Source organism: Neoarius graeffei, chromosome 2, assembly GCF_027579695.1.
Source record: "Neoarius graeffei isolate fNeoGra1 chromosome 2, fNeoGra1.pri, whole genome shotgun sequence".
Taxonomy (NCBI): Eukaryota; Metazoa; Chordata; class Actinopteri; order Siluriformes; family Ariidae; genus Neoarius; species Neoarius graeffei.
This window is the reverse complement of record NC_083570.1, coordinates 55,383,134-55,440,000: the sequence shown is the minus strand read 5'-3', so window position 1 is coordinate 55,440,000 and position 56,867 is coordinate 55,383,134. Positions and strand designations below refer to the sequence as shown.

Here is a 56,867-nt window from a genome sequence, read left to right as displayed (position 1 = left end):
TTTTATTAGTTTTTAAATAGCCAAATGGTCTTGCCCCCAAATAATTCATAGCCTATATACCTGCAAGACTTTATATGTATAATGTTTATGTTCATTAACTATTATTTTCTGAACAGCTGTGTTTTAATCTATTTTTGTCTTTAGAAAGAGAAATATAATGTATTAAAAGAAATATAGCTATATTTCCTTATTTTGTTTTGTAATTTAGTTTTATTGATTTTTTTTGGTTACAATTATTCTGTAAAGCCTTTTGGGGGGAAAGTATTTTTTAAAAAGTGTTCTAGACTATAAATTATTTTATTATTTCTTTTTCTACTTATTAATCTCCTTTTTCTATTAATATATTATTACTTTTAAAACAATAACATCAAGAAGGATGATGATGATGATGATGATGATGATGATGAGTATCCCAACACTCACAAAAATACATTAAACATGCACTCACACACACACGCACACAGTTACTCTCTTACTCTATTACCAGTACCCAGTACTACTGCACTGACGCGTCAAATGCCCTGTGCAATAATTCACACACACACAGTGTGTGAATTACACACACACACACACACACACACACACACACACACACACACACACACACACACACACACACACACACGTAAATGGTTGGAATGCAGGCTGAGATAACTGTGACAGTGCTGTGAGGAAGCACACCTGTTAAAAAAGAGGGAGAGATAAAGATGAATATGTGAGGCGGAGTCACCATCGCATCAGTGTGTGTGTGTGTGTTTGTCATCAGGGAGACACATGCTCAGTGTCAGAAACAAACCCACTCTGTGTGCTTCAGTCTGTGTGCACTATTAACAGCAATGCATAGAATGAAGGGTTTGTAGACTAATCATCAGAGATGTTTTGTATGATTATTTCATGTTAGTTTGCTGCACTGCCTTATTCATAACAGATGTTAAAAAAAATGCATTCTAACTTCCTAACATTTTGTCTTCACTTTTGGAAAATTTACAACACCAATGAGTTCCTCGGTTTTCCCTTTAACATTCTAGAACCTACAACACTGGTTCCTGATCAGTAGAACGAGTTTAGGAAGCCAAACCCCTTAATTATCCAATGATCCCTCAAATAACCTTTGAAGAACTTTAAAGTGGGTCATGATGTATTTTAAGCTACTATGTAGAATATAATTACTGAATCATTGAGGTTTGCATTAGGGTTCCATTTTCAAATCAAACTCTCAAAACACACACACACACACACACACACACACACTGAAAGCAGCTGTATTATGAACCACTAACAGTAGCCTATGGGAATGTATTCAGGAGCATGTATGTTGTAGATTGGATATACATGCAAACAGAGATGAAGTGCATTATCATGGCCAGATGTTTCATTGTCCTCCAAGGCTTCAATTTGTCTTTCTCTCGCTTGCATCCGTCTAAACAATCCCCACTGTGTTAATGAAATAACTGGTGCGTTGTTGAGGTTAAACAGAGGAGAGAGAGAGAGAGAGAGAGAGAGAGAGAGATGCTCCAGCTGTGAGGATAAAGACAACAAAACAGCATCTCACATAGTGGGGGGAGAGAAGGCACACAGCATTATTGTGTGTAAAGAGGTCGCAGATAAAGAGAGGAGAAATACATCATTCAGCTCCTACAGTATTCACTGCACACATTACACCTCATCCATTCACAATCACTCACCCAAATCCTGTCAGAGCCCCGAACACAGGAAAAACATCCTGCACAACACCTCAACGACACTTCTGAGATGTTGAGACATATGAAACATTCTGTCCTAAAAATGACATATTTATGCAAATAATGTTTTTTTTTTTTAAATTTGGAAGAAAATAAATGCATTGTTGGCATGGCAGCCGACAGGAAAATGACCAAATGATTATTTTCAAACATATATCAGTACCAGTCAAAAGTTTGTACACCCCTACTCATTCTGTACTTTGACTGTTTCCTACACTAGAACAATACTGAAGACATCAAAACTATGAAATAACATATGGAACATATATGGAATTATGTAGCAAACAAAAAAGTGTTTAAAAAAAAGAAAGACAAAAATGTTTCTTATTTTAGATTCTTCAAACTAGCCACCGTTTACCTTGATGACGCTTTACACACTATTGGCATTATCTTAACCAGCTTCATGAGGGAGTCACCTGGAATGCTTTTCAATTAACAGGTGCCTCGTCAAAAGTTAATTAGTGCAATTTCTTGCCTTCTGAATGTGTTTGAGATCAAACACTAAACAGTAAATAATAAAAATACAGTAGCCCTATTCCACAACTGTAGTAATCCATATTATGTCAAGAACCGCTCAATTAAGTAACACTGGCTGTTACACTTTGAGTTCTAGCTAATCCTACACACACACACACACACGCACACAGAGTTCAAATGTTCAGGATACAGGCGATTGTTTCTCTAAGTGAAAATCGGACACACTGGATTTTATAGTGATTTTGGCACATATCCTCAAAACTGTAATTTGTCAAATGTCAGAATACACTCATTATAGGCACTAGTTTTACACTTTCTTTCCTTCTTTAGGGCAACGTTTCAAAAAGTCTGCTTACAATCTACACATGGTGCACATTTTCAACCTAGCTTTACAGATTTCCGACCCATGTGTGTTGTGTCTTATATATAATACCATGCAAAAGTCTAATCTGTTTTCCATACAGATTTTGTTATAGATGTTTATTTCATGACATCTGAGTTACTGCGTCAAAAAAAAAAAAAAAAAATCAGTTCAAAAACATTTTAGATATCGGTTTTAGAACATTATTATTCACTTACAATTTCAAACAAACAAACAAACAAACAAACAAACAAACAAACAAACAAACAAACAAACAAACAAAAATATATATAAAATGTTACAGAAAAATATTTGTATGTCAGTAGAGTAAGTAACATTTTGCAATACTGGACAATGTGCAATATAATGTGCAATACCTCTCCTGCTGGACAAACCCCCCCCCCCCCCCCCCCCCATGTCTTATTCTTTTTTATATTTGTATATGTAAATACTTAATTTAATTTAATTTATCTAGAAGTTTTCTCTATTTTCTATTCTCTGTTTATCATGTAATGATGCTGCTGGAATTTTAATTTCCCTGAGGGAACCCTCCCAAAGGGATCAATAAAGTTCTATCTAATTTAATCTAGTCTGATCTAATCTAATCTAAAACAGACCACTTTTCAGACAATAAATAAATAAATAGAAACCATAATGAAGGCTGTTCCTCAAAACCAGAAGCAAATGTGTCAGATTGTCCATCAGGCTCAGAAAAACTTCCCATGCACATTTCCTTATAAAGCTGCACACACGTCTACTGATTCATTTTTTAACGCAAAGGATTGTCACATTAAAGAGTGACTTAGTTTTTTTTTATTACTATTTGCTGCTTTTTGCAGTCTGTTTTCTAAATTTACTACAATTTTCAATTTTTGTCTTTGCCTGACAAATATTTTCTTGACACCCTTTTGCACAGTACCTTCCTGTGTGATGCATGTTTGTACAGTCCCCAGAGCATTTTTTTAACATAGTTACTGGGAGACCAAATGGTCTCCCAGTGATTTGGTCTCCTAGTCAATGCCAAACCAGCTTCACTGGGAGACCAAATTTTAAACCAAATTGATGCTGAAAGGTAAAACTGAAATGGGATTATGGGAGATGCTTGAATTGCTGGTCCAAATTCATAAGACTGTTTTCTTTGGATTGGAATGTTTCAGAAATATTGAAGTTGGGTTGTCAAGACTGTTCCAATTTCCAAATTATCGACTAAATATACAGTTATTTGATACTATGTTTCACATTGAGCAATAAAATTGAAGATCTTCTTATTTCTTATTTTTCACTGTTTCTTAAAATACATAATATTATGAAAGTTGATAAAACAATAACTTAAACTCATAGTGTAATTTTAGTATTTTACCATACTTATGCTGAAGTTATGGGCACTGCATTAACTATGTTGATATTATGCTGGCTGAAACGAGGATTCGTAATGCGGCAATTTGCATCACAGTATATCCCGCAGCGGTGCAGCCGCATGGACTCTGGGGCCTGTGATTGTATTGCCCAGACCAGTTGGTCTCCTGGAAAATCCTGAAAAAAATGCTCTGACAGTCCCTGTTTATATCTGTAATACAAGTCGCCTAATACTGCGTCTCAGTGGACTACTGAAATGTGTGTTATTTGCATGACGTCATACGCGGTGTGTTAATAGTTAGTGTTAGTAGGTGGCTTCTGTCTCGCGCATCCTGTCTGCTTCCGTGCTGCTGCGCGGTCGAGACGAGCGCACGCGCGAGGCAGGGAGTCATGTGCGTGGCGCAAGTTCTTCAGCGCATACTGTACGTTCACACTGCTGAATGGCTTTGCTAAAAGATAAACGTTATAAATAGGCTAAGTTAAACATAGTGTTAAGTCCGGCCATATTTAATACTTATTATTATTATTATTATTATTATTATTATTATTATTATTATTATGTCGGGTCTTCAGGAGCCACACGAACACCTGACATCTCAGGACTTGAGGTAACCTGCTGCTTTCAGGACGCTTCAGAGGAGAGGAGAGGAGAGGAGAGGAGAGGTGCTCCAGGTTCACCTCACTTTAGTTAATTATAGGGGGGAAAATCATCAGGAGAGAAGTGTTGTGTCTCTCTCCGGGTAAAGGCTTTTCTCAGTGAGGAAGGGCGACAGCAGCGCTGGGTAGAGGCACCCAGAGGAGGAGGAGGAGAAGCAGCAGCAGCAGCAGAAGAAGAAGAAGCAGAAGGAGTGCATGGCTGGGTGAGACGCGGAGAGCCCGGTCCGGCCTCAGCCCTACATGGAGGAGTTCAACCGCAGATAAGCATGGACGTGGTCGATGAAACGGAGGCTTTACAGAGGTTCTTTGAAGGTAAGTGGCTTAATCTGAAGAGTTTAAACTCCAGATTCCATCCTAAATGGGCAAACAAACAAATAAATAAACAGGACGCACTACCTTTCCGATATGACACCTGATAAATGAACCAAATTGCACTACATTTACCTTTATTTTGTACTGTACAGGGTGTTTTTGCTTTTTTTTTTTTTTTGCTTTTTTTTTTTGCACTATATTGCCTTTACTTTCACCTATTAATTTATTTGTAATTGGCATTCATGGTGGACAGCAAAGTAAAAAATTTCATTGTGCAAGAGGACATGCCCTTACTGTGCATATGACAAGAAACACTTTGAACTTAAATTAACATCAATAACATAACAGTTTTAATAATAAGTACATCGAACAGAATGAATTCAGACCAAATTCCCTTCCAATTATAATTCGTTTCATTCATTGAAACAAATTTATAGTTATCACTGTTATTTTCCTTGAGTGTGTAATGCAACTTTTTAACTGTGTTCTCAAAAGCACTATTTCCACTTTACGCAAAAGTTCTAGAACATCATGGGGGGGGGGGGGGGGGATAATGTTTTGGCTCATTAAGTCTTAAAAATATTCCTCCTTGAGTTTGTTTTGTGCCTGTTCATGACACTTAGAGCATAACATTAAGTTTCACTCATGCGAAATGATGCCTGATAGACTGTGGGGAATGTGGGGTAGTTAGTGATGATGTTTGGGCTTTTTTGAAGGTGTTTGAGGGTTGGTGGAGTTTATAGATGTTATTCAGGGTGTTTGAGATTTGGTGGGGTTTTAGAAGTTATTAAGAGTGTTTAAGAGTTGGTGGGGTTTGGGGGCGCTATTGAGGGTGTTTGAGGGTTGGTGGAGTTTGGAGATTTTATTAAGGGTGTTTGAGATTTGGTGGAGTGTGGGGGAAATTACTGAGGATGTTTGAGAGTTGGTGGGGTTTGGGGAAATTATTTAGAGTGACTGAGCGTTGCTGGGGTTTGGGGGATGTTATTAAGGGTATTTGAAAGTTGGTCTGGTTTGGGATAGTTATTGCGGGTGTTTGAGAGTTGGTGGGGTTTGGGGGATGTTATTTAGGGTGTTTGAAAGTTGGCCTGGTTTGGGATACTTATTGCGGGTGTTTGAGAGTTGGTGGGGTTTGGGGGATGTTATTTAGGGTGTTTGAAAGTTGGCCTGGTTTGGGATAGTTATTGCGGGTGTTTGAGAGTTGGTGGGGTTTGGGGGATGTTATTAAGGGTGTTTGAGAGTTGGGGTTTGGGGGATGTTATTGCAGGTGTTTGAAAGTTGGCCTGGTTTGGGATAGTTATTGCGGGTGTTTGAGAGTTGGTGGGGTTTGGGGGATGTTATTAAGGGTGTTTGAGAGTTGGGGTTTGGGGGATGTTATTGCAGGTGTTTGAAAGTTGGCCTGGTTTGGGATAGTTATTGCGGGTGTTTGAGAGTTGGTGGGGTTTGGGGGATGTTATTAAGGGTGTTTGAGAGTTGGGGTTTGGGGGATGTTATTGCAGGTGTTTGAAAGTTGGCCTGGTTTGGGATAGTTATTGCTGGTGTTTGAGAGTTGCTGGGGTTTGGGGGATGTAATTAAGGGTGTTTGAAAGTTGGTCTGGTTTGGGATAGTTATTGCGGGTGTTCGAGAGTTGGTGGGGTTTGGGGGATGTTATTAATGGTGTTTGAAAGTTGGTCTGGTTTGGGATAGTTATTGCGGGTGTTTGAGAGTTGGTGGGGTTTGGGGGATGTTATTAATGGTGTTTGAAAGTTTATCTGGTTTGGGATAGTTATTGCGGGTGTTTGAGAGTTGGTGGGGTTTGGGGGATGTTATTAAGGGTGCTTGAGAGTTGGGGTTTGGGGGATGTTATTGCAGGTGTTTGAAAGTTGGTGGGGTTTGGGGGATGTTATTGCAGGTGTTTGAAAGTTGGTGGGGTTTGGGGATGTTATTGCAGGTGTTTGAAAGTTGGTGGGGTTTGGGGGATGTTATTGCAGGTGTTTGAAAGTTGGTGGGGTTTGGGGGATGTTATTGCAGGTGTTTGAAAGTTGGCCTGGTTTGGGATAGTTATTGCTGGTGTTTGAGGGCTGGTGGGGTTTGGGGGATGTTATTAAGGGTGTTTGAGAGTTGGTGGGGTTTGGGGGATGTTATTAAGGGTGTTTGAGAGTTGGTGGGGTTTGGGGGATGTTATTAAGGGTGTTTGAAAGTTGGTCTGGTTTGGGATAGTTATTGTGGGTGTTTGAGAGTTGATGGGGTTTTGGGGAGCTATTGAGGATGTTTGAGAGTTGGTGGGGTTATAGACATTATGAAGGGTGTTTGACAGTTGGTGGGGTTATAGAAGTTATTAAGGGTGTTTGAGAGTTGGTGGGGTTTGGAGGAGCTATTGAGGGTGTTTGAGATTTGGTGGAGTTCGGGGAAGTTATTGAGGGCCTTTGAGAGTTGGTGGGGTTTGGGGAAGTTATTAAGGATGTTTTAGAGTTGGTGAGGTTTGGGGGACATTATTAAAAGTGTTTAAGAGTTGGTGGGGTTTGGGGGAGATGTTGAGGGTCTTTAAAGTTTGGTGGGGTTTGGGGGAGTTACTGAGTGTGATTCAGATTTGCTGGGGTTTGGGGAAATGATTAAAAGTGTTTGAAAGTTGATGGGTTTTGGAGAAGTTGCTGAGGGTGTTTGGTAGTTACTGATGGTGAGGATTGTTGTTGATGTGATGTGTCCTGGTTTTTTTTTGGAGAGATTAAGAGAGAGATGATGTGATGTTACTTTGTCTTTACTTTGTTAAATTATTTAATAATTAAGGAATTGGTTCACATTAATTGGAAAAGTATCACAATTATATTTTAACTGACTCTGAAACAGTTGACTATTTTATTGACTGCTTAACATGTGAGTAGGTAAATATATTCTAAGTTATAGTGATGCTGACTATATTAACTAATGTATCTTCTTGTACATCAGTGTAAAAATATGCTTTATGTTTAAGGCAACAAAGATACAATCCATTTCATTTATCTCTTTATCTCTTCATCTGTAACATGCAGATCATGTTCACCATGTTTTCGAATGAGGGTAATGATACATGATAATGGGTTTTTGTGTTGATTTACAGAATTTCCCCATGATAATGTGTCATGCTGGGAGTACAGGTGTGATGGGATGTTTATTGGATGGTAGTCTACCATAAACACAGATGATGGGCTCTGGCTCTGGGGTTCATGGCTGTCAAGTGCTGTTCTTGACTTTCATGTGTTTACATTCCTCCATTGGGAGTAAGAGAGATGTGTTGGCTCTGGGCTACACTGCAGCTCTGGAGGTACAACTAACAGGGCACTATGCATGTTTTCACATTTGTCTTAAATCTGTTTGGTTTATTTATGTAATTATTGGAAAACTATGACTTTCATGAAGGCCTTGACTTATGGTTGTATTCATCAACAGATTTTTTTTTGTCCATTCTTGATAGGCATATGTTTTATCTTTAAAAATGATTGTATGTTATTTTTGCCTGGTTTACAGATATATTAATATGTCAATTTTAAGTGCGAGAAACTTGACTCCTAATCATTACTTTGGGCTCGCTAAGGTCCATTCTTTGATTATTTGTTATGCTAAGCATTTGTCTGTGTATGTTTCAGTTATAGAATGTAATTGTGTGTGTGTGTGTGTGTGTGTGTGTGTGTGTGTGTGTGTGTGTGTGTGTGTGTGTGAGGCAGTATTATTGGAAAGAACTCAGGACAGCTATTGTGGTGTTCTGGCAGACAAAGAACAAAAGAAGAAGTGAAAAGCTGTTTGTTGATAAAACTGATGTGACCCCCAGCTGAAAGAGACTCGATCTTATTTTACTCAGTGTGAGTCCACTGGGCAAAGTTATGACACTGTTACTTGTAGAACTTGTGAATGGACTGACATGTTTTAAACTTTCTGATAAGCAAATATCCAATTCAGTGGTAAGAAATAAACAGAACTTGTTTACAAGATGAGTTTAAAACATACAGCATGTTCTCTTTAAAAGCTATTCAAACGAGCATTAAGGACAAATCAGAATTCAAGTTTAAGGTATTTTACTGAGAATTTATGAGACAGATAAACTCTAGGCATGTCAGTCAAAAACTGCCTCTAAACTAGCACTGTATTTGTATCACCGGGGTACGTGTTTAAGTTAAGGCCCCAGATTTAAAATAATATATGAAATAAAACAGGTCGCCATGATTTACGCCATTAAATGGCTTGTTTGCACCCATTTTAGATATTACAGCATTATATCGGTTTAAGTCAAAGGCTTTTCACATTGTATTGATGTTCCCCTAACTTCCAGCAGACACAAGCTGTTTTTTTGTATAATGATGTAACGTGCAAAATACTAACAGTAGACCTTTAGTGGGTTGCAAGTAGAAGTAGACAGTAACACACATTGGGAGGAGATATGTTATAAGTCAGAATAAAAATGCTGTTTTTCAATGGCGTGTTCTCTTGTTTACGTTTAGTTTAAAAGCGACCAAGCCTATGTGTTCGGGTCTTGGGACAGAATGGTTTTAAGAGGCTTATTGGGTTATGTATGCTCTCCCCCTAATGGACTAAACCATTCCAGGCATACCTTAGTGACCTATGAGAAACAGAACGAGGTGAGAGTAATGGTTTTCTCTCCGTCCACTTAGGTTTTGCAGTCATTCCCTCGCTCAGAAACCATTAGAGTGACAGTGTGCAGACAATGTGAGGGAGATAGAAAACAGCCTTATAGGCACACTCACACAGGCATAGACATACACATGCACACATGCAGGTACTCATGAAAGCAAACACAAACGGTTAATACACACATTCATATAAAATACACAAAATTCACAAATTAACACGTTCATTTAGAAGGATATGGTAGAATGAAGAGAAACAAGCACTTGCTAATGTGTGTACATGCTATTTATCGCATATGCAGATGCAAACATACAGCAGGGAGTGTCAAACAATAGTAGAACAAATCAGTCAATCGCATAGTGTAGGAGTTGATGCTTTGGAAGGGGGCCCATCTGTGTGCTTTATATCACTGTTTAACTTTAGTCTGGAGAGACTCACCTCGTCAACACCCTGCCTGTAGTGCAGTCCAACAGGACTGTTTGTCCTTCACAGGAGGAGCTTTGCTCTGATTTCATTGTGGAGTGTTTTAAAATAAGGTTCTAACTCAAAGACTAGGAAATCTTAGGTGTTCCACAGGCAAATTTCTGATTAGCCCAGTAAAAATGATACCATGAACCACCATGCCAGTATTCAATTAAAAAAAAAAAAAGGCTCAGTTTTGCTATGTTTTACAGCCACCTTTAGGAAAATCCATAAATGGCTTAGCTTACGCACAGCTTCACCTTGTCTCAATAAGTCATAGAGTGTTGTTGGAGGGAGGAGACATACAGGTGGTTTCTAGGGTTTGAGAGTGGTGTGGGAAACGTTTGGCAACGGCACACGTTCTCGATCCTTTAACAGCATTGCCATTACTGGAATGCGTTGTTTTTGACCAATGAGGCATATTATTTGATTAGAAAATAGTAAAGCACTGTTACAGGCTTCATCTGTCTCTGAGGATTTCTTCATGTTGGCCTTTAATAGTATTTTTATTGAAGCATTTACACATATCATACCAAGATTAATTTGTATTGTGTAAAATATACTCTTACACATAGTTTATTATTTCATTCTTTGGATTTTGTTTCAAATAGGTTTGAGGTGAGATAGGAGAGGATAGAAAGGTCTCTCTATGTGCGTCGTCTAACTGCTAATCTGAGCTGGAGATGTCAAGCTTATGAGACAGAATAGAAATGATCAGTGTCTCAATGGCAAATATGCCTTTGTACTCTAGTTTGAGAGTTTAGTTCAATTCTTGCATTCTTCACATGTTCTTTTCCCTTTCAGACAGTTTTATTGTCCGTTTCTCAATCTAGCTCTCATCGTCTTTCTGCCTGTCCCTTAAACTTCACTTCACGTCTCTTTGGCTTCATGTCTCTTGTCTATTTCTGAGGTGGGTAGGTAAGCTGCTCAGGTTGGACGGTGTACTCAGTGCTGGTGGGCGACAAGAGCTGTGTGTGGTGGCCTGGTACAGCCCTGTCTCATGACTGGGACCTAATCCCCCAATACCACACACACACACACACATACACACACACACAAAAGGGATCTCTACCCCAAATCTTAGCACTGTGGTCTTATGAGGAGCTGTGTGTGAAGTTTTTGAGGAGAAAGATGTGACAGACAAGTGTATACGTATGTGTCACTTTCCAGCTCATCGTCAGTTAGGTGTGTTGATTGAGAACAGCTCGCCATGCTGTGGCTACAAGCAGGTACTCATGATCTCCTTCCACTTGTGGCTTGTACTCTCTGTCTCTGTGATACATTTTTAGTTAGTAATGAACTATTTGTGTCTAATGAACTCTCTTTTCATGAGCAGGTCTGGGTATTATTCCAAGTTTGCCAGATATGTTTTGGATACCGTACACTTTAAAGCTGTTTTTAGTGTAATCATTCATAAGCTTAGTCTTGGATAATGTGAATGGTGATACCGGTATTTGTTGGGTTGTCAGATAAAACATTCTTCAGAAATCTGAAGTCCTGCAAAGCTGTAAATATAAGTTTGAGAACATGGCCAGCTCTAAGTGTATGTCCTGTAGAGTTATAGACAATTGTTTACAGTTCTTAAGGGATTTAATAACTGAATATAACTGTAATAACTTCATGCGACTGAAGACTGTTGCATGAAGTTCAGGCTTAGTAAACCTTCATTTTTTCAGTTTGGCAATAAGAGGTACTTTGTTACTGGCTTGGTGAAGGTTAATTCTGTTTATAACAATCCTTTTAATAATTGTGGAGATATTTGAGTTATAATAATAATAATAATAATAATAATAATAATAATAATAATAATAATAATTATTATTATTATTATTATTATTATTATTAGTGTAGTGCTTCCTTGTTCAGGAAAGAAACTGCACGTTGGGAAGTGTTTGCTATTTACTGTTTGATAATGATATGGACTTTGCTCCCTCATTCTGTGCTCTGGTGTGAATTAGGAATTAATGATTAACACCCATGCAGACAACACACACACACACACACACACACACACACACACACACACTGTAATACTGTTTGAGTTGTTGTATATTGCTTTTCCATGGAGCATGCTGACCCTTCAGTAATTTCTCACACAACTGTTTGTGTGTTTTGTTTGCTGTATTTTGTTTGTGCTTGTTTGAAGGCAAATGTGTAGAATAAATCACAGTATTCTAAAACCCAGTGTAGTGTTAGCATTTTGTGTGAATGAAATATAAATTTAATATTGAATTTATGGATAGATTTATGAAATTAGTGTTAAAAATAATGAATAAAGAGAGAAATCAAAATGTATAGAATCAAAGATATTATTCTATCCACATTCACTGGATATGAGCAATTGCACGCTCTGATTGGCTACTCTACTACTAGGATATCAGCTCATATACCGTGAGTAGAGAAAAACATAATGGTGGAGCATTTTGCTGAACCAACTGAGGACGAAATAAAAACTCTACTTGAAAACAAAACCCCCCAAAAATACAAAAAAAAGAAACAAAATATGGAATAAAAGTATTTGATGATAAGAATGTATCTTTTTCATTTTTCAAGAATTATTATTATCAATTTTTTTCCCAAATTACTACTGTCATTTCATCAGTTTGCTTACTTTCTAAGTGGAAATTATTTTGTTGGAGGTTTTGAATAAAGTTTTTATTTATCGAATTTGCAAGCAATAACAATAAAAATGCTGTTTCTCAAAATCCAGTGAATGTGGATAGAATAAAGCAGTTATTCTACTCAATCTCATCATACATGGCTTATAGCCAACTCAGCACTGCGCGCCTTGTCGGCTATCAGCTCATGTACGACTTGATTTCATGGAATAACTGTTAATCAGAGGATCAAGTAGAGCAGATGGAAAAGATAAGATGAAAAGAACACAGTTTTTATGTTGCTGACAAAGATTATGTAAAACAATAATGGAGTTAGGGATGAGCATGATAGTTCTTCTCTATCTAGGACAATTAGACAATTTAATAGCAAATATATATTAAAACATCTGGATATACAGTATTACAGCTGTGCATGCTCACCATAGTTTTCCAACTGCATGACTCTAGTGGACAATGCACAGGCGATTCTAAATGAGTTCTGAGATGAGCAACACACACACACACACACACACACACACACACACACACACACACACACACACACACACACACTCTGTTTCTGTTTATCTTGCGTTGTTGTCCACTAGACAACTCCAGCATTGAGGTGCTGTCCTGATCTCCCAACCCCCAATCTGACCCTCCGACAGAGAAAAGGCCTGCGTGTGTGTGTGTGTGTGTGTGTTTTGTGTGTGTGTGTGTGTGTGTGTGTGTGTTTTGTGTCTGGAAAAGTGTACTGACAATCAGGCCACTGTTTGCATATCACACAGCTGGACACATCCACGTCAATCCAGAAGCAGTCTCACTAACTCATACGCCAGTTAAACAACTCATGTAGCCATGAGAATTTTACTGGTTGAGCCTTAAGTGCAAAGTTTACCTGAGCAGATGTACGATTGTAAAATGGGCCAGATTTTTTCAAAGCCTTTGTCATATGTGAAATCATGATGTCGGTTTTTGCAACTAGAATTTCAGTGTGAATGTAAAAAGTATAAATATATTCCTCATGCCGTAGTAGGTCAGTAAGTGATTATCCAGTTACAGGCAAGATCTTGGTTGTTCTATATCCTGAGGTTAGTTGTGAAAGCTTTATCAAGCCACTTTTGTTCCATTTTATTTCTTATAGCTTTGCTAAACATTTTGTTTCTGTATCATATACACACAAGAAAATTATTCCCATTCTTCCAGACCATTGTTGTCAGTCAACAGTCAGTAGCTGGTGGGCATGTAACGATATATCGTGCTACAATAAATCTTGATACAAATTTATGACGATTTGAATTGATGAAATATAAAATGAATTGTGTTGATTATCAGGCTAACATAATCTCTTAGTTTTTTTTGTCTTTGCAACGGAAGGTATGATAATGTACAGTAGCGTAAAATGTATGTGACTTCACCCTAGGTGGAAGTAACACAGCTCTAATACAGCAAAAACACACACACATTTAACTGGGAAAGAGCTGTTGCGTGATTGACTGTACAAATAGATTTAACGAGAAGTCTGAGCTCTCTATTTACAGACTGCTGAAAGCTCAAGAAAAGAGAAGCAAATAGAGGTAGTAGAAATGTTCATAAGAGATTAACATTTTTATTTTTAATAAAAGGAAATATTTTAGTTAATAGGCAATTATATTTTACTCCAACCTTTATAAATGTGGATAAATAATTATTGTTGGTTATTAAGAAAATGAAACAAAAGTTGTTTTTTTTTTTAATTTAACTAAAGGAATATTTAATTTGATAAAGGATAGGAAAATAAATGTTACTTTTTATAATAAAATTTTGTTGATTATTATTTTTTTCAAAAATATGGTGGGAAAATTGAATTGTGAACCCAATAACTGAATCGAATTGTGAACTGAGTAAATTGTTAAATGCCTAGTAGCTGGTTACCTCTTGTATGTTTTGTCATGTTCTCCATTTTTCCCTCACCTCCACCATTCCTTCTTTATCTCCACACCAGAACATCTCTGTTGGTTCACCCTCCTCCTTGGGCTGAAACCCCCACCCGCTTTCTCTCAGCCGTTATCAGTGCTGCCAGGGCAGATTTACTGGATGTGATGGGTGGGGTGAACATCTGGGTCTTATTAAAGAGCAGTCATCCCTCTCCTGCCCTCTCTGCTTGCTGGCACACATTTAGCACCATGTTACTCAAACAGGGTTTCCACAGTAATACTTTCATCACTGCTTTCTGTATGGGAATTCATGGAGATACAGTACCTGTGTTGTGTGCTGTGTTGGTGGTGAAGTAGAAACTTCCTGGCAGCACACTGCAAACAACCACAACAAACCACAGCAGGTTCTATTGGGTATTGTATTGTATTGTTTATTTTTGAATAGGGACAGATACAAAAACATAGATATCTGGAACAGTTATCTGATGTATGCATCACAGTATTTGTAGCCAAAGCTAATTCACAACACTTGTCCCTAGTTGGGCTTTTAATTAAACAAAACAAAAAGAAAGAAAATGAATATTTAAAATCTATGAAAAAAAATATATATATACATAAAAATAAAATAAAATAAAATAAGAAATAATGGTCATAAAAATTAAAAATAACAATAGCAATAGTAAAAATAAAAAGACAAATAGCAAGCTAAGTATCTAAACTAGTGATTCAAACTAAATATGAGAGCAGAATTGCTGTTGAACTAGCCATTGTTTTGTTTGTTTTTTGAAAGGGAGAAATGTAGCTATGGATTTTAAACTGTCTGGTAGAGAATTCCATAATTGTGTTCCTTTTATTAAAAAAGAAGTTTGTGCAAATGAAGTTCTACGGAATGGAACAGTGCAATTGCCTTTTGACGTTGCTCGGGTGGTGGATCTAGTACCACTTTGCAGTCTTGTTATTGACTCACAGAGCAGTTGAGGAGCAGTATTACTGAGGCATTTAAAAACCAATTTAACTGTGTATAATGAAATAAAATTAGTAAAACTGAGAATCTTATATTTGTTTAAAATTTGGCAATGATGATGCCTTATTCTTTTCTTGTCTAAGACTTTGAGAGTTTGGTTATAGAGGCATTCTATGCATTTTATTGTTGTCTGGTGAGCCTGAGACCATGTAGTCAAACCGTAAGATATATGTGAGAAAATCATAGAATTCATAAAAACAAAGGCACAATTTAGAGTTAAGCAATTTCTTATCATCTTAAAACATCCTAGATTTGCCTTAATGGTTTTACACATTTTCTTTACATGACTTTTAAAGTTCAACTGATAATCCATGATTATACCCAGATATTTCACTTCGGGGACTTGCTCAATGGGCTCACCGTTAATTCTTATATCCAGGGTGTTTATTGGTTGTTTCTTTATAGAGAAACACACAGAGTTTGTCTTTTTAATGTTTAGGGTTAAACAGGATGAAGCCAGCCAAAATGCTATTTTATGCAAGGTAGTATTTAGTTTCTCAGCCACAAGAATACAGGTCTTACCAGATGCATATACCACTGTATCATCTGCATACATCTGTAGACCTATATCTGGGCACACATCTGGTAAGTCATTGATATAAAGACTGAACAGTATAGGCCCTAAGACAGTACCTTGAGGGATCCCCGTTTCAATTTTAAGAAAATTAGAACTCACATCATTAATAGTAACACATTGCTCCCGGCCCTTTAAGTATGACTCAAACCAAGACAATGACTTTTTAGAGAAATTGAACTTAATTAGTTTTGAAATTAAAATATTGTGATTGACTGTATCAAACGCTTTTTTTAAATCTAGGAATACTGCACCGACCACATGCCCTTTGTCAAGTGATTGTTTTATTTTTTCAATTAAATAACAAGTGGCGGATTCTGTAGAGTAGTTACATCTGAATCCGAATTGCAAAGGATGCAAATAGTGATTTGACTCAAGGTAGCGCATTAGTTGTTCTGAAACAATCTTCTCCAGGACTTTAGAAAAAACTGGAAGAAGACTAATGGGTCTATAATTAGATATAATTCCAGCATCTCCAGATTTAAAGAGTGGTATTACTTGAGCAGTTTTCCACCCATCTGGGAATTGTCCAGTTTTAATAGAGATATTAATGAGATGGGTGAGGGGTTGGACTAGGATGCTGCTGTATTTCTTGAGAAAAGCTGTGTCTAAATTATAGATGTCTTTTGAGTATGTGGTGTTTAGGTCATTTATAGCTTTTAAAACAGCAGTATGACTGACCTCTTTAAGGTGAAATGAATTCTCTTGGTCATCGATTAATGCTGTTTGGACGGCATTATTCTTACAGGGGAAACCTGAGGCAAGGTTCTTGACAGATTCTATAAAGAAATTATTAAATTCGTTTGAGACTTGTGTACTATCAGAGATGACATTTTCTCCAAGTTTGGACACAGGGTAAAACTTCAGCAGGCTCCATACTTTGTTTCTATGACAAAGAGTAAAACACATCAACAAGTCATGGTCAAGAAGTTCTGTGTTGTTGCCCTGTGTCCATGATGAACTCAGTTGTTCCTAGCAGGCTTCATTCCTGTGTGAAAATAATCTATTCTGTTCTGTTGATGTCATGAGAGATGATGCAGGTTCAAGAACGTAGCCTTGACTCACTCAAGACCTATTGAGAAATAACGAAGTTCTATTAAAGTTAGAATGGGGGGCAAGGGGGTGGCGAGAGAGAGAGAGAGAGAAAGAGAGAGTTTTTCCCAACACTAACACTGAAATTCTTTGCATACCAAACTGGGTAGCTGCATAATCTATCAAAGAGGATAGTGCCGGGGTTCAGGGGATGACTGCCCACCCACTCCATACCATCCCCCTGACCTTCAGTCTACCTTCACTCCATCCCTCTTTCTTTACCCTATGCCATTACTTCTCTCTTAACTTTGTGCTACATTCTTGTTCTTCATTTCTTTTCATTAACTATATTTCATTAAATATATTGGATAATCATTCAGTAATTTCAGTGACACTAACAGAAAACGTATGCGGAAATTATGTGTGAAGTTTTGTCTTGAGGACTTTTTTGTGTAAAGGTGGGATAAGTTAGAAAGGGGAGGGATGAGGTAAATAATGGTCATGCTGACATGAATATGAGTATAAGCCAAATGTGCTGAATTATGATTCACTGCTGGAAAGGTCTGATGAACCAATTAGATGGAGTGAGTCAACAAAACCTCTTTGTCAAACTGACATCACTACATACCTTACTGATGTCTTACACGCATGACTCCTCCCACCAACTTTTGTCCAGATCAAGTCTGCAGAATTTCCATAAGAAGATGTGCAAGGACATACGTAAAACATTTCGGATCAGTAAACTTTGCACAAGGAATGTTATATGGTAGGCAACATTGAAAAATGTGTTATAAGATTGTAAACATGGATTACATGCGCTAAGAAATTTCATAAATATAATAAAATAAAATAACAATCTCTTCTCTTCTCTTCTCTTCTCTTCTCTTCTCTTCTCTTCTCTTCTCTTCTCTTCTCTTCTCTCTAATATCAGGTCATGATATTAACAGCTCTTTGGAGCCAACCAACATCGACACCAGTATCTTGGAGGAATACATCAGCAAAGAGGACGACAGCACTGATATGTGAGTCTCAAGCACCCCCCCCCCCCCACACACACACAGCATACTACGAAATCTCTTTAATATTACACAGTTAACTGAGACTATTACAAATGAATTTAGCTCCCTGTATAAACACACACTACAACTGATATGATCCAGTATCTGGGAACATGCTCTTTTTCAAACTCAGAACTCTTGCAAATTTTAGTACTATGTATGTTTACTTTGACACCACGTCACACTGTAGGTTTTGGCTCTTGGCTTGTTTGTGTAATGATTGCATTGGAATTCATAAAATTGTTTCCTTTAAACTCTCCCGCAGCTGTTTTTCCGAAGTCCACAGCGGCCCAGGGCCTAGCTACTCCTCCCCCCAGGCCATAGCGTCCTCCTCTGGGGGGGTGGTGTGTGGCTTGAGCCCCCCTATCTCCCAGCGCCAGGGCAGTACTCAGGCTGTTCCCACACCGTGCCAGAACCCCTATCCCCTGCCACCCCCACTCAGTCTTCTCAGACACAACCATCCTTGCCAGAGCCACCACCATCACCAGCCAGTCCCACAGCCCCACATCAAACCTGAGCACTGCGCTCACTACACAGCTGGGTGAGTGAGTGAGCAAGCGAACGAGCGAGCGAGCAAGCAAAAGAGAAAAATTGCATCAGAAATTTAGACATCAAATGTATTATTTACACAAAAATTGATAAGAGGAAGGAGAGAGAAAGGACAGAGAGGCAGAGTAGTTTGAAGCTTCGAGGTCACTATTATTATGGACTCTAACACAAGTTACCCACATGACCAAAATCATATTCTGTGTTTTTAAGCTTACTTATTGGTGGATTCAGAACTCAGACTGTAGGCCAAAGAGCAATGAACAGCAAATAGGATTCTGAACAGGATTTAAAGTTAGTTAGGGTAGCAAAGAACTCCTGTGTTCGTTCTGATAGCCATAGCCACACCTACAAGCTGTAATGCCAATAAACGACTTTCCCCACCCAGTTTGCAAAATGACCTGGACTAAACCTTGACAAATAAAGCTCAAACAAATCTCATCCAGGGTGTGAAGGGAGTCAACCATGAGCAGTCTGTGAGGAATAAGATAAATGGATCTGTACCAATAACCTTTAATGAATGATGACAGCATCGAGTGATGTGTTGCATTTTCATAATCATTAAATGGATTTTTTAACATGGAAAAAATAGGAACAGCAGGTATGGTTGTGAAAAAAAAATCCATGATTAGTTTTTTTTCTGCTTTGTTACATTGCAAAATGCACTTTATTGCCGTGTTTTTATTTTATTAGTATTTTTTAAATTTTTAAATGATGTGCCTTACAACCTCTTTTTATTGCAGAACATTACCTGAGTCTCCACCAGACTCTAGCTCAGAGCCCTACTCCCCCCAGCAAGTGAATGGTGAGTTCCAACAGCTAAAAGGATTTCCTCGAGCACTAGAAGAGAGTTGAACATTTTAAGTAATCAGTGATGGGGCTAACTCTTTTATAGACAGTGACAATTGCTTTACAAATGAATAATGATTCTGAAATAACAATGACAACTGGAAATACACAAGAAACATTATCTCATCGGGTGTCATAGCAATACACTGTACTCACTGCATAGCTGTGGCATAACGAAACTAAGAAAAGAAGTCAGACAAAGCCAAATGATCAAATCTTCTACTTAGTCATGAATGGGGGATCTGTGCATGCAGTTATACTCACAGAAAGAGCAGGTTGATAGTAATGATAATGTTTGCGGGGGATCCAGAGACCAAAAAGAGCTGTGAAAGAGATAAAAAATGGGAGAAGTCCCTGAGGGATAGCTGAGTATTTCTAAAACTATTAAAAATCATGAGCACAAACAGTTATTCAAGATAATACATTATGATAAGGTATTTTTAGAAATAGCAAATGTGCCTTATTTTTTACAATCCACAAAGAAAAAAAAAATATATATATGTTGTTCTATGCACACTTGTGTTGGTCTTTCTCACCTAGGAAAAAGGTGTGGAATATTTTAATCTCACTGGCAGAAATCCAGTTTTTACAATCTACTATTAGCCAAGTGGGACAAAATTGAGATAAGCTACTTTTATTTCACTACAGCGTTGGAGGTTGAATTCTGACAGTAAATATTTTAATAATGTATTCAATGTTGAGTTTATATATCACATAGTGTCAGATAAAACAGGATCTTCATTTTTGTCATTCTTTTCACAGACTCTCACATGCTTCGGACCATGACGCCTGAGAATATGTGTCACATGACCACTCCACCACCCCTGCCACCCCACAGCCACTATCCCAACATACATCGGGACATGTACCTGAAACCGGAGCCCATGATTTCGCAGTACCCGATTGGTCCAGCCAGCAGTGGGGGCGGTGATCTGCAACAGGGTCAGATGCTCCATCAACTGCTACAGCATCCACAAGGACAAGAGTGAGACAGCTTGAAAGAGACAGAGCTATATTGGCATACAATCAAAAAAAAAGTTACAGCAGAGGAAAGAACATAAAAATGGAATAAAATGGACTCTCTCTCTCTCTCTCTCTCTCTCTCTCGGTGTGTTAAAGTGGTATACCTGTTCACCAAGCAAAGAAGAGAAAGCACTCAGATTCTCCTAACAGCACCCTCAATGCTCAGATACTGAGCGGCATTATCAAGCAGGAACCAGGTACACGCATGCCTCCCATATGCCACACATTCTGCTCACATTATTGAAGTCTTTAATCAAGTTGTTTTGATTGCTTTTGTGTCATCAAGGTTTAATGCAGGATGCTGAGAACTCGTATTTGGACCCAAACTACCAGTGCATAAAATGGCAGCCGCACCAACAGAACAAATGGACTCCATTATATGATGCCAATGGAAAAGAACTGTGGGTGAAATCTCTGCTTTACAAAAAATAAAAATAAAAAAATGTAACACCATAACCTTCTACATGCTTTTGGAATTACATATGTTATTCTATGTTGAAATACAGAGCTGGCAGGAATGAAACAGGAAGGATGTATGTGCATAGTGGGTTTATATCAGATGGATGGATTTAATGGGGGTGAAAATGATACTAAAGGCAAGCGAGTGATTGAGACAGAGAGAGAGAGAGAGAGAGAGAGAGAGGATGGAGAGGACTGGGAATTCCATTGAGGTGAGCTGTGTGTAGGAGTAAGAGTAAAAGTAGTTTCGGCTGATTGGAGAAAGGCGGAGAAGGGCAGCAGACAGAAAAAAAAATGAAGTAAAAACGAGGAGAAGAGAACGTAATGTAAATACAACATTGATAAAGGAGCATTTTTTAGAGTAACTGATTGTACATATCAACATTCCACATAAACACAGTTGTATACCAGTACAGAGTGCTGGAAGAAAACAAGAAATGTAAAAAAAGAAAGATTTAGTTAAGCTGGTGACAAAAACACTCCTCTTGCTATTTGTAGTGAAATTAATTTCTCTATACGTCTTCTATCCCTCCAGGCCGATGCCCACGTACAGAGTGGATGCTGACAAAGGTTTTAATTTTTCTTTGGCTGATGATGCATTCGTGTGTCAGAAAAAGAACCACTTCCAGGTCACTGTGTACATTGGCATGTTGGGTGATCCAAAATATGTGAAGACCAGTGAGGGGCTGCAACCAATTGAATGCTTCTACCTAAAACTTAATGGAGTCAAGGTAAGGAGTGATGAAGAACTACTCTAAAAAGCCAGTGGGCCTGTTTGTTGCTTTGAGTACACTGAGTTAACTGTCATACTATATGTTTTTTGTAGTGATGTAAATGGTTGTAATCATTAACTTATCACTCGTGGTGGGTAGAGTAAGCAAAAACTGTGCTTAGTAAAGGTATTGTTACTTAATAATAATAATAATAATAATAACAATAATAATAATAATAATGGATCAAGTAGAAGTAAAAATACTCATCAAAATAATGACTTGAGTATGAGTAAAAAAGGATCTCATTGTCAAATGCGCGAGGGAGGCGGATGTAAGTGCAGAAGTGTTAATTTGAATAAAGTGCGATCTATACATAAAGTGCATGAAACACACACAAAAGCAAACAGTCCAAATCGGCAGACAAGGTCATAAACGAGAATACAGGCAAAGGGTTGATCGAGGCGCAAACAGGATGTCGGAGGCAAAACGAGAACAAGAACTAGAATCAGGAACAGGAGTCGAGAAATCAGGAAAACCACAAACACGGGAAACAAGGCTCGGTTATACGCATTGAACGTGGCATAATACTTCGCATCGCATTATCATCAGCGCAATCCTTAAATAGCCCAACACTTATGGCCCTTTTCCACTACCCTTTTTCAGCTCACTTCAGCTCGCTTCAGCTCACTTCAGCCCCACACGGCGCGCGTTTCGACTACCAAAAACCAGCACGACTCAGCTCGCTTCAGCCCTGCTTAGCCCCTAAAACTCGCACCGTTTTGGAGTGGGGCTGAAGCGAGCCAAACCGTGCCGACTGAGGTTGGGGGCGTGAGCAGACACTCCCCTGTGCACTGATTGGTGAGGAGGAGTGTCCTCACATGCCCACACACGCCCCGCGAGCGCGCTGGGATCTGTAAACACCGCAAACCCGGAAGAAGAAGAATTACGAATTACGAGAATTTCTGAAGCCTTATGCGCCTCGCCTCATCTATACGCTCTTGCCAGTATCTGTTGGCGTTGTCGGTGACAACAAGCCACAGCACCAAGACCAGCAACACTAACGACTCCATGTCCTCCATGTTTATTGTTTACTCTCCGGGTCGTGAGACTACCGCTTAAAAGATCACTGAATCAGTGACATACAGAGCATCGTGGACGAGTTCGCGGAGCGCAAGGCTCGTCGTATGCCCTTCAAATAATGCGCGCAGTAGGCTATTGATGTTTTATTATGAGCCATGTACAGTATGTCGCCTAATGTTTTTTTGTTTCTGAGTTACATGTTCGTTTGAAGGACTTAATGTACAAAATAACATAGTTGCACCCCGTAGTGTTGAAATTGGTAAACACAGTGCATTCAGTGAGGTTTGCACCGCCCTCCTTTTATTTCTGACTCTTCCTGTCACCGTTGCAGCCTCTGAGCGCTCATTCGTATGCCCTTCAAATAATGTGCGCAGTATAGGCTATTGATGTTTTATTATGAGCCATGTACAGTATCCTAATGTTTTTTGTTTCTGAGTTACATGTTTGTTTGAAGGACTTGATGTACTAAATAACATAGTTGCACCCGGTAGTGTTGAAATTGGTAAACACCACAGTTGCGGACATTTTGTAGCCTAAAATGATGTTATGATAAGCTTTAATAAAGGGCCCGGTCATTTGCCCCGCCCCCGGCCCGGCTCTGACTTGTTCCGCCACTGTCACTGATGTCACTGTTTGCGCTGCTTAACGACATCACGTGACGTCCACCCACTTTCGCTAACTCCACCCAATGTGTCCACCCACTTCCAGCCAGCACGGTTCAGCGCGGTTGTAGTCGAAATGCAACTCCAACAGCCCCGCTCAGCTCGACTCGGCACGGCACGGCTCAGCCGCGTTTGTAGTGGAAAAGCGGCATTAGTTCACTAAGAGAGAACAGGCGGGCCTTTTGGTGCACGTGCCACAGCGCGCAGGACTGACACTCATAAAATGACTATTCAAGTAGTGAGTAACTTCATATGATGATTTATTACATCTATAATGTAGTACATTCAAATGTATCAGGATATCACTTATGCGCAAAATATAAGTGCTTGGCAAATAAACACAACATAAAATCTGTTCATTCAACTACTACTATTACTAATAATAATAATAGTGTGTCACATCACAGCAAGAAGGTTCTGGGTTTGAGCCCAGTGGCCAACGGGGGCCTTTCTGTGTGGAGTTTGCATGTTCTCCCCGTGTCCGCGTGGGTTTCCTCCGGGTGCTCCGGTTTCCCCCACAGTCCAAAGACATGCAGGTTAGGTTAACTGGTGACTCTAAATTGACCGTAGGTGTGAATGTGAGTGTGAATGGTTGTCTGTGTCTATGTGTCAGCCCTGTGATGATCTGGTGACTTGTCCAGGGTGTACCCCGCCTTTCGCCCATAGTCAGCTGGGATAGGCTCCAGCTTGCCTTCAACCCTGCACAGGATAAGTGGTTACAGATAATGAATGGATGGATTGATTGATTGATTTTATTTAGTAAATTCAGTGTAAATATACAAACAATTGTAAATGCATTAAAAATACATGGATGACACAAGAAAGTGAAAACACTTATTTCCATTGTGGTCCATAAAATCAAGTGACAAAATGAAGGGAAATATAGAATGTAAAATTAATAATAATAATAATAATAATAATAATAATAGGTGGCACGGTGGTGTAGTGGTTAGCGCTGTTGCCTCACAGCAAGAAGGTCCTGGGTTCGAGCCCCAGGGCCGGCGAGGGCCTTTCTGTGTGGAGTTTGCATGTTCTCCCCGTGTCCGCATGGGTTTCCTCCGGGTGCTCCGGTTTCCCCCACAGTCCAAAGACATGCAGGTTAGGTTAACTGGTGACTCTAAATTGACCATAGGTGTGAATGTGAGTGTGAATGGTTGTCTGTGTCTATGTGTCAGCCCTGTGATGACCTGGCGACTTGTCCAGGGTGTACCCCGCCTTTCGCCTGTAGTCAGCTGGGATAGGCTCCAGCTTGCCTGCGACCCTGTAGAAGGATAAAGCGGCTAGAGATAATGAGATGAGATAATAATAATAATAATAATAATACATTATATATTTAGGAAGTAGCATAAATTCATAAATACAGGTAATTTTGCCATAGGTTAGTTTCATTTTCATAAATCTTCTAGGATAAAGAGTTGAGAGATGAGAGCCACAGGAGAGTGAGCGAGCTGAGCAAAACTGAGCCATGTAAAGACCAGTATAAACGAGCATATAATTTTTGAAACCAGTACCAAAGTCACAACACTGTTTAATCTCTTAAGACTTGACACAGTCCTGGTCTTTGTTTGTCCATTTGTGTGTTCAAACTCTGTGTATCAGAGCAGTCAACATCATAGAAGCTGTGAGCGTGTGAATAAAAATAATTTAATAAATTTAATAAAAGTAGTGAAAAGTGTGTAGTCTAATGTAACGGTGTATAAGTACAGTTTTTATGTATGTAAATGTACTCGAGTAAGAGTGAAAAGTATTATGCATTAAAACTACTCCAATAAGTACAATTTATTGGAAAAAGTTACTTAAGTACATGTAAGAGAGGAAATGTAACACATTACTACCCATCCATCCATTATCCGTAGCCGCTTGTCCTGTGCAGGGTCGCGGGCAAGCTGGAGCCTATCCCAGCTGACTATGGACGAGAGGCGGGGTACACCCTGGACAAGTCGCCAGGTCATCGCAGGGCTGACACATAGAAACAAACAACCATTCACACCTACAGTCAATTTAGAGCCACCAATTAGCCTAACCTGCATGTCTTTGGACTGTGGGGGAAACAGCAGTACCCCAAGGAAACCCATGTAGAGAACATGCAAACTCCACACAAAAAGGCCCCTGTTGGCCACTGGGCTTGAACCCAGAACCTTCTTGCTGTGCGGCAACAGTGCTAACCACTATACCACCGTGCCGCCACATTACTACCCACCTCTGCTAATTAATTAGTTGTAAAAGAAAAATATTTACATATAGTATTTTAGATGAATAATTGTTTAGGTTAATTGTACATTGATAACCCGAAAAAATAATTTGTTCAAAAAATATCCTGACTCAACAGCTGGAAGCCATGAACCAGACCATCAACGTGGAACAGTCTCAGTCTGACCGCAGCAAGAGGCCATTTAAACCTGTACTGTGAGTTTCCTTTTACAATACCATGTCTACAATACAGCAGGAGATATTTCTTCTTCCGAGGTCTTTTTTATCCTTTACTGAAATAAATACATAATAATTAATGGTTTATATGGTTTTTAAATGCATCCCTTCTACAGGAAGCAAACATATAATGGTAAATTTCACAGTGCGTGCTTTGCTGCAGTAATGTGGCATTAGAAGGAGTAGAAGCCTGAAGTGCATATTGCTGTTGTTTTCTGCAGGGTTACTTTGCCTCCAGAGCAAGTAACCAAAGTAACAGTGGGTCGGCTGCATTTTAGTGAGACTACAGCTAATAATATGAGGAAGAAGGGCAAACCAAACCCTGACCAGAGGTATAAATCACACACACACACACACACACACACACACACACACACACACACACACACACACACACACACACACACAAGTTTCCACTTAATTATGTACAGTATAATCCCGACACATACCACAGAATCTCATTCTGCTGCACATATGCTTCAACTCAACATTATAGTAAAGATAGTCAATCAGTGAGCGAGGCTTACAAATTAGCTATGTATGTGTGTGTGTGTGTGTGTGTAGGTACTTCATGTTGGTAGTGGCACTCCAGGCTCAATCCCACAGTCAGAGCCATACGGTGGCAGCTCAGGTGTCTGAGAGGATTATCGTCAGGGTAACCGCTGTCAGTCTGGCTGTGTCTGTCTGACCAACCTCCTCTTCCCAGTGTCTGTCTCTTTTGTGTCAGTCATCTTACCCTGATCAGTTGCCTTTATCCCATGTGGTTCTTCAATGCCGATACCACAGTATACTTTTTTTTTTGTCTTTCTCACAAACTGTTTTTCTCATTCATTCATCTTCAGTAAGTGCTTTATCCTGGTCAGGGATCCAAACCTGAATGGGATGACAGTTACATTATATTTACATTATACTTGCATTATTATTATTATTATAAATTTTATTATTTAACTGTCTGAAAATGTTCTCCCAAGTGGAGCAACAGAAAAAGCATTCTCCCTGTCATCCAGGAATTGCTAGTTTGAATCCCGGTGATGCCATAGCCATTTGTGGCCAGGAGCCTAAGAGGGCAAAATTGGTCTGTGCTCTCAGGGAGGAAGTTGTGGCATACTCTCTCTCAATTCCAATGATGCTAGCCAGTAATAAAGTGGGAGGACAGTGCTTTCCTGTGAGTGTATTATGCCACCCCTTAATATTGCATAAGCAGTAGTTTGCATCGCGTGCCTTCACCCTCCCTGGTTGGTGGCTGTCACGAGATAGGGGAGACCTGTCTGGTGGGTGGGAATTATCCAGATCTAAATTAGGGAGAAACTTGGCAGGGGGGGACTGTCTGAAAATATAAAGCTTCATAACATCCTGCAGCTCTTGATGTAGTGGATCTACATTCCATTGATATACTAATGTAAATCCCACATCGTGAAAGCATGCCTGTGTTTTTCAAACTGATCAGACTTACCAAGCAACAATCTATGTTTTGTTACGTTTATCTTTCATGCTGTTAACCCAACCATCAACTTCAATAAACTTAAACCTTTTAATTTATAATTTTTATAAGTCCACCTAACAACAGACATACTTTTAGAGTATTTATTCAAACATCATACATACACTATATGGCCAAAGGTTTGTGGACACCTGACCATCACACCCATATATGAGCCTTCCCCAAACTGTCATCCTACACAATTGTGCAGAATATCTTTGTATGCTGTAGTATTACAATTTCCCTGCACTAATATGTGCTTGTTGAACATCCCAAACTTTCTCAGATCCTTAACCCTCTCTGTTCCATGGGTGCTTTATCATAGCTGACCCAATGCTCTGACCCTGGCTTCCTAACAAACAACTTCTTCTTTGCTTCTTGGAAAGCTTTCCACTATATTTTGGAATGTGTCTGTTGTGTTTATTCAGCCATGAGAGCATTAGTGAGGTGAGGCACTAATATTGGGTGAGGAGGCCTAGGGTGCAGTCAGCATTCCAACTCATCCCAAATGTGTTCAGTGGGGTTGAGATTAGGGCTCTGTGCAGGAAACTCCAATCCTGGCAAATAATTTCTCATGGAGCTTTGTGCACAGGAGCATTGTCATGATGGAACATATTTGGGCCTCTTAGTTCCAGTGAAAGGGAACTGTAATTCTTCAGCAGACAAAGACATTCTGTACAGTTGTGTGCTTCCAACTTTGTGGTAATAGACTGCATATAGTATATATGAGAAGGCCCACATATGGGTGTTATGATCAGGTGTCCACAAATTCCTGGCCATATAGTGTAGCAAAAGAACCCCATTTACCAAACAAAGAAAAATATATCAAGTTACAATAGCCCCCAGACTCAAATGCACCTACTTTTTTCTTGATAATTTATAATTACTCAAAGAACTCATAGTCTTTCAGTTACTATTATTGTTTAAGAGGCATCAATTCTGAAATTGCTTGGTGTATGCGTACTTCTTGAAAAAGTAGTGTGATGTAAATGTGCAGCTTATATTTAACAAAATATACTCTAATAGTGCCTGTACCAAACTGTTTATTTCCATTATGTCAATTAATTATCATTCTCTCTCTCTCTCTCTCTCTCTCTCTCTCTCTCACACACACACACACACACACACACACACACACCTCTCTGACAGGCGTCTAATCCAGGTCAATTTGAGAGTGACAGTGAGGTGTTGTGGCAGAGAGGTCAGTTGCCTGATTCAGTGTACCATCATGGCCGAGTGGGCATCAACACTGATCGACCTGACGAGGCTTTGGTTGTCCATGGCAACCTGAAGGTCATGGGTTCCCTGGTACATCCATCTGACATTCGCGCCAAGGAGAATGTGAAAGAGGTATGTGTTTTTATGCACAAGCTCATTTCTAATGTTCTGCTATAATACTTAATAGTATCTCATCCTGAGTGCTTTATTGTAGGTGGACACCACAGACAACCTAAAGCGAATCTCTCAGATGCGGCTGGTGCATTACCAATATAAGCCTGAGTTCGCTGCCACTGTGGGCATTGAGAACACTGCAGAGACCGGTAATCGCTTGTACACTGTGAAGCCCTCTATGCATGTTTATTGATGCTTTTTCCAATGCAGATGTATGCCTACACCTTAACCATTACTCTGTATACATATGATATTTCATGCATCTAATACAGCTATTGTGTGTATGTGTGTACACCAGGTGTCATAGCGCAGGAGGTCCAGCAGATCCTTCCAGAAGCTGTGAAAGATGGCGGAGATGTAGTTTGTGCAAATGGAGAGACCATCCCTAATTTACTGGTAGTCAACAAGGTATTTAAACACAAACAATTCTTTCATATTTATTCATTTGTATTTACATAAACAGCACATCTATATGCTGCTGTGTATTTGTGTACATGAGGCGTAGGATTAATCCTTTCACTGTACTTATTTCTGTCATTGGTTTAAAGAGAGCAATGGATTAAGTCCTGCAATTTTGGACTTAGTCATACAGTAGGGTTCAAAAGTCTGTGACCACTAGTGAGAATGCTTATTATTTTGCATTCTTTTCTCATTTACATTTCGAGTGAAATGTAGAATCTTCAAAATGTTGACATGAATTTCAGAAATACTTATTATTTGGTAACCCCCCCACCCCTGCTTTTCCGCTTTTTTTTTTTTTTTGCTTTAATGGCAACAGCTGATCAACTGAGATTCGACAGGTTTCTGTAAAAAATGGATGCTCCATGTTAGATCAAATACACTTGATGCATGTGTCATCTGAGCACATGCTTCAGTGGAAGAGATAAGAATCATTAGGAAAATTTGACCTTTGAATATCCCCACTGTATATTCAGCTAGAACATTTCAATGACAAATACACACTGAACATTGTATGCATGTTTCCCATAGGATCGCATTTTTATGGAGAATGTCGGAGCAGTGAAAGAATTGTGTAAACTAACAGATAATCTGGAAACTCGAATCAATGAGCTTGAACGGTGGAGTCGAAAACTTGCGAAACTACGACGTCTTGACAGCATGAAGAGTACTGTCAGTGGGGGTACAATAAGGTGTGTGTGTGTGTGTGTGTGTGTGTGTGTGTGTGTGTGTGTGTGTGTGTGTGTGTGTGTGTGTGTGAATTACACGATCAGCACATGACTTCTTCAGGCATTTAATCCAAGTTCTGAGAGAAAATATCTAAGTGAGTTTATGTTAGTATGAAAATAAGCACAGTTTCTTTTTATTTCAGCCTAACAGGAAGTTACTTTAGCAGAACAGGAAGTGGTCCACTTAAGAAGAAAGCAGCCAAAACAGGCAATAAGGTATGATGCTTACTGAAACAATTGACCTATTCAGAGAATTACATCCCTAATTCTAAAAAAGTTGGGACACTGTGTAAAACATAAATAAAAAGAGAATGTGAAGATTTGCAAATCATGGAAACCCTATATTTCATTGAAAATAGTACAAAGAAAACATATCAAATGTTGAAACTGAGAAATGTTATTATTTTTTGAAAAATATATGCTCCTTTTGAATTTGATGTCAGGCTAAAGAGGAGAGGGACCATCCGGCTTGTTATCAGTGCACAGTTCAAAAGCCAGCATCTGTGATGATATGAGGGTGCATTAGTGCACATGACATGGGAAGCTTGCACATCTGGGAAGGCATCATTAATGCTGAATGATATATACACATTTCAGAGCAATATGCTATTTCAAGCTACAAGCTACACAAGCTATTTCAGGGAAGGCCTTCCTTCTTTCAGCAAGACAATGCCAAACAACTTTCTGCACATATTAAAACTGCATGGCTCCGTAGTAAAAGAGTATGGGTGCTAAACTGGCCTGCCTGCAGTCCAGACCTGTTTCCCATTTAAAACATTTGGCATATTATGAAGTGCAAAATATGACAAAGGAGACTCTGAACTGTTGAGCAACTGAAATTGTATATCAGGCAAGAATGGGACAGCATTTCTCTTTCAAAACTATAGCAATTGGTCTCCTCAGTTCCCAAATTTTTGCAGAGTGTTGTTAAAAGTAGAGGTGATGCAACACAGTGGTAAACACGCCCCTGTCCCAACTTTTTTGAAATGTATTGGTGACATCAAATTCGAAATGAGCATATATTTTTCAAAAAACAAAAAAAATTCTCAGTTTCAACATTTGATATGTTGTCTTTGTACTAGTTTCAATGAAATATAGGGTTTCCATGATTTGCAAATTATAACATTCTGTTTTTATTTGCAGTGTACACAGTGTCCCCACTTTTTTGGAATTGGGGTTGTAAAAAGAATTAGGTGTTACTCAGGATAAAATGGAGTGGAGTCCAGGGGAATCAATGTACAACTAACAGCACAGTTGAGTTGGCATATTTAGTGGCTAGATAAAATGTAACACACTATGTTGTTCATTACTAAGGCTACACCAATTCGATTAGTTGGTTCTCGGAATCGCCGCTTGAAGAAAATGCGAAATTAAAAAAAAAAAAATTGAAATCGACTGCAGGTTGAGGTCACGTGATGTCGAAAACCAATCAAATCACCCGTTTCACTTTAGATAAAGACTTGTGGAAGAAACATGGCTGTGGAGGGGAATCCTGCAAAGCCTGTTTGTGATTGTTAGGATATTCCGCGAACAGAAGTGTAAAATCTTTGACAGGTGTGTCGAAATTCAAGAGGGGGAAAACTTTGCATAGTTGTACTCACGATGCCGTGAGCTTGTTATCCTGCGATGTGCCAACTTGGACTACAACTCTGTGAAGGTGGGTTTGATTTATATATTTCATTGATTGATGTGAGGGGCAAAAAAAATCATTCGAAGTACAGTATTTATCCATCAGAAGTAGCCTACTCCTGGTCAGATCTTTTTTTCTGTGCATTGTAGATGTTCAATTGACTGTAATTCAATTGTTTATTTAGCCTATCTGTTTACTGGTTTGCCTGATAAAAGACGTGCAGCCAGAGCTAGCCCTTAATGCATATGGGTGGAAATAAGATAAGCTATTAAAAGAGCCATATGAAATGTGTAACAATAATGTATTGTCTTTGTTTTGTTTCTCTATTATGAAAGCCCTCTATTTCCACCGTTAATTTTACCATCAGAGCATTTTTTAAATTTTATTTTTATTTCGCGCGGCCGCTTCATATTTTTCCTGAAAAAATCCGAGAACCAACTAATTAAATTGGTGTGGCCTAATGAATAAAAAAATCAACAACTAAATTATCAGGATGTTTTTCCATTACTTTTTACTTTACTATATTGCAAAGCATGTGAGTGAAGTGACGTTTGTTATTCATCAGCCAACGAACTTTAAGACAGCAGTGGTTTCTATCAAGGAGTCTGTGAACTGTGTAAGGATGCAGCTAGAGTTTATCCAGTTTTAGTGAACTGTTCAGTGGAAGGGTTCTAAAGTTATCCAGAAGGCTGCAGACTGTAAAGGCACCTATTTGAGATGCAAAATGAAATGCTATAGAACGAGAGAGAAGTTAAAAGCTTTGGTTTTTATTTGCAGAGTGCAGTTCCAGACCAGGGCTGTTTGAGTCACAGGTTCCTGCAGGGTACCATACTGGCCCTGGTCATCATCATGGCCTTCAGGTGAGAGAGGAGAATGTACTCCTAATGATAATGACGTACATGTAAAAATGTGATGTCCTATGAGACATTAATATAACAGCCTTACTTTTGTAAGTCACACTGGATAAGGGCATCTGCTAAATGCCATAAATGCAAATGTAAATGTAATGAGAGCACCAGACAAAATGAACACTTTGTCTTGACTTTCTTTCTCTTTTTTCTTTCCCTAGTGTTATCTCAATGTCCATTCTGTATGTGCTAAACATGCATCAGCACAGCAACATGGCTGAGGCAGATAGGTATGTGTATGTCAGAACTTGAGTTTAACTACTATGTTTTAAAAAAGTTTAAAAATTTTAGTTGCAGGAAAATGTTTGGAATTCAGCTTTAATTATTGGTTTTGGTTTGAAGTGTGTGGCTCAAAAAAAGTACAGGTAGTGGTCATCAGTGTGAGTGCTTTTAGTGTGTTTGCCCTGCTGAACACATTGCCTGTTGTGAATCATCTCATCTCATTATCTCTAGCCGCTTTATCCTTCTACAGGGTCGCAGGCAAGCTGGAGCCTATCCCAGCTGACTACGGGCGAAAGGCGGGGTACACCCTGGACAAGTCGCCAGGTCATCACAGGGCTGACACATAGACACAGACAACCATTCACACTCACATTCACACCTACGGTCAATTTAGAGTCACCAGTTAACCTAACCTGCATGTCTTTGGACTGTGGGGGAAACCGGAGCACCCGGAGGAAACCCACACGGACACGGGGAGAACATGCAAACTCCACACAGAAAGGCCCTCACCGGCCCCGGGGCTTGAACCCAGGACCTTCTTGCTGTGAGGCGACAGCGCTAACCACTACACCACCGTGCCGCCCTGTTGTGAATCAATGAAGTATTTATTAACATGTGAAAATTGCAAATACACATGATCATGTGTTAGTTCCATTCATCCATCTATTATCTATACTGCTTACCCATCAGGGCTGAGCAGGAAGCTGGAGTCAATCTCAGCTGACTTTGGGTGAGAGGTGGGGTACACCCTGGATGGATTGCTAATCTATTATGGGTCTAATACAGAGACAGACATCCATTCACACTCATATTGACACCTATGGGCAATTTTGAGTAGCCATTTGACCTAATCCACATGTCTTTGGACTGTGGGAGGAAACCAGTGCACACAGAGGGAACCCACACAGGCATAAGAACATGCAAACTCAGCACAGAAAGACCCCAGTTGGCTGCAAGTTTCAAACCCAGAACATTCTTGCTGTGAGGTGATAGTGCTAACCACTGCACTACTGTCCCACCCATGTGTTAGTTATTTACCTAAAATAGTAGTTAGGTTAAATAACCAGATTATTTCAATTTACAGTACAGTATAAGCCTGGTCATTCTGTAGTGCCAAACATCTGTTCTGGCACATCAGGAAAAAGTGTTTGATCTATAGTCAGGAGATAATGAGTTTGAATTCTGAATATGCCACAGCCATCTGTGAGAACAAATTGGCAGTTTTGCTCATGTACAGTATGCAGTAGACGGTAGATAGCACTTTCCGTGGCACGATTAAAACAGCAGTTGGAAAAGATGCAGTATCTGGCTTTACATGACTCCGAAGACACATGTTTGCCCTCAACCTCTGGTCATATAATAGGGAAGAACTGGCTGGTGGGTGAGAATTGCCAAGTCCAGATCACACATCACCTTAACCTAAAGGGAAAAGCTGTACTTTTTTCCTTTCTAGTCTTCTTCAGTGTATAGATGTATGTAAATTAGATTGTCCATCCTCTCTCCTTTCCTTAGTATTTCTGTTTCATTTGTAGTTCTATTTCCTCCTGTGTTTTCTCCGTCTCCTGGATGCGCTTCTTCACTGCCACTGTCACTTTCTGTCCAACCATCTGTTTATGGTATGCTTTCTTTGTTTCCTTCCATTTTATTGTTTTTCTGTGTCCTTTTTCCAATATAGAGGTGGGTATTCCATGCTCATTTCTTCTCACAGCTATTAGATAGAGTTTATTAATTAAGATAGAGTATATACAAACATCAAAAATACAAATTTTTCACCATAGGTTCAGTTATATTGCAAGCATTTCAGGGAACCATACTGAATCTCGCTGGTTATCTTGACTCCAGAAGAAGCAACTGTGGCCCTGTTCACACCTTGTAGTAACATCCATTTGGAACAATGATTATGTATTTTCAGGATGCATTTATGTACAGTGGATATAAAAAGTGTACACACCCCATTAAAATTATAGGTTTTTCTGATGTAAAAAAAAAACGAGACCACGATAAATAATTTCAAAACTTTTCCCACCTTTAATGTGACCTATAACCTGTACAATTCAGGTGAAAAACAAACAAATCTGTTAGGGGGGAAAGATAAAAAATAAAAAATGTACAATAAGCTGGTTGCATAAGTGTGCACACCCTTAAACTAATACTTTGTTGAAGCACCTTTTGACTTAATTACAGCATTCAGGCTTTTTGGGTCAGAGTCTATCAGCCTGCCACATCTAGACTTGGAAATATTTGCCCACTCTTCCTTGCAAAAGCACTCCAAATCTATCAGATTGCGAGGGCATCTCTTGTGCACAGTCCTTTTCAGGTCACTTTACAGATTTTCAATTGGATTTAGGTCTGGGCTCTGGCTGGGCCGTTCCAAAACTTTTTTGGGGTCATTGTCATGCTGAAAGATGAAATTCCTCTTCATCTTCCTAGCAGACACCTGAAGGTTTTGGGCCAAAATTGACTGGTATTTAGAACTGTTCATAATTCCCACCACCTCGACTAAAGCCCCTGTTCCAGCTGAAGTAAAACAACCCCAAAACATGATGCTGCCACCACCATGCTTCACCGTAGGTATGGTGTTCTTTTGGTGATGTGGTGTTGTTTTTGCGCCAAGCATACCTTTTGGAATTGTGTCCAAAAAGTTCAATCTTGGTTTCATCAGACCAGAACACATTTTCCCACATGCTTTTGGGAGAGTTGATGTCTTTTTTTTTTTTTTTGCAAAATTTAGCTGGGCCTGGATGTTTTTCTTTGACCCTATCTCGTAGTCCAGACATATGGAGAATACAGGAGATTGTTGTCACATGTAGTACACAACCAGTACTTGCCAGAAATCCCTGCAGCTCCTTCAGCGTTGCTGTCGGCCTCTCAGCAGCCTCCCTGACCAGTTTTCATCTTGTTTTTTCATCAATTTTGGAGGGACGTCCAGCTCTCGGTAATGTTACTGTTGTCCCATATTTTCTCCACTTCTTGATGACTATCTTCACTGTGCTCCATGGTATATCTGATGCCATGGAAATGTTTTTGTCTCCTTCTCCTGACCGATACCTTTCAACAATGAGATCCCTTTGACGCTTTGTAAGCTCTCTGTGAACCCTGGCTTTTGCTGGAGGAGGCAAGTGAGTAAATGTCTGAACTTTATTTGGGGTTAATCAGAGTCATTTTAATTGATGGCAGGTGTGAACCCAAAAAGCCTGAATGCTGTAATTAAATCAAAAGGTGCTTCAGCAAAGTATTAGTTTAAGGGTGTGCACACTTATGCAACCAGCTTATTGTACTTTTTTTTTAATGTTTTTCCCCCAAACAGATTTGTTTGGTTTTCAATTGAATTGTACAGGTTATAGGTCACATTAAAGGTGGGAAAAGTTTTGAAATTATTTATCGTGGTCTCATTTTTTTTTTTTTTACATCAGAAAAACCTATTATTTTAATGGGGTGTGTACACTTTTTATATCCACTGTATATGGGCAATTCTTAAGCAGAGAGGCCAAAATTATTAAATTATTAAGATTGCCTTGTCAGCTCAGTAATATTGTTAAAGTATGGAATCCAAGGCAAAATGTACTGAAAACCATATTTAAAAATCATCACTCCAATTATAGCAGTGTCGCTTCAGAAAAATCTTGGTTTGAATTTTAAGAAATTAAAGTACATTTTTTTTCTGACATAATTCCATTACTGACTTTTCTTTCCTCATAAAAGATTTTGCGTTCAAACGTAGTTAATTTTTCTCTGCTTTGTTTAGGGTGAAACGATACCCCATACAGTGTGAAATTTTTATTTAATACCATTATCTTGAGTACTGCAACTAAAAAAAGTTACCACACTTTGCTGTGAATGTAATTCTATTACCGAAGAACTACCCATATATATCAAGATGCATTTGTGTTCACGTTACAAACATTATGAGGTCATATGTGTTCCGGACCACCACTTCGTGATGCATTTGACCCTGTTCATATTTGTGCCTAGCTCTGTCCACTTATGCTTTCAGTCACCCAGAGCACATGTTAATACGAGGTGTGAACAGGGCCTTTGATGCACCTCTTTGATGCTCTATCGAAGTTTGATTCCCGACGAGGCCATCCTCACACTTCACATTCATAATTAAAAGTGACCTGTATTTAATATGAACTCATCTATCCTCTGAACTAATATACATGCACACATTGATGCGTTTTTGCGCGAGTCATCTGTGTCACCTCCAACAAAAAGCGTCATATTTGTGAGATGACTCATAGCATTAGAATTGACTTAATGGATCCACTTATAGCTAATGTAGGCATCACATTTTGCTCTGGAGGATGGCAAACAGTTCGTCAACTGTATATGATCAGGTCGAGAAAGTGAAAAAAGCCAGACAGCTAGCTTTTGCAGTTTTCACAGCTATTATAGTGTTCCTCCATTGTTGCTTTGCTGTGTTGCTAGTACTGGCTGATGAAGACAGCACTCAGTGCATGTGTATAGGCCAAAAGCCACATGAATTCTAAGCTGACCATTCTCAGTCATGTTGCATGGCCATGATTTGGATATGTATCCAATTTAGGACCACATATGAAAGTGACTCAAAACTGATTTGAGCCATGAGACACAGCCATGAAAACATCAGATCTGTGTCACACAGCCTGGTAATGTGAACGTAGCCACAGAGAGCACAACTTCTTTGACAAATAGTTTGAAAAGATGTTGTGGGTGATTGTAAAGATGCACATTTAGCCTATAGCATCTTGGATTGGAAACTATTGTGTGGTAAGTGAGTCCAATTAACAGGTAGACTTCACCAACAATTAAACTGGGAGAAAACTGGATACAAAAAGAACCAAAAGTTCACCCTGGTTTATTTATTGATTTTGCATTCCATAAAATTATATTTATTTGTATGACAGAAATGTACTGCATGGATCAGACAGAATTTTTTTTTTCTTGTACTATGAATGTAGACAATGCAGGGCACGCTGTATTCTTTACAGATATTGAGTGACTACTCTCTTTCTTTCTGTGTCACTTAGGACTCGCTCTGCTCTTGGCTCATCTAGTAAAGCAGTTTACTCACCGCCCATCTCTACAGTCTCTTCAGGTGCCAAATAACTACAGTATACATTCAGTTTTAGATACATACAAACCCAAATCAGAAAACGCTGGGACGATATATTGAAATTTAATTTACAACTGAAAACAATGATTTGTAAATAATCTTTGATGTGTATTGCACTCAAAACAATACAACAGCACATTATTTGATGCTTGACCTCATGAATTATATTGTTTATTTTTTCAAAATTTTCCATTTTGAGTGAACACAATATAACACATTAAAAAAATTCAGACAGTAAAGCATTTACCACTTTATAATGTTGCTATTCCTTCTCACAACACTTCAAAGATGCTTAAGGACTGAAAACACCAAGTAGTGAAATATTTCAGGTGTTATTTTGTCCCATTCTTCCTGCAAACAGGTCTTAAGATGTGCAACAGTACAGGGTCATTGTCATATTTTTCATGACAAAATGTGCCACACATTCTCTATTGGGGACAGAGGGGACAAATCCCCTCTTCTTCCACATCCATGCCTTTGTAATGTATGTTTTGCATTGTGGTAGAATGTGGTTTTGCATTGTCTTGTCAAAATATCCCTTTAAAAGACATCATCTTGAAGGCAGCATATGTTGATCCAAAATCTCAATGTACTGTTCTGCATTAATGCTGCCATCACAAAAGTGTAAGTTACTTTTGCCAAGGGCACTGACACAACCCCATACTATGATAGACCCTGACCTTTGGATTTGTTGCTGGTAACAGTCTGGATGGTGCTTTTCGTCTTTGGTCTGGAGCACACGGCGTCCATTTCTTGCAAAAAAAAAAGACCTGGAATACCAATTCATCTGACCACAATGCACGTTTCCACTGTGTAATGATCCATCCCAGATGACTCCGAGCACAGAGAAGTTGATGGTGTTTCTGGCCATACAGTGGTGCTTGAAAGTTTGCGAACCCTTTAGAATTTTCTATATTTCTGCATAAATATGACCTAAAACATCATCAGCTTTTCACACAAGTCCTAAAATTAGATAAAGAGAACCCAGTGAAACAAATGAGACAAAAATATTATACTTGCTCATTTATTTATTGAGGAAAATGATCCAATATTACATATCTGTGAGTGGCAAAAGTATGTGAACCTTTCCTTTCAGTATCTGGTGTGACCCCCTTGTGCAGCAATAACTGCAACTAAACGTTTCCGGTAACTGTTGATCAGTCCTGCACACTGGTGTGAAGGAATTTTAGCCCATTCCTCCATACAGAACAGCTTCAACTCTGGGATGTTGGTGGGTTTCCTCACATGAACTGCTCGCTTCAGGTCCTTCCACAACATTTCGATTGGATTAAGGTCAGGACTTTGACTTGGCCATTCCAAAACATTAACTTTATTCTTCTTTAACCATTCTTTGGTAGAACGATTTGTGTGCTTAGGGTCGTTGTCTTGCTGCATGACCCACCTTCTCTTGAGATTCAGTTCAAGGACAGATGTCCTGACATTTTCCTTTAGAATTCGCTGGTATAATTCAGAATTCATTGTCCCATCAATGATGGCAAGCTGTCCTGGTCCAGATGCAGCAAAACGGGCCCAAACCATGATACTACCACCACATTTCACAGATGGGATAAGGTTCTTATGCTGGAATGCAATGTTTTCCTTTCTCCAAACATAACGTTTCTCATTTAAACCAAAAAGTTCTATTTTGGTCTCATCCGTCCACAAAACATTTTTCCAATAGCCTTTTGACTTATCCACATGATCTTTAGTAAACTGCAGACGAGCAGCAATGTTCTTTTTGGCGAGCAGTGGCTTTCTCCTTGCAACCCTGCCATGCACACCATTGCTGTTCAGTGTTCTCCTGATGGTAGACTCATGAACATTAACATTAGCCAATGTGAGAGAGGCCTTCAGTTGCTTAGAAGTTACCTTGGGGTCCTTTGTGACCTCGCAGGCTATTACATGCCTTGCTCTTGGAGTGATCTTTGTTGGTCGACCACTCCTGGGGAGGGTAACAATGGTCTTAAATTTCCTCCATTTGTACACAATCTGTCTGACTGTGGATTGGTGGAGTCCAAACTCTTTAGAGATGGTTTTCTAACCTTTTCCAGCCTGATGAGCATCAACAACGCTTTTTCTGAGGTCCTCAGAAATCTCCTTTGTTCGTGCCATGATAAACTTCCACAAACGTGTTGTGAAGATCAGACTTTGATAGATCCCTGTTCTTTAAATAAAACAGGGTGCCTACTCACACCTGATTGTCATCCCATTGATTGAAAACACCTGACTCTAATTTAACCTTCAAATTAACTGCTAATCCTAGAGGTTCACATACTTTTGCCACTCATGCAATATTGGATCATTTTCCTCAATAAATAAATGACCAAGTATAATATTTTGTCTCATTTGTTTAACTGGGTTCTCTTTATCTACTTTTATGAATTGTGTGAAAATCTGTTGATGTTTAAGGTCATATTTATGCAGAAATATAGAAAATTCTAAAGGGTTCACAAACTGTCAAGCACCACTATAGTCAACATAAGGCTTCCTTTTTGCACAGTAAAGTTTTAACTGGCATTTATGGATGTAACTCCATATTGTAGTGCTTGACAGAGTTTGCCAAAGAAATCCATGTGGTTATATCAGCTATAGATGAATGATGGTTCTTGATGCAGTGCCATCTGAGAGATCGGAGATCACAGGTGTTCAGCTTAGGCTTGCGTCCTTGCCCTTTACTCACTGAAATTCCTTCAGATTCCTTGAATCGTTCAATGATATTATACACTATAGAGGGTGAAATATCTAAATCCCCTCCTGTCTTTCTTTGAGAAAGATTGTTTTTAAACATTTCAATAATTTTCTCACTCATTTGTTGACAAACTAGAGATTCTCGACCCATCTTTGCTCTTCAAAGACTAGGCCTTTCCTGGATACTGGTTTGGTGAAAATAATGATTACAGTCACCTGTTGACATAACCTGTTTCAAGTCACATCATTATTTAATTGCTTTGCCTCATTACTAGCCCTAAATTGCCTTCATCCCAGCTTCTTTTGGAATGTGTTGCAGGACTGAAACACAGGAATGGCTGTATATTAACAAATGAAATGAAGTTGACCAGACAAAACATGAAATATATTGGGTCCAAACTGTCTGCAATGAAATACAAGTCAAAGTAAATTTAGAAATTACTACTTTCTTTTTTTCTTTGCATTTTCCAACCTGTCCCAACATTTTCTGATTCGGGGTTGTACAAAGTAAGGGACATATTGTATTTATTCAATGTGTTGAAAGATTATTCTTTTGAAAAAAAAAAATGCTTGTAACGGTTTCTCCTGGACATAGACTCCACCTCGCCAACTCTGCCTAATCGTCTTATCTGCTGCCCACCAACAGCCACCTTGAACAACCAATCAGTTACTGCCAGCCTGCAGCCAAGCACCAATCAATCCATATCAGGTAAAACAAGGCCATCCCACTTTCTAAATCTGTAAACAAAACCAAATGACTGAATTCTGAATATCTGATCCAAATACTCATCTGTCTATAAATACAGGGTATTTAGTTGTATTTCACTGTAGCAGAATGAATAAATGAGAGTGATTGACATAGAGCCCACACCCCAGCCTTTAGCCCTTGGTAGAAGTGCAGTGCTGTATTCAGGGCTTGTTCTCTGACTTACACTAAACTGCTTGTGTAGTGAGGAAACTCATTCATGCTTTCATGCCACCAGTCTTCTTTCATTACATATCCCCTATGTAATTAGCTCCTACACAAAAGCATCATTTTCACAAAGGCTGAAAACATTCATTATCCGTGCATGAGATGTTATGCTTAATTTCTCTGTTTTTCTCTTTCGCTGCCTCTCTCTTCCTCACTCTCTTTACTCTCAGACTTCAGTAGTCCTGCTCCCACCATGGTCAGTATAAATAGGAAAGCGAAGTCTCGTGGGTTGGATAAAGACAGCAGGAGTAGAAACCGGCTGAGTCACACTTCATCCCCTCTTTCCCTCAGCAAGTCCAAGAAAACTCCTCTACCCTCAGATATGGACACAGGAGGCAACAGTAACCGTCTGCCTGGGCTACGCAGGCAACGCAGCACACACACTGAAGGTATTTTTGCTTTATAGTTAGGCACACACATAGACACATGTATGCACACACACACACACACACACACACACACACACACACACACGTACGTATATAGTTATAATACACCGATTCTTTGTACAGTATAAATAGTTATTCCTTTAAATGACATCAGTGGTCTCAAGCTGTTTTTTTCACCCTCCCTCAGGTGGGCATTTCCTGCCGTCCCTAAACGAACTTTACATAGTCGAAACTAATCAGGAATTGAAGGCACTGAACTGTGCCTCATTACACAGTTGCAGGTATGTACATACATTTGTCTACATTCATTTTATTCTCTGTTTCAAACTCTGGCAGTTATTGCCTTTCATGTTTAATATTTCCACAATGCAATATCTTGAATAAAGTCAATTTTGTCTAGTATTTTCTATTATAAGAACACAATAAGCCAAATATAAGAATATTAAACTTGCCAATAGAACAAGACCATTTCAAGCTTAAAATTAGTAAATAGCTAGTCTTATATTTGGTTTATTGTAATCTCATTATAGGAAATATTAGCCAAATATGACCATATTCAAGGTATTTCCACTTGCTAAGAAATCATTTACTGCAGTGCAGCATCAGTACTGTGGTACATTTTACCTTTGTTTTGAGATATTATTAACAACCAGCTCTCTCCATACCTGCGTATTTCTTCTGTCCGTAGCTATACTTTATTTCTGCACAGGAGTCAAAATTCATCTGAGAATCACATCACTCTATATATGAGGTCAGTTCATTTTGCTGTTTAAAGGCACTGTGTGGTAGAGCTGTGCTTGAGTACTGTTTCATACAAGTCAACCAGCAATTCAAAAAAGTAGTCGACATGTCATCTTTTGCATTGTTAAAAACTTTTTCAGCACATCGCTAATTTTAGGCTGTTTTATTTGTGGAACAAAAAAGAGCCAACTGCACTTCAATTAACAGCCACGCATACAGGCTACAAATGAAATGTCCAGCCTCGTGCTTTTTAAGGCCACACTGTTGTTGACAAATGTGTATAAATCTGCAAAATAATAACTCTGTGTATATAAGCACCAATTCTTACATAAAATGCACTCTTCTAGATGAGCTTGCAGTTCCATCATATTCAACTCCAGACTCAGTAGCATCCAAAAATAAGTAGATCAGCCTCTTTGAGCTGGCATGCACTACTGATCTGTCACTAAACTCACTGAATGGAATTAAATGCTGATGTGCAACCCGTGGCTCTGAAAGCGCTCTTTCATACAGCACTGCTCACAAAGGGATTCACTATGCCACAGTACAAGTATTTTATTTAAATTTTATTTCGCATTATATGACAACAAAAATAACTAAGAGTGGAATTCCTTTGGGAGAAGTGGGATTTAAAAATACCTTTCCACTTCATGCAAATTGATATTAAAATGTTAATGGCCCATCCATCCATCCATCCATTATCTGTAGCCGCTTATCCTGTTCTACAGGGTCGCAGGCAAGCTGGAGCCTATCCCAGCTGACTATGGGTGAGATGCAGGGTACACCCTGGACAAGTCACCAGGTTATCGCAGGGCTGACACAGAGACAAACAACCATTCACACTCACATTCACACCTACGGTCAATTTAGAGCCACCAGTTAACCTAACCTGCATGTCTTTGGACTGTGGGGGAAACTGGAACACCCGGAGGAAACCCACGCGGACACGGGGAGAACATGCAAGCTCCACACAGAAAGGCCCTTGCCAGTCGCTGGGCTCAAACCCAGGACCTTCTTGCTGTGAGGTGACAGTGCTAACCACTACACCGCTGTGCCACCATGTTAATGGCCCATTCAAGCATAATAATAATCTCATCTCATCTCATTATCTCTAGCCGCTTTATCCTGTTCTACAGGGTCACAGGCAAGCTGAAGCCTATCCCAGCTGACTACGGGCGAAAGGCGGGGTACACCCTGGACAAGTCACCAGGTCATCACAGGGCTGACACATAGACACAGACAACCATTCACACTCACATTCACACCTACGGTCAATTTAGAGCCATCAGTTAACCTAACCTGCATGTCTTTGGACTGTGGGGGAAACCGGAGCACCCGGAGGAAACCCACGCAGACACGGGGAGAACATGCAAACTCCACACAGAAAGGCCCTCGCCGGCCACGGGGCTCGAACCCGGACCTTCTTGCTGTGAGGCGACAGCGCTAACCACTACACCACCGTGCCGCCCATAATAATAATAATGATAATAAATTTCCAGCATAATATTGTGCAGTTGACTGTAGATGTGGCTTCATTTGGTCTGTAATATTTTCAGACATTTGCAAGAACATTTGCCTGCTATCTTTACCTTACTGCCCTTATTGTCTCATTGTTTTTTTCCCTTTCTACTGATTATTAGATAGCGCCACACCGTTGTAAGTGGTGGATATACAATACCAGTCAAAAGTTGAAGGTGGATACACCTTCTTATTCAATGGTTTTTCATTATTTTTATTAATTCAAAGACAATGTCTTAAAGTAATGATGGATGTTGTTTCTCTTTACTTCAGTGAGCGGTTCTTGACATAATACGGATTACTACAGTTGTGGAATAGGGCTATTTACTGTATTTTTATTATTTACTATTTACTGTTTGATCTCAAGCACATTCAGAAGGCAAGAAATTGCACTAATTAACTTTTGACGAGGCACCTGTTAATTGAAAAGCATTCCAGGTGACTCCCTCATGAAGCTGGTTAAGATAATGCCAATAGTGTGCAAAGCGTCATCGAGGTAAATGGGGCCACTTTGAAGAATTTAAATTCTCATCTCATCTCATTATCTCTAGCCGCTTTATCCTGTTCTACAGGGTCGCAGGCAAGCTGGAGCCTATCCCAGCTGACTACGGGCGAAAGGCGGGGTACACCCTGGACAAGTCGCCAGGTCATCACAGGGCTGACACACAGACACCCATTCACACTCACACCTACGGTCAATTTAGAGTCACCAGTTAACCTAACCTGCATGTCTTTGGACTGTGGGGGAAACCGGAGCACCCGGAGGAAACCCACGCGGACACGGGGAGAACATGCAAACTCCACACAGAAAGGCCCTCGCCAGCCCCAGGGCTCGAACCCAGGCCCTTCTTGCTGTGAGGCGACAGCGCTAACCACTACACCACCATGCCGCCCTATGAATGAGTCGGGGTGTCCAAACGTTTCGTCACTATAGTACCAGTCTAGGCAACCCCTAGTGTGTGCAGAGCCTAGTGCACTCACAGATGTTTGCTTTTCATTTAGGTTCTCTGAAATTGTGTGGATGTGGCAGTGTAGTGTCACTAGAGGGCGTCTTTGCCCAAACCACACTGAGACTGATTTTTCTGAAAGCAAGGGTGCCTTCACAAAGGTAACAAATATTGATTTACCTGTGACGTGCTTTAAATATAAAATGTTATTTCTCTTTTTAAATATTTGCATAATGAATATTTTACTTTCCAGGGGACCAGTCACTTGTGGTCCATTCCACTGGCATTAGTCCAAGATTCTGTCTACCATTTCCGGGTGTCAAGCTATGTAAGTATGCATTATATAATCAGTCTCTGTCACATTGGGTATTTTGAAGAAACATGTCACTGACTCACTCTTCCATTTCCACAGGGTGAGATTGGCTGCTCTGGATCTGAAGAACAGAAGATGCAGGACACTACAGCATTCATTGATTACTATTTTCTCATCCAAAGTAGATGCACTTAAAGGGGAGTGTCTAAAATACCAAACATTGGCTTTCTCCTATACACCCTCTGAACCATTTTCATGACTGCCCCTTTTTCCTTTTTTGTGATGTAGCATGGCAGTGTGTAAAAACACTTCTCTTCAGAATACAATAACAGAATGTGATAGAAACTCCACTGTCAAAACAAATATTCCCCTTCTAAGAAATATTTGACTCTATGACAGGATTACCCCCTGCCCCACTGATATTACTGACACTGCAAACACACACACACAAAAAGTACTGTACTACTTTCCTTGTCCAAAGGGGACATCTTTTGAACCTTAAGTGTGTATCTTTCACCTGAAAATGTGAATATGGTGGGCTGTTAAACATGTTTCAAGCTACAGAATTAAAGACCACTACCGTACCTTTAAAAATAAAATATATAAAAGTACATGACATGCATCTTCCCAGGAATGCGATACATGCTAGATGTACAAAAGATGTGTACCCCACTGACAACAAAATATTTGGTTGAACACCTTTCCTTAGAGTGCAAATCATCTACAATACACTCATCATTTGCACTGCTTTTTTAACTGATACAAGTGTAACATCATACAATGTAGAAAAAAATGGCACACAATGAGCATTTGCCTGTAACTACGTGGATAACTACTCAGATGATTTTTCCAGTCATGATTTAACTCTTTATTTGGAACGTGATACCCACCTTCTCGAAAAATACAATTCTTTTTTGGGGTGTGTGCTGCGTGTTTGTTACATTGCAGTCCTTGACTTACTCCAATTCCTGGTAAAAGAAACTAGGTGCAAACTATTTTGAGGGGAAAGCATCACATGGTACCATATCTAGACCTTGAAAATATCAGTCGCTCACATTCAGTAGTGACGAGTGACCACTTAATACAGTACACATTGTCAGCTAAGGACCTGGTAATAATAATAATAATAATAATAAAAATAATAGATCTGAGCCACTGAAGCCATACTATTATGGTATAGAATGAATCACTGGACCTTAAAGGACATCACTGGATTTAAGAAAAAACTGGAAAACACTGCATGAACGCACTGGAACAAACCCACTCAATGTCTACTGTCTCAGAAACACTGGATTATAATGGTATATGGTACAATGATGAAATAAGTATTTCTTTGTTAAAAGAAAGGAACATATTGCCTTCGTTTTCTAAAAAAATGCAACTGTGTTCAGAAGGTAATAAATAAAATTGTCAATTTTAATGTAAAAAATTGTTTTGCTATTTGTAAGTGTTATTAATTTCTTTAGATTTCTTTTCCAGTTATAAACACATTTGTGGATGTAACAACCTTTTCTGGACTTTTTGTTTCTTGTTTTTATCCCTTTATCATTTTAGCATCTTTCCCTTCCAAAGTTGTGCTTTTCTGGAAAAAAAAATCATGCATGTAGGACAAAGGCAAAGCATCTTTATCTTTATGTAAACCTTTTAATTAAGCACTATTTTCATTTAGATTTTTGCTCTTGTTTTTTATGCTCTTAGGATTAATGTATAAATAATATGTACTACAGATTCTCAAGATACGTATGTATGCAATATTTTCAAGCAATAAACTAAGCCATAGTAGACCGTCAAGGGATAAGCATGAAGTAAGTCCTGAAACATGCAAGTGATGCCTATTGGATGACCACAATGAAACGACACTATGAATATGTGATGACAAATGTATTTTTCTAATCCTGGATATTTACTTAACTAACAGAATGTCTGAAAAGTAATCAATATCAATTATTTTCAACTGTAATAAGAGAGGGAAAGGTGTAGATTATTGATAAAACCAATGGGAGTTTTACACAGCAGCAATTTCTAATGTCCAGTGCTCTTACCGGTAAATACAATAGGCAGCTTCAGACTATGCACTGTAAATAATATTATATTCTAATGTCTTCATATATATTCAACTGCTTCTAATGTTCTAGTGAGAATGCAGTGTGATTGTTTTTTTTTTAGTAACAGAGTTGTGTAGTAACCAACATTCATTATGCCCATTACTTTTTGTCTCTTTTTTATGCATAATTTTAATGTTGTAATAACATGTAACTTAAATTCAGTATATTAATTATAGTCACACTGGATTTGTGTGTCTATAGTGACTATAAAATCTCAGATATACAAAAGTATTGTTGTTTTTATTTTTTGTTATTTCATCATTAGTATAATTCAAACAAATCTTATATATATATATATATATATATATATATATATATATATATATATATATATATATATATATGGTGGCTAAAAGCCCAGTGTGCACTAAACTGTAACCAAAACTGCTTGTCTGAGCACTTCTTACTCATATCTGTTTGGCCATTTTGAAATGTTGAAATCCTTTAGTTTTGTCATTCATTTCATGACCACTTTAATTATTTGTATTCTTATGAAGAAAGTGTACTGACTCTATGTAATGAATGCATGCAAATATGATTAAATGTTTCTGAAATTGTTTATTTATTTGTGTATTAATATTCTGTATTGATTTTTTTGTGTGCAGCTTTTGTGACCCTCCAGATGTTTATGTGTAGAACACCAATGATTTAGCCTTTACATCTTTAATCAAGCTTACAAATAAGTTTGTCCCATATTTTAGCTTGAACGCTGTAGTTAAAATACAACAGTAACAGCAAACTGCTTGAATAAGATAAGATTTAGAATGATCAGGCCATCAGTTATTTAAAACATCAAGAGATGGTTGCAGCCAAAACTGGTTGCAGTCATTTACAACATCAAGGGTGGTTGCAGCAAGGCAGAGCAGGGCTGGTTGGACTTCCAAGACATGGACTAAAGCCTCAAAAAAGGAGAGGAAAAATCTGGTGGTCTCAGAAGTGGTCAGAATGGAGAACAAGGCATACAAGATCAAGAAGGTAAGCCAGCAACAACAAGGACAATGGACAAACTGGGAGACAGTAACCAACAGGCCCATAACCTGGGCCAACATGTGGAAGATTCCACAGGCAAGACTAAGTTTTCTCATCAGGGTCTCATATGACACCCTCCCAAGTCCCCAGAATGTACATCTGTGGTATGGCTCAGAAACAAACTGCCACCTTGGTGACACCCACAATCCCAGTTTGCAGCACATTTTAACTGGCTGTATAACCAATATCATGTGTGTGATGGGTGATTTGGCCTGAGGTGCCATATGAAGTTTGGTGGATGTGTGATGAAGTGTTACTGACCAAAACTCCATTCATTTGAATGGGGCCAAAAATCAATGGAAGCCTATGGAGGTAAAGAGAGATGCGTGAAAACCAAGGAAAAGACAAGTGCAGGTTTCAGATGAGGGGATTGATCTGTGTGGGGACTTGGCCTGAGGCATCAAGTGAAGTTTCTTGAAGTTTGGTCACTTGTTTAAAAAAATTGATGGAGAATGAAAGTTTTTCTCCTGAAACACCATTCATTTTCAATGGGGCCAAAAATCAATGCAGGCCTATGGAGGAAAAAGGGATGAGTGAAAAGAAAGGAAAAATATGAGTGCAGGTCAGAACTGATTGCATGTATGCGTCAGGGGAGTTGGCCTGAAGTATCATATGAGGTTTGGTGCATCTGCGATGGAGCGTGTCCAAGTAGGACAATTTGATTCATGAGCCCTATGTCAAGGACCAGACAGGAGATCAAATGCACTCAAACCACAGTTTAATAATAACAGGTGAAAAGGGAGTTGGGAGAATGTGTGAAGTTCAATGGCAGGAAGACTGAGAGGCAGGGATGGCTGGTGGGAACATCTGAGGTCTCCCATCCAAGTACTGACCAAGCCCAACCCTGCTTAGCTTCTGAGATCAGACAGGTTCAGGCTTTGTCAGAGACATGTGGCTGTAGGCTGACAGCACTTGAGTTTCAGGCAGTCTCTCAGCAGTAGTCCCTCAGCAGGCTGGAGTTAGTGAGCAGAACCGGGCTGATGGAGAGGCAGGCAAGCAGCAGGGCTGGGCAAGCTGGAGATCAGGCGAAGGTACAGGAGAGGCAGGCAAGAGGCAGAGTTGACAGGACAGAAGGCAGGTCAGGTTACCGGGGCTGGAGAGCAGACAGAGTCAGACGGAACAGAATATCGTCAGGAGTCAGAGTAGTAGGAACACAGAGCAGGTTATCACACTGGAAGTTGCAGACAATCTGACACTGAGGCTTGGGAGAACTGCAGCTTAAATACACACGGGGGGAAGCAGGTGATCGGCAACAGCCAATGACAGTCACTGAAAGTTAATAAGAGGAAGTGGGCGTGGCTGGTAATGCTGAGTGGAGATGTTACCTGAAGAGAGAAGCCCACAGGTAGGACCATGACAGAACCCCCCCCCCAAGGGACGGCTCCAGAAGTCCCTAGCCACAGATCCACCAAGACGGGCGGGAGGAGGGGGAATATCGGTGTAGGGTCAGAACTCCTCTGACCGGTCAGTGTCCAAGGCCTCAGGATCTGGTTCAGAATCGGACTCGGGGACAGTAGTGGTTGGCGCATCGTCATTCCGACAAGGACCCCTTAGTCGACCCCTCTGGTTGGCCGGCTGGTCCGGATGCAGGCGATGAAAGGTGCTGATGAGGGTATGGTCTAAAATTCTCCCAGCAGGAGAGAAGGGCCTCTCCTGGTCCTCTCCTGGTCCTCTCCTCAGGACCATAGCCCTCCCAATCCACCAGGTATTGGAGGCCCCTGCCCCTGCGCCGTGACTTCAGCAGTTGCTGGACGGAGTAGACTGGGCCACCATCGATGAGACGAGGCAGAGGAGGAGAAGGTGCAGCTGGGACCAGCGGGCTCTAGTGCACTGCCTTAATCTTTGAGATGTGGAAGGTGGGGTGCACTCTCATAGACTTGGGCAGTCGGAGCCGGATAGCAGACTGGCTGATTATCCTCTGGATTGGAAATGGTCCGACGAACCGAGGTGCCAGCTTACGAGACTCCACCTGGAGGGGCAGGTCCTTGGCTGACAACCACACCTTCTGGCCCACCTGGTAGGTGGGCGCAGGTGTCCTCTGCCGGTTGGCTCCAATGGAGTAGCTGGTGACTGACTTGAGGAGTGCAGCGCGGGCTTGAGACCAGGTGCGGCGGCATCAGCGTGCATAGGTGAGGGCAGACGGGCAGGTGACCTCTCCCTCCTGGCTGGGGAACAGGGGTGGTTGGTAGCCATACACGCAGTGGAATGGGGACAGTCCAGTGGCTGAGCTGGTGAGGGAGTTGTGGGAGTATTCCACCCACAGCAGGTGCTCACACCAGGCCCTAGGGTTGCATGATGCCATGCACCGAAGTGCCTTCTCCAACTCCTGGTTAGTCCGCTCAGACTGGCCGTTGGACTGGGGTCGGAATCCGGAGGTGAGGCTGGCGGTGGCCCCGAGCAGGTGACAGAATTCCTTCCAGAAAGAGGAGGTGAATTGTGGCCCCTGGTCCGAAATGATGTCCCTGGGCAGCCCATGGATGCGGAAGACCTGCTGCAGGACGATCTGGGCGGTCTCTTTGGCCGACGGTAGTTTTGGGAGGGGAACAAAGTGTGCCATCTTGCTAAAACGGTCAATGATGGTGAGTATGACAGTCATCCCGTTAGAAGGGGGCAGACCCGTAACAAAATCCAGGGAAAGGTGGGACCAGGGTTGCATAGGCATGGGCAGAGGCTGGAGCAAACCAGCAGGAGGCCGGCTGGAGGATTTATTCTGATTACAGGTAGGGCAGGCTCGGACGAAGTCTTGCACATCCCTGCTCATAGACGGCCACCAGAACAGTTGGGCGAGCAGGTGGTAGGTGCAAGTGGAACCAGGGTGGCAGGCTAGATGGGAGTCGTGTCCCCATTGTATAACCTGGGATTGCAGGTCTTCAGGACCAAAGAGGCGACTTGCAGGGCATGCACTGGGGCTGGGTTGGTCATGGAGGGCTTCCCGCACTCGTTCTTTGATGTCCCAGGTCAGAGCAGCAACGATACAGGGGTCAGGTAGGATGGGAGCCGGATCCTTGGAGGAGGCATCATCCTTCTGGAACTGGCGGGAGAGTGCGTCAGGCTTGGTGTTGTGAGATCCGGGCTGGTATGAAAGGGTGAAATTGAATCTGGTGAAAAAGAGAGCCCAGCGGGCCTGTCTGGGGTTGAGTTGTTTGCAGTGCGGATGTATTCCAGATTCTTATGGTCTGTCCAGACCAGGAATGGGACTACGCACCCCTCCAGCCAGTGACGCCATTCCTCCAGGGCGAGCTTGACCGCCAACAGTTCCCGGTTGCCTATGTTGTAATTGCGTTCGGCCGGCGATAGCCGGCGGGAGAAGAACGGACAGGGGTGGAGTTTGTTGTCATCCGCTGACCTCTGTGAGAGCACTGCCCCAACTCCCACATCCGAGGCGTCCACCTCAACGATGAATTGCCGCTCCGCATCTGGCATCTGGAGGACGGGAGCAGTGGTGAACCGAGCCTTGAGGGTGGCAAAGGCTTAGTTGGCAGCCGGAGTCCAGGTGAAGGGCTGTTTGGTGCTGGTCAAGGCGGTGAGGGGTGACGCAACAGTGCTGTAATTACGAATGAATTTCCTGTAGAAATTAGCGAAGCTCAGGAATTGCTGAAGCTTCTTCCTGCTCTCTGGTACTGGCCATGAAGTCACTGCTGAGACTTTGGCAGGGTCCATCTGGATGCTCCCCTCTGCCACGATGTACCCCAGGAACACCACAGACTTGGCGTGAAACTCATACTTCTCTGCCTTGACGAAGAGAGAGTTTTCAAGGAGACGATGGAGCACTTGCTGGACATGCTGGGTGTGTTCGGACAGGGTCTTTGAGAAGATCAGGATGTCGTCGAGGAAAACGAACATGAACTTGTTCAACATATCTCGCAGGACATCATTCACCAGAGCCTGGAATACCGCTGGCGCGTTGGTAAGGCCAAACGGCATCACCCGGTATTCATAGTGACCGGTGGGGGTGTTGAACGTGGTCTTCCACTCGTCTCCCTCCCTTATCCGAACCAGGTGGTAGGCATTCCGGAGATCGAGTTTGGTGAAGATCGTGGCTCCCTGGAGCAGCTCGAAGGTGGAGCTAAGCAGTGGGAGAGGGTATCGGTTCTTGACGGTGATGTCGTTGAGACCCCTGTAATCAATGCAGGGGCGCAGGGATCCATCCTTCTTTCCCATGAAGAAGAACCCAGCGCCGGTGGGAGAAGAGGATGGACGGATAAGGCCGGCAGCCAGAGAGTCACTGATGTAGGCCTCCACTGCCTTCCTTTCCGGGGCGGACAGAGAGTAGAGATGGCCCTTGGGTGGTGCAGTGCCTGGGAGGAGATCAATGGCGCAGTCGTAGGGCCGGTGAGGAGGCAAGGAAGTGGCCTTGGCTTTGCTGAATACCTCCCGAAGGCTGTGATAACACACTGGGACATTAGTGAGGTCGGGGGCAGAGCTGGCAGGTGGAGTATGAGGGGTTAGAGTGGAGGCTCGTAAGCAGGTCTGGTGGCAGTCCTTGCCCCATTCTCTTATCGCTCCAGTGGCCCAGTTGAGGTGAGGACTGTGCTGGCGGAGCCATGGATAGCCCAGGATGAGAGGTTGGCCAGGGGAACAGAGCAAGTGAAACTGGATGGTTTCTTGGTGGTTGCCTGACAGAGTCATCGGGACAGGGGCAGTGAGGCAGGTGACGGTGCCAAGGAGATGGCCATCCAGCACCCTGGCTGGAACGGGAGAGGATAAGCAATGGCTTTGCAGACCCAACTGGTGCGCAAGCTCTGTGTCCATGATGTTAGCTTTGGCGCCAGAGTCAACCAGGGCGGCCAGGGTGCGGGTGGAATCCGACAGACGAAGGCAAACTTGGAGCATAGGTTTCTGGCTGGTGGAGGATTGGATGATCCTTGAGCTCAGCTGGGCCCCTCCTATGTCCGGTGAGCTCGGGCTTCTCCATGTGCTGATGACTGACTGAGTCTGGCAGGCCCTCTCTCGTCGACGGGTCTGGACCCGGCGGTCAATGCGGACGGCCAGGGCAATGGCCCCATCAAGTGTCGATGGTTGTTCGTACGAGACCAGTTCGTCCTTCATGTAGTCGGCCAGGCTGTGCAGAAAGGTGTCCACCAGCGCCTGCATGTTCCACTTGCTGCGCTGGGCCAAGGTCCAGAAATCGATCGAGTAGTCAGCCACTGATCGTCTGCCTTGGCGAATACTCATCAGTCCTCCGGATGCCTCTACCGCCGATGAGCCCAGGTCAAAGACCTTAATCATCTCCCCTGCAAACAGGGAGAAGGAGGCACACGCCGGTGTCCGGTGTTCATACTCAGCAGTCCTCCACAGGCGGGCGCGGCCAGTCAAACGAGTGATGACGAAGGCCACCTTCGCTGCCTCCGATGCGAAGGTTCTGGGCTGCAGGTCGAACAGCAACCGGCAGCTGGTCAGGAAAGCACGGACTTGGGAGGGGTCACTGTCAAAATGCTCCGGACTGCCAACCTTGGGTTCCGGGGCATCGAGTGCAGCAGGAGCACCTCCCGGAGCTGGCCAGTCAGCAGCGGGTATGACAGGGGCAGCGATGGTTGACTCGGAGGAACAGAGGGTGCTAGGGCGGTGAGCAGCTGGAGTGCTTGGTCCAGTCGTTGTTGCTGCTGATGATGACCAAGCTGGATCAGGGCTGCAATGTCGGCAGACATCCAACTGACATCTCCTTGGTGCGCTGCAGCCGGTTTAGGGCGCTGACTCCATGTCTTGGTCAGATCGTTCTGTCAAGGACCAGACAGGAGAGGAGATCAAATGCACTCAAACCAATAATAACGGGGAAAAGGGAGTTGGGAGAATGTGTGTGAAGTTCAGTGGCAGGAAGACTGAGAGGCAGGGATGGCTGGTGACATCTGAGGTCTCCCAGACAAGTATTGACCAAGGCCAACCCTGCTTAGTTTCTGGGATCAGACAGGATCAGGTGTTGTCAGAGAGGTGTGGCTGTAAGCTGACAGCACTTGGGCTTCAGGCAGTCTCCAAGCAGTAGTCCCTCAGCAGGCTGGAGTTAGTGAGCAGAACCGGGCTGATGGAGAGGCAGGCGAGCAGCAGGGCTGGGCAAGCTGGAGATCAGGCGAAGGTACAGGAGAGGCAGGCAAGAGGCAGAGTCGACAGGACAGAAGGCAGGTCAGGTTACCGGGGCTGGAGAGCAGACAGAGTCAGACGGAACAGAATATCATCAGGAGTCAGAGTAGTAGGAACACAGAGCAGGTTATCACACTGGAAGTTGCAGACAATCTGACACTGAGGCTTGGGAGAACTGCAGCTTAAATACACACAGGGGGGAAGCAGGTGATCGGCAACAGCCAATGACAGTCACTGAAAGTTAATAAGAGGAAGTGAGAGCGGGCGTGGCCGGTAATGCTGAGTGGAGATGTTACCTGAAGAGAGAAGCCCACAGATAGGACCATGACACCCTATTCATTCTTTATGGGAAAAAAACAAAAGAAAAATGACAAGAACAAGAGAATGGGTCTGTTGATCCAAAAGCTGTATACAAGCACACTACACCACTTTGGGCCAGATGCCTCAGAGTTGGAACGGTGTCTCTATCTCGAACGCCCTAGGAGGAGTAGTGGATCCAAAAAATGTGTCGGAATAAGGCAGAATAAGTAAACTTAAGAAGAACAAAAGGCAAGCACACTAATAATATTGGCTGGCTTTATTTCATGGTATAGCAGATATATTCCATTCAGCTAACATGATACTGAGCGAGTTGAAGATAGCTGAATGGAATATATCTGATAGACCACGAAAAGAAGCCATTATTATTATTATTATACATACACATTCCTTTCAGGTGTTCAACACATCTTTCTCTTTCAAAATTCTCTCAAAATCTTCCGTATTTAATGTAAATCTTCCATATTAAACCTGGCAGCCGTATTTGTTTACAAATTGTCACAGTCGCTCGCTAGCGTGCAAGTTTTACATTTCTGACATATTACATGCTGTCTTGACAGCTGTGCAATATCGTAAACCTTATTCAACACTCATTCTCCATTGGGTAGAGTGACGTAATATATGTACGATAAGCAATATGCTAACAATATTGCACGCTATCAAACCAAATGAATGAAACCCGCTAGAAGGGAATAGAACACATTTTTATTCCATTGAAAAAGTGTCCTGTATGAATAATAATTCCTGATATTTCACTCTAATGATGTCACTCCCAGTGTTTTCCTGATGACTAGTGGATGCATGTTGTCAAAATGGCGAACTGGTTCAAAATTAAAATTCTTTTGATTAACTTGCGTGTTTTTTTGTGGATGTGTCCATATAATATAAAGAACATTACGCTGCAGTGTGAAGATATGAAGTTTAAACCTGGGGAGCAGTTGGGGGTTAAGTGCCTTGCTCAAGGGAACTTCAGCCATTTCTGCTGGTCCAGGGAACCAAACCAGCAACCTTCGAGTCCCAAAGCTGTGTCACTAACCTTTAAGTGCTGAATTCATTCAGAAAGTCATTGACTGTGCATCTGTTCACCTCTGAATAGGGTGGCCTATACACTACCACCACGAGTAGTATGTGAGTTCCACAGTTCAGAGTTCACTCACAGTGCTTGAATGACTTCCATGAAGATCTAGGTGTCTTTTGTTGTGGTTTCATAGTCTGTTTGCAGAGGAGGCCCACTCCACCTCCAGATCTCTCACATCTGGGCAAATGATGGAGGCAGTATCCGCCAGGGGTCGCCTCAGTCTGCAGCACAGCATCATGATGATCAAACCATGTTTCAGTAACCATATAAATGTCAGTGTTCGTCAACAATGTTGTCATAGAAATCACAGGTTTTGTTCCTCAATGACCGTGCATTTACACACCCAACTGTGAGATAGTCATTAGCTGTTTTCTTCACTTTTCCGAGATTGTTTACATTCACCCCATCGATGTAATCATACTTTCTCACCTTAGGAACACCTGCATGTTTTCCATGTTTAGTGACAACATCGGGTCTCAACAGGTCAAGTGATTTCAGGTCTTGATATACGCTCCAGGATAGTCTAGACTTAACCATGTGTTCGTTAATCCTCTTCAGAGTAGGTGCGTCATAACAAGTAATGTTAACAGCCATACTGATGTGATCCGTCAATGCTGTCAAATTGCCGGCGTGAAATACGACGCTCACAACAGTCCATAAATCCACTTCATAACTCTTCTCTAATCCCCATTGAAAGGTAATCCACAAATTACTGGACTCAAAACGCGATGTGGAAAGTTAAAATCACCAATAATCGGAAGCAGATTTTCCATGCAGCCAACATGTGGCGCAGCGCCCTCTACTTCCTCAAAATTAAGAAGCGAGTCTGACAGTCAAAGTATAACCACCTTCAAG

The 56,867-nt window shown here is 40.9% G+C and overlaps 1 protein-coding gene across 1 annotated transcript; it reads left to right on the top strand.

The window, feature by feature from the left end:
- The first annotated feature begins 4,859 nt into the window (after window positions 1-4,859).
- Window positions 4,860-45,602, top strand: myrf (myelin regulatory factor). Its single transcript, XM_060902904.1, has 27 exons — window positions 4,860-4,905; window positions 18,039-18,129; window positions 18,431-18,706; window positions 19,455-19,516; window positions 20,323-20,545; window positions 20,680-20,780; window positions 20,870-20,984; window positions 21,578-21,773; window positions 25,827-25,903; window positions 26,146-26,256; window positions 26,489-26,588; window positions 28,554-28,754; window positions 28,837-28,945; window positions 29,095-29,204; window positions 29,787-29,947; window positions 30,127-30,199; window positions 32,391-32,473; window positions 32,683-32,751; window positions 34,276-34,359; window positions 37,753-37,820; window positions 41,122-41,235; window positions 41,670-41,888; window positions 42,076-42,169; window positions 42,577-42,639; window positions 45,150-45,255; window positions 45,348-45,422; window positions 45,507-45,602. The coding sequence occupies exons 1-27, from the start codon at window positions 4,860-4,862 to the stop codon at window positions 45,600-45,602; spliced, it is 3,123 nt and encodes a 1,040-aa protein (XP_060758887.1).
- Window positions 45,603-56,867: the final 11,265 nt, after the last annotated feature.

Bases quoted from the DNA above. Each gene is read 5' to 3' on its own strand.
- myrf (XM_060902904.1), top strand. From the start codon at position 4,860: ATGGACGTGGTCGATGAAACGGAGGCTTTACAGAGGTTCTTTGAAG. The intron at 25,904-26,145 runs GTGAGTTTCCTT...TGTTTTCTGCAG, and splicing joins AGGCCATTTAAACCTGTACT to GGTTACTTTGCCTCCAGAGC. The intron at 32,474-32,682 runs GTGAGAGAGGAG...TTCTTTCCCTAG, and splicing joins GTCATCATCATGGCCTTCAG to TGTTATCTCAATGTCCATTC.